General features: G+C 40.9%; 2 protein-coding genes across 4 annotated transcripts; one reads left to right on the top strand and one right to left on the bottom strand.

The window, feature by feature from the left end:
• Positions 1-18,644: 18,644 nt before the first annotated feature.
• Positions 18,645-43,980, bottom strand: rtn4a (reticulon 4a). Of its 3 annotated transcripts, none has more exons than XM_036569770.1 (7): positions 43,463-43,980; positions 32,566-32,773; positions 31,090-31,228; positions 23,218-23,287; positions 20,257-20,303; positions 20,030-20,088; positions 18,645-19,816 (listed from the first exon to the last, which is right to left on the bottom strand). In XM_036569770.1, exons 1-7 carry the CDS (start codon positions 43,794-43,796, stop codon positions 19,774-19,776), a joined length of 900 nt encoding a protein of 299 aa, XP_036425663.1. In that variant the 5' UTR covers positions 43,797-43,980; the 3' UTR covers positions 18,645-19,773. The 3 variants fall into 3 exon arrangements, with proteins under 3 accessions (XP_036425663.1, XP_036425664.1, XP_036425666.1); XM_036569771.1 differs by lacking the exon at positions 43,463-43,980 and adding an exon at positions 37,190-37,359; XM_036569773.1 differs by lacking the exon at positions 43,463-43,980 and adding an exon at positions 34,296-34,398.
• A 15,917-nt stretch (positions 43,981-59,897) lies between these two features.
• On the top strand, positions 59,898-64,024 carry LOC118807425 (glutamine synthetase-like). The gene is made up of 6 exons (XM_036569437.1): positions 59,898-60,072; positions 60,753-60,914; positions 61,820-61,966; positions 62,096-62,223; positions 63,423-63,622; positions 63,706-64,024. Exons 1-6 carry the CDS (start codon positions 59,904-59,906, stop codon positions 64,022-64,024), a joined length of 1,125 nt encoding a protein of 374 aa, XP_036425330.1. The 5' UTR covers positions 59,898-59,903.
• The last annotated feature ends 8,065 nt before the right edge of the window (positions 64,025-72,089 follow it).

Genomic DNA, 72,089 nt, shown 5'->3' on the forward strand with positions numbered 1-72,089 from the left:
ACTGGATGTGTAGAAAACCACATGCTTTACAGGACAGAATCTCACTTTTAAACGGACCCAGTTACATCTTTTAACCTCCAGCTTCAGTTCAAACACTGGCACACTGATAATGAACCGAAGGCTTGAGGCAATGGCAGATAGCAGCGGTTGCTGTGCAGTAAATTGAGGGTTGAGAAAAGTAGGCGGCGCTTGGCGGACAGCATAATGATTTGATTGGCCGTAACACAGTGACAGCACTCAGATGCCGATATCACGGATGCTGATACTGATAAACAGGGATTTTTTTAGCCTTCTTTCTTTTTTTCAGTGGCTGAAATTTTGCTGCATCTCTATTTTCACATTTTATTGATCTCTTTTACGTCTTTTAATGTTTTGTGTCCGCGTTGTATTGTGCCTCTTGATATGTTCTCTATTTTATCATTTTTAATCTTGTAAAACATCTTGGGTCTAAGAATAGTGCTTTCTAAACATTATTATGGTTATTATTATGATTTTCACTACTTTTCCACATTGAAACCTGTACTGTTTGGGCCACAAGTCTAAGTGAACCTGAATTTTGAACTTTTTTGAACAGTTCCACTTTCTGAACCATCACAGCTACAATTACAAATACACTTACTCCTGAGTCCAGGTGCACAGAGGGGTGAAGGTCCAGTGCTGAGAAATTCTGCACCTGGTCAGTGAGGCAATGCTGGCATAGCAACAGCTCCACTGATTCCCTCTCACACAGTGCAATACATTTATAACCCAATCTACCACTAATCCAAACCTGAACTCAAACTCAAAAATGTAACTCAAATTTAACTTCATAACCAAGAACCTAACAAAAAACAACCAGAATGAGCTCTTTGCCTTCTGCTGCTCCAGCACAGTGACTCTCTGCTGAGAGAAAATCCTAATCCTAATCTTAATCCTAATCCTAAATCAGTGGTTCTTAAACCCAGGGACCCCATCCACTGCATAATTCGATGTTCTTTCTGCTGGTACTTGAGCTCATTAAGGTCCGGATACTGGCCCGCTGATCTGATCAGGTGTGGTGAAGCAGGAAATCACCAGCACTGTCCTAAAACTAATCCTAATCCTGATCAGAGAGCTTTAAAGAGAAGCGGTCAGAATAGATAACTGCTCCACACTGACTCTCTGACCACTCTGTACTGACTGCTCTAACTGCTCCGCACTGACTCTCAGACCACTCTGTAATGACTGCTCTGACTGCTCTACACTGACCACTCTGTGCGCTGCCTGTTCTACAATGTTTGCTTCAACCACTATTTTGTCCACTTTGACTGCTCTGAACTGACCAATTTGCTCTGATCACTCTACACTGCATTGACTGCTCTGCTTTTGCATTGTCCGCTTTGACTAGTCTGTATTGTCCACTCTGACTGCTCTGCACTGACTGCCCTGCTCTTATCGCTCTGCACTGTCTGCCTTGACCACTGTTTTGTCCACTTTGACTGCTGTGTACTGACCATTCTGCACTGTTGGCTCTACACTGTGCATTCTGATCACTCTGCATTGACTGCTCTGCTTTTGCACTGCCCGCTTTGACCACTCTGTACTGTCCACTCTGACTGCTCTGCACTGACCATTCTACTCTGCCCATTCTGACCTACCCATTTTGACCTCCTTACTCTGACCACTTTGCATTAACTGCTGTGATCACAGTTACAAGTGCTCTGCTCTGACCATTCTGCACCGACTGCTCTGCACTGACCGCTCTGCTCTCTACACTGTCCACACTGACTGCTCTGCTCTGCTCACTTACCACTCTACACTGACCGCAACCCTACAACCCTCCGTCTCTTTATCTCTCTATCTCTCTTTGCAGCTCAGATCTTGCTGTTTTCATCTCTCTCTCTCTCTCTCCCTCTCCCTCCCTCTCTCTCTTTCTCTCTGTCTGACTCTGTGAGCGCTAGCCCTCCATCAGCAGCTTTACCTTTCTCTTTCTCCTTATCGTCACTTTGCTCTCTATCTTTATCTCTCTTTCTCACTTTTTTTGGCTCAGCACAGTGCAGAGCATGTGCAATATAACAGAAACACCACTTGAATTATTCACACTCCTTGGCCATCAATGAATTCAAGTATGTACATACATATAGGAGCATCTTGTAGTTTCAGAGTTACAGACTGTAGCCCATCTTATACTGTACAATCGATCAGACCCCCCTCTACCCTGTAAATCACTGGAAAGGGACCACCAAAGGACTATCGCTGACAAATCATTATTCGAGCGGTGGACCGTTCTCAGCTCAGCAGTGACGCTGGCCTGGTAGTGTGTGTCATGCTCGTGTGAGTGGCGCCATGGAGTTGCCGGGACACATCAGTGTCACTGCTGGGCTGAGAATATTCTACCAGTAACAGTGCTCCTGTGGCCACAGCGGATGACTGACACAAATTGTGTGTGAAAAAAAGATGAGCTACACTTTCTGTACCTGCAAGGTGAACCAACAAAGTAGGTGTGTCAAATAAGGTAGCCAATAAGAGGACCCAGTGTAACACACAATGACAGGCCACTACCATGTCAGTGTCACTGCCATGCTGAGAATGAACCACTACTCAAATAGTATCTGTTCAGTCTTGGTGGTCCCTTTTCACAGATGGACAGGGCACAATCACAGAAAATTAACTTTCACTGAGGTGGTACATTTTTACACTCTGCATGTTGTTTCCACACTCATTGTCCATTTTATCAGCTCCACTTACGATTTAGGTGCAATTTGTAGTTCTACAGTTACAGACTGTAGTCCATCTGTTTCATACTTTGTTTGCCCCCCTTTTACCCTGGTCTTCCATGGTCAGGACCCCCACAGAGCAGGTACTATTGGGTGGTGGATCATTCTCAGCACTGCAGTAACACTGACGTGGTGGTGGTGTGTTAGTGTGTGTTGCGCTGGTCTGAGTGGATCAGACACAGCAGTGCTGCTGGAGTTTTTAAACACCTCAGTGTCACTGCTGGACTGAGAATAGTCCACCAACCAAAAATATGCAGCCAACAGCGTCCTGTGGGCGGCGTCCTGTGACCATTGATGAAGGACTAGAGGATGACCAACACAAACTGTGCAGCAGCAGATGAGCTATCGTCTCTGACTTTACATCTACAAGGTGGACTGACAAGATAGGAGTGTCTAATAGAGTGGACAGTGAGGCAGCACTGCTGTGTCTGATCCACTCAGACCAGCACAACACACACTAACACACCACCACCACGTCAGTGTTACTGCAGTGCTGAGAATGGTCCACCACCCAAATAGTACCTGCTCTGTGAGGGTCCATGGGGGTCCTGACCCCTGAAGAACAGGGTAAAAGGGGGCTAACAAAGTATGCAGAGAAACAGATGGACTACAGTCTGTAACTGTAGAACTACAAAGTGCACCTATATAGTAAGTGGAGCTGATAAAATGGACAATGAGCGTAGAAACAAGGAGGTGGTTTTAATGTTATGGCTGATCAATGTAGTTGTACCATATTCCTTTGCAGTTATATATAATATAAATATATGTTGAGTTGCATTACCTCCACACTCCTGGTCTTGACAGCAGGCTTTTTATTTCATTTTTCTTTTTCAAAAAAGTTCTCATGAAGCTACAAAAATGCACCGGTCCCTTGGGAAGATGAATGTAGTGCACCTTTACGGAACAGAATTGGGCCTTAAAGACCATGTTATACTTTGGAGGGTACATTTATATGGTTTGTATCTTGTGGGACAAGAATGAATCTGTACAGTACTTTTTTTGACATCTTTTTTCTGACAATGGGCTGCTGTGTACAACTATAAAACTACAAGTGCACCTATATGGTAGATGTACATGATGGCCAAGAAGTATGAGTATTTCATAATGTATAGGTTGGTGTGGAGCAGAGCATAGTGGTCTCAACAGGACATCAGCACTAACAATTTTTAGTGCAACAGCACCACCGAGTGGTTTTAGCAAAAAAATCCAGAAAATTTTAAAAGTTTAGGTGCCATAGGTAAAACTAGAACCATCCATCCATCCATCATCTAAACCGCTTATCCTTCTGGGTCGCGGTGTAAAACTAGAACCCCAGTGGTTAAATAGGTGAAGAACAACAACACTTTATAATCAAGTCCCCACCTGGATTCCCGCCATGCACTCAAAGCACACCCCCTGCATTATGTCAACTGAATGAAACATTCAATCTACTCTCAACTGATCACTTTTGGTGTTATTTTCACTAGCAATGTTACAGGTTTACAACATGTTTTGTAGACACCTTTTTATTTTTTCATAAAGAAATTCACACCCTGTTGGTCCTGATGGTCCAAAAATGTTATCACCTATGAACAACAGCAAAGACCAGAGCCCCTGAGAGAAATTTCCTGTCTATCTTATGCAAATTTAATGGGCCCATAGAATAATTAGTGAATTCAGCTACTCAAAGACGCACCCAGTGCTGACACAGGTGTTCACTTGCAGATACACAACCTGTATAATATATACAGAAAAAGCACTGCTAATATAATGGAACAGCAGCCGGACATGAGCCTAAGGTCACCATGCCCAGCTAGAGGGTCATAAAGCCTCCCAGCTCTCTGGACAGATGGAGCACCATCCAATACCTTTGGTGCTGGAGTTGGAGTGTCGTTTGTGATCCAACATCAGAACTAATCATCTCTAATCAACTAATCCAGATCTCACAGCAATGTTCCAACATCAAAGCCTTCTCAGAAGAGTAAAGGCTGTTACTGCAGCAAACCTGGGGCAATCTCCTTATTAATAACTGTGATTTCAGAAGAAATGCTGGATGAGCATGTGTCTACAAATGTTTGGACATATAGTGTGCATTGATAAACAGATATGGGGAATGCTTTCTTTTATAGTTCTAGGTATTTACCAGATCAGAAACACCTCCAAGTACAGGGTATGTTATGATGATGGTAAAACCAAGTATAAAGATACAAACACAATTTTAAAAAAAGTAGCTAGTAGATAAAATGCAGGTAAAAACAGAAAACAGTGATTGGCAAATTCCCTTTCATCTTTATTTAAATTTAAAAAATGTAGAGACACGGTATTTCATGCTTTACCTTTTGATTTTTTGGGGGTTTTTTTGTAAATACGCACTCCTTCTAAAACTGAGGCTGGTAAAATGTTCCAAAAAAGAAAAAATGTGACAGGAGCAGTTTAAGACTAGAAACATTGTGAAAAAACATTTTAAACAGGTGAGGATTGTGCTTGTGTACAAAAGGAGCATCCAGGAAAGGTCAAGTCCTTTATGAGAGAGGATGGGTTGAGGTTCACTGCTTTGCCAAAAATGTGCCAACACTGCAAGAATAACATCACTCAATCAGTAATTGCACAAATTTCAGGTATTTCACCCTCTACAGTGCAGAATTTCATCAAAAGATTCAGAGAATCCAGAGAACTCTCTGCATAAACAGCAAGGCCTGTGACCTTCAATCCCACAGATGGCACTGCATTAAAAACTGACATGCTTCTGTAATAAATGTAATGACATGGGCTCAGGAACACTTTGGAAAACCCTTGTCAATAAACACCATCAGTCACTATATCCACAAATGGAAGTTAAGACTGTACTAAGTCATATATCCACAATATCCAGAAACACCGCCGACTTCTCTGGGCTAAAGCTGATCTGAGGTGGACTGATGCAGTGGAAATGTGCTGTGGTCTGAGGTTCCATCTTTCGAATTGTTTTAACAATAATGGATGTTGTGTTTATTCATGGTAAGAGAGTGCATGACTCGCTAGACTTGCCTTTCTGCTGTCCAGACCTGTCTCCCATCAAACATGTAGCAAATTATGAAGCACAAAATATGACAGTGGAGATCCCGTAGACCCACCGTTTTTGGAACTGGGTTTGTAGTTGTCTGAAGAAAATGGTAAGAGCTCAGTAAAACCATAGTAAGAATTATTGCTTCCTTTTTCAGTCACAGTTTGGCATTTCAGTGTAATTTAGTTACCATCAAAATAATTGCCTAGTACTTTGGAGTTTGCAGCACACACTTTCCTGGTTAAAACCTAAAATGTAAGGGAGTGTAAATAAAAAGCATTACCAAGATATGGAGTACGGAGAAATACATTTTTGAGTAGCCCTGTTAAAAAAACAAGTTGGCCAACTTGGTTAATTTCCAAAAACTTCCAAATGTTCCACAGTATCATGACATTAGGCTAGAGTCAGTTGTTAACAGCGGTGACCCTACCTATACCAATGCTTCTGCCAAATAGTGATACAAAACAATAGCAAGGCTGTGTCGGCATCACATAGAATGCGGGATTCACATAAACCCAAACAACATTGCAACATCCTTCACTATAAAGCATTAGTCTCCTCACCACAGACACGGTTAACTGAGTTAAAATCAGATAACTGAGATCTACAAAAATGAGGAAATACAACACAGCAAACTTAAAAACCTAAACCTAATTATCCTACGCTGGAAAAAAGCATTGAGGAATTGAGCCCTGTTAAATTTAATCAGTACCTGTTTTTGACAGTTAAATGCATGTAAATAAACCATACAGATACTGTATTTTAACACTGCTGTTGTTAATTTACAGAAATATAATGTAATTTCACAAAAATAAATAATAACCTTTTATTGCACATACATTTGCATTTATTTGAATAGTTGTTATTGTTAGTGTTATTATAGTAGTATAATATTGTATGTCAGAAAAAGAACTAGTGAAACATGAATTACGGTGAAAGTCGGTATTTCTAAGAAATGAAATGGCTGCAATTTTACAGGCCTGTGATCAATTTGCATGGGGCCAGGCCCACCCAGGTCCACCCAGGCCTACCCATGGCAACACACCTGGTGTACACGGATCACTGCAATTAAGCAGGTAGAAGATCTAATATTTAGGAAGTAGAATGTGGGCAAGTGTGTGATGTGAGATCAGGGAGGGGGGGCAATAGAATATGACATGTTTGCTCCCTCTACATTATTGTTAGATGTTTTATTTTTTTCTTTTTTCACTGTGCATCAAATTTGAGGATAAAACTGGATAAATCTGCATATTAAAGTTTGCAAGATATGTACAGTTATATGCAAAAGTTTGGGCAGCCCTGGCTACATGGCATATTTTGTTAATTTTTGAAGTTAAAGTAAACATTAGGTTGACGTCACTTTATATTTGATTAACAGAAATTAATAATAAATAAAGCTATGGTGGCATGCGCAAAAGTTTGGACACCTTACTAAGTCAGCACTTAGTAACACCTCCTTAGCCTCTAGACATCACATCTTGCAAAGGCCAGTAATTTTTACCCACTCGTCTTTGCACAACGCTTCCAGTCGTGCTGCATTCTTAGGCTGCCTGGCTTGCACAGCATGTTTAAGATCTACCCACAGATTATCAGTGATGTTCACACGACTATGAGGGCCATTCGTGAAGTAGGTCATGGTGGATTTTGAGATATGTTTTGTATCATTGTCCGGTTGTAGAAGCCAGCCTCTTTTCAGCTTCACTGCCTTGACTGACTGTGTCACATTTGCATTCAGAATTTGCTGATATTTAATGGATTCCATTTTTCCATCTATCTGTGCCATGTTTCTGGTACCACTGGCTGCCAAATAACCCTAAAGCATAATAGATCCACTTCCATGCTTAACAGATGACAAGGTGTGGAATTGCCTAAATACAGACAACACGTCATTTGTGCCACGATTGAAAGGAACATTTTAAACCATTGCACCACTGTTAAAAATGCTTATCTTGCCATCATATGTGTGACAAACCTGTCACCACCACAGTGATGAGGTGGAACAGTAAAGACACTGAATAGCTACAGGACTGCTTTGCATCCACAAACTGTTTTTTGAAGAGGCGTCAGAGAGACTAGATTAACACATGGATGCCGTGCTATCAGTTTCTGCAAAGATAGCTGCATTTCAACCACAGGAAAGGCCTCTAAGAGATCACCAAATTCCCTTATCCTGAACAACTGCTGGATCACCAGTAACCTGAATTAGTTCTACTGCACATCTGAATGCGCAAAGGACAGGCCCTTCCCTTTCTCTCCCAGTCCCCTGCCCTCCTCCCACACCCTGGCACCTTCTGTCACCTCTGCTCCCACTTATCTCACCATCAATAAGTAGGACGCCAACACGTTCTGCAGTAGACAAGAGGTGAGAAGAGCTCCAGGGCCAGACTTAGTCTCTCCATTCAGTCTAAAGCACTGTTCTGGTCAACTATCACCATTTTTTTTTCAAACATCTTCAACAGATCACTGGAACTGATCTGTTCCCACATGCTTCAAAACTTCAACCACTACAGACCAGTAGCTCTGACCTCTGTAGGTCTTTGAACGGCAAGTCTAGCCCACATGAAGGCCATTACAGACCCTCTGCTGGAGCTCCTGCAGTTCGATACAGAGCTAACAGGTCTGTCAATGACACAGTCAACATGGCCCTGCGCTTCATGCAACATGCTCCAAACATACCTTTGGTGATTCGGATTGCAGAACTTGTTTCCAAAATGCCTCCAGCTTATCTAGACGTTGTTTTGCATGCTTCAGATGTTGACTCGCAAGTAAAGTTTCCTTCTGACGACTCATGCATGCATGCAGATGGTTGCACGGTGCACTACCACTCCAGTTGTCAGCTAAACCTTTCTGGCCAGTATATGAGCAATTCTATTTGAGTGTTTTCCTGGTCTTTCAGATCTTGTCTTGACTTCCGCAGTTCCCCTTAACTGCCATTTCTTGAAAAAATCCAAAAATGACATGTTGGATGGAGCTGGAAACACATGATTTTTATAGGTTTCCCCTAATTTGTAAGCATCAATTAGCTTTATTTTCTTGATTCAGTTGCTTTGAGGAGCACATGGTTGTTGAGTGTTAGCATAAGTTTTAAAGAGAAAGTTAGAGAATTTTTTTGTATATTTTATACGTTATTGTTTTAAAAGGATTGCTGCAAAGGCTTCTGTTTCCACTTCAAAAACTTTTTTCTCGCAAAAAGCACATCAACACATATGTTGTTTCTGTTTTACTTTTATCTATCTATTCTTTCCCCTGTTACGATACGAGTGGGCAGGCTTGGCTGTCATGACTTGGAGTACATGAAGGCACTTGGTTCAAGGCTAACTTCAGACTCGCATATTCTCCATAATGAAAATGCATTCCATTTAAACTCCGTCTCTGAGCATCTCTGAATGTTGTTTGTGTGATCCAAACATAATCCGGTCACAATGAGTCCTGGGGGTGTTTACAACTGGCTCTTTATGTTGGTGAAAATGTGATCTGATGACCAAAATCACAATGCAAGGTGTAAACAGGCCCTTAGTCTTTTTCTGTCTTCCAATATTCACTTTTATTTCTTTTCTTGATGTTTTCTGAACAGTAGTGTAGGTTTTTGGCCTTCTGGGAACTTATCACTGAGCTCTGCCATGTTTATTTAGCTTTGTGAGGAATATGAAGGGGCCTTGGGGTCGTCTCTACAGCAGACTGACACGAGGTCTGTATAATCACAGGCAAGGATTTTCTCAGGCGTACGGCACGCTTGCGTTGACTTTTCATCAACAGATTTTTCATCATGTTCTACATATACAGCACTGTACACAGATCGGATCTTCATTTATTTCATTTTCAGACAAAATGGCCAGTAACCACAAGTTATCATTTTGTGAGGAGATCAGATACAAGATTATCCACTTGTATAAGTGAGGTGATCAAGTCAAAGGAAAATAAACACATTTCCAAACCTGGATTTAAAAGAAAAAATGATTAAATGCTAAAGAGACAATGGGATTCCTTACAATCATGCAAGACCTGGTAGACACCAAAACTGTCCCTATCAAGCTCCACTATTGCTTCATATCTGAAAAATCCAGGTGTTTCTGTCCATCCTTCCACTGTGAGAAGACGACTCAGTGCTATGGGTCTGAAAGGATGTGTAGCTGTCAAGAAGAACCTCACTGAGAAAAGGAGACGGACACATCAAACAAAGAAGCTGAACAATGGACTGACCACCCCAGAGTCCAGACCTCAACATCACTGAATGTGTTTGGGACTATTTGGATCATGAGAAGCAGAAAATGTGACCAGATTTGGAGGTGTGGAAAAATATCCCTGCAGATTTCTTTGAAAAATGCACATTTTTTTGTTTTCCCTACTCGACACACTTATATATAAATATGTCCAGATTGATTGCAATAATAAAACCGCAAAAAATATGAACTACTAAAAATATCCACCTTCTGATTTTTTCTTTCTCTCACTGAACTCACTGATACTGACAGATCAAATGATACAGAAGCCTAAAGCCTGAATGAAGGTGTGTGTGAGTGTGTGATCACTCCACAGCTGTTTTGGAGTGAAAAAGATAATGAGTGTTTAACGCAGCCCTGTATTCCAGACTGAAACATCACACAGAAACACAAACACACACACACACACACACACACACACACACACACACTCTCACACACACACACACGCACACACACACACACACACACACACAGACACACACACACACACAGTAGAGTGGAGGTCAGCAGAAAAGACTGCAGTTCATATTTTAAAATGAAACACACCACTAGCATGCCGGCCACGCAGAGATGAGTTTTTAATGTAGCACAAACACACACACACACACACACACGCACACACACACACATACCAACACACACACACAGTGAGTCCACAGTAATTTGATCAAAAAGTGACCTTCAGGAAACCATCCTAAAGGACACACAAAGCAAATAATAACACTCACTAAAACTCAACCAGGCCAAGTATCAAAGTACATTAACATGCTGAAGAGAATAGAAGAGAAGAGAAGAGAAGAAAGACAAAGAAGAGAAGAGAAAAGAAGAGAAGAAAGGTGAAGAGAAGAGAAGAAAAAAGAAGAAAGGTAGAGAAGAGAAGAGAAAGAAAGAAAAGAGAGTAGAAGAGAAGAGATAAAAGGTAAAGAAGAGAAGAAGAAAAAAGACTGGTGAAAAAGAGAAGAGAAGAGAAGAGAAGAGAAGAGAAGAGAAGAGAAGTAAACGAGAAGAGAGCAGAGGAGAAGAGAAGAGAGCAAAGGTGACGAAGAGAAAAGAAGAGGAGATGAGAAGAGAAGAGAAAAGCAGAGGAGAAGAGAAGAGAAGAGCAGAGAAGAGAAGAGAAGAGAAGAGGAGAAGAGACGTACTGCTCTTATGAAGCATCAAAAGCTATTTGACTGCTAATGCTGCCCCTTGTGGAGAACCCTGAGCCTGCTAACTGTGAGTGAGTTCCAGCTGCGTAAGGTGCCAGACATCTAGAAAAAGAAAAGAACGTTTGCCCATAATTTTACATGCATACTAATCAATAGATGAAAACTAACTTGACCATGTGACCCACAGTCAGAATCAAAGCCTCCCTCACTGAACTTCTGCTGCTGCGTCTCAGCCGAACCGCTTGATTCGTCCTTTTTTTTCCGTCTCCTGTATGAAAGCGAGATTAGTCACCTTTCTACTGAACTGAGGAGGGAAATGGTGAAGTTTGGAGAGAAAAAAAGGAATGACCTTGAGGCAGTTTCTGAGAAGAAGGGAAGTGACCGGATTTTGAGAGGAGTCATGGTGCTTTCATTTCAGGCTTTTAGAGGAAAGGATTTTGTTTTATGCGTTTTTAATAGAGGCCTGGACGTCTATTTTAGGGATTTAAAGGTTTTAGTCCAGCTGACCTTTACCCCTCCCCTTTCACTGTGCTGTAATTTCAGCTGCAGTTTGCGAAGCAGTAAATGTAATTAGTATCGTATTTCAGAGAGAGGACGGGGTGGGGGGGGTTGGGGGGTTGTGGAAGAAAAAGGAAAAACAGAATCATTTTCTGCCTTTTTTTTCTTATTCCTGTTGTCTGTCCACTCCTCTGAGGCTCAGATGGCACGACTGCTCCTTCTGCCAGAGTTTATCTGTACTTTATCTGGGTCATTCTACAGAAACGTCCATTTTTGTGTCCCTAGCATTTACAGATATATAATACTTGAAAAAAAAACATGTTAGTGTTACAATTTGTTTATATTTTAAAATAAAACAATAAGTTCTTTTAACAATTACACCTTCCTACACCATCAATTTAGCAATATAGGTTTTTACATCAATTATCTAGAATTCCAAGCACCACAGAAGAGCTCGTCCTCACAGTCATGTGTGAAGGCTGAGTCCATATTTTGAAGTAAAAAACACGTTTTTCTGCTATTTTAACTGCAATAATCTATACACGACTATGGAATATATAATTTAAGTGACATAAAGAAAACAAATGCCAAATAAATATTAAAATATATAATGAAAGTTGTTGTCCCCAGGAGTCGTGTCACTGGTGTTACAACAAAAAAATCTCTTATTTTGAAATAAAAGTCACACTGATGACATCACTCGACTTCCTTTACCTGTTTTCTGAGGATCTATGAAGAAAAGCACATGGTGAGTCCACTGTGTCTTTCAGTTATCAGAGATTTTCTCATTTAGCTCATGATTTCATATGAAGATTTTAGCTGAAGTCACTCGTGTGACCGACTTTATGAAAAAATACTGTGAAAAAATAGAATACAAATGGATTCAATTCCATATTTTAGTGGATATTCCATGATTGACAACATGTGGTTTGATGCTCTGTAGCAGCCGTTTTGTAAAATGCATTATTCATTAAAATGTCTCTGGTGTTCCTTTATTATGTGTAACACCAATGAGGATCAGTAACACCAGTGACTCATTTCTATTTTCCCCTCTGTATTTATGCTGCTCTCACTGCAGTGTAACATCCGACAGGAAAGGTGAACAGAGCTGTGTTATTAATCTGATTTTTCAGTGATTTATCAGAGATGAACAGATGGACAAACACACACACACACAGGTGCAGACTCACCTGATAGATGAGGAATCTCCTTTAGAAAGAGTTGCAACTGACATCAGCTCCTAATGGTGATGTGTTAAAGGTGGGATAAGTGACATTAAGTCAGAAAACTTTGTAATATTTCTTCTCATATTCTGACAGCTGTCAATACAAATTATGTTCAGATGAAACACTTTCTGTGGCCACAGCAGCCTCTGTAAACAGCAGAAAGAAAAAAACATCCAACCAGCATGAATCTTATGACAAGATGCAATAGCTACCTGTCTGTCCTGCTAATCAATCCTCTCTCTCTCTCTCTCTTTCTCTCTTCTCTCTCTCTCTCTTTATTTGAGTCCCTGAGCGACGTTTGCCTGAGTTGCCACCAGAGCTGTTAGAGTCACCAGAGCGCCATCTCTGTTGGCTGATCTGCACCATTTTGACCACCATGGAAAAATTAAGTATCATTTTCACAAATTGAAATGTAGGGGTCAGTGTATGGCGCAGTGGGTAGCACTGCCGCCTTACAGCAAGAAAGGTCTGGGTCCGATTCCCTGGCCGGGCGACCAGGGTCCTTTCTGGGTGGAGTTGGCGTGTCTTCTCGTGTCTGGGTTCTCTGGTTTCCTCCCACAGTCCAAAGACATGCGGTCAGGCCAAATGGACATGCTAAATTGCCCCTAGGTGTGAATGTATATGTCTGTCTGTCTGCCCTGTGATGGACTGGTTACCCGTCCAGGGTGTTTCCTGCCTTCCACCCAATGACTGCTGGGATAGGCTCCTGTGACCCAGAAAGATAAGCAGGTGTGTTTGAGGCCTGATTTTTATATATATTTTGCTTATTACTATCAAAATTAATGCCTCAGGTTTGAAAAAAGCATCACATTATCCTTGTATATATCTGGGGTCTGAACACATGGGACCACAGTTTAGACAGAATGGTCCCTAGGGAGTTTTTCCTTGCCACTGTCGCCACTGGCGACGCTCATGGGGGCTCAGACCCGGATTTCTTTCTGTAATGCTGATTTCCTTGTAAAGCTGCTTTGTGACAACACCTGTTGTAAAAAGTGCTATATAAATAAACTTTACTTACTTACTTACTTACATTTATAATACATATTATCTTCATTACTGTGTCATGAAAAAGATTTAAAACTATTTATCTCAGCACATGCCAAACTCTGCTTTCTCTTAAAGCTACTCTAACGCTGTTCATTACAGGTTGAACTCTGCGTGCAGACGGAATCCCACTCAGCTCATCTACCCTGCTTCGCTTCTGAGGAACTCCTGCTTGCTCAGCCTTGAGGGTTCTGACCATTCACACAGAGGGTTCTGTATAAATAGTGATAGAAACAAAACTGTCCTTATCACCATTTATACAAGCAGGCTATTCCTTCACTTCTCAGCACCCCAGAGAACATTTCCACACCTGCTGTCCTCTTATTATTCTCCCATAAACCCAGGGCTTCTGGTCAAGGTTGAGGGACAGCTTTGTCCATTCACTCCGCTCGGACATTCACTCTTTTCCTACTACCTCAACTTCAAGTCTCACATTGAATTTCGTGCCGAGACTAAATCCAAATCCAGTAAGCTCTACATCACTGTGATCCGTCGTCCCCCAGGCCCTCTCAGCAGTTTCATCAAAGACCTTCCTGAAGGTGGCCATCCTTTGATCCTGCTTGGCGACCTCAGTCTCCAGAATCCAGACCCCACCGTGACCTCAGTCTCTCACAGTCACCACCAGCCCACAGAGGAGAGCTATCCTAGATGTCATCTTCAAAAGGAACTCTACTACATCCAGCCTCACTGTAGCACCGTTTCATTTTTCACATCATTTCTTTGTCGTTCTTTTTCTCACTTGTCCTCAACTCTTATCCTGCCTCTCCATCTCTGACAGTTCTCTTCGGGAGGAACCTTAAAACAGTTTCCCCATCCAGCTTCTCTGTAACAGCACTCTCATCTCTATCACCGTCTTTTTCAGAACCGCGACTGGACGCTGGTTCTTCCACCTTCTGCCCAGCGCTGCTCACTTCTCTGGATGCACTCTGGCCTACATTTTCAACCTGTCAAGATCTTTGTCTTCCAGTCTCTGACTCTCTGACATGTTTAGATCTGGTAGAGCAACGATATGCAGCGCTGATAGACAGTGGAGGAAATTCAGCTCTCAGAGGGATCTGACCACAGCTGGCACAATCTGATTTACGATCAATTTTTGGTGTATCAATACACCCCCAGTATGCAGCATTACAATTACAAACTACATCTGAAATGTACTATAAACAAAACGTCATTTGCTTGGTAATGTTAGCTCTTTTCCTTTTATTTTTTATTTCATTTTATAGATAATTGGATTATTTCAATTTAAACATGAAATCTATTATTTATTGACGTCTTCAGCTAGTGTAGATTATTTGACATGTTTGGCATAAATGATTCATATTAATTACATAATAAAGAGGTTACTTTAACATTAATAGCTCAGTTTGCTAGTTTATTCAGTAGGTAAAATCATAGATACAGTTCTGTTAAAAAAAAAATCTCTTCTATTTTTGCTAATTTGTCACATTTAAATGTTTCAGATCATCCAACTAATTTTAATAGTAAACACAAAACGCAGCTTCTAAGTGACCGTTGCATTTATTGAAGATTAAGATTTATCCAAAAACTATATCACGCATGTGAGAAGTAATTGCCCTCTAAACCTAACACCTGGCTGTGCCACCTTTGGCAGTAACAACTGCAAACATTTGCAATAACTTGCAATGAGTCTTTTACATCACTGTGGAGGAATTCTGGCCCACTCTTCATTGCAGAATTAATTTAATTTGGCTACATTGGAGGGTTTTCAAGCATGAACTGCCCTTTTAAGTTCTTGCCACAGCATCTCAATGGGATTCAAGTCAGGACTTTGACTCGGCCACTCCAAAACCTTAATTTTGCTTCTTTTGAGACGTTCAGAGGTGGACTTGCTTGTGTGCTTTGGATAATTTTTTCGTTGCATAACGAGTTTTAGGTTACAAACTGACAGTCTTTTCTGACAGAGAGCAGAATTCATGGTTCCATCAGTTATGACAAGTCGTCCAGGTCCTGTAGAAGTAAAGCAGCCCCAGAAACATCACACTACCACCACCATGTTTTACTATCAGTAAGATGTTATGGTGGAATGCAGTGTTAGCTTCACGCCAGATGTAACAAGACATATGTCTTCCAAGAAGTACCATCTTTGACTCTTTAGTCCACAGAATATTATCCCAAAAGTCTTGGGGGTCATCTGGATGTTTTTTGGCAAACGCAAGACGAAACACTGCACTCTTTTTGGTCAGCAGCGCCTTACAGCTCTCCCATGGATGCCATTTTTGCCCAGTGTCTTTCTTATTGTGGAATCCTGTATATTGACCTTAACTGAGGCACGTGAGGCCTGCAGCTCTTTAGATATTCGGTTCTTTTGTGATCTCCTGGAGTCGTCGATGCTCTCTTGGTGAAAGTTTGGTAGGCCGGCCACTCCTGGGAAGGTTCACCTCTGTTTCAAGTTTTTTCCCTTTGTGGATAACGGCTCTCACTGTGGTTCGCTGGAGTTCCAGAGCCTCAGCAATGGCTTTATAACCCTTTCCAGACTGGCAGATTTCAGTATCAGTATCTTTGCATCTGTATTTGAATCTCTTTTTAACATGGCATCATGTGCTGCTTTTTGAGACCTTCTAGCTGCTTTACATTATTAGGCTGCATGTAAACGTGGCTAATGATTCATCTATGTACGGAGCCCCTAAGATGACATGGTAATTAGTTTTATTAAGGCGTGGCCACAAACTATTATAGTGAGGCCATGAGTTACCAAATCGAGGCTATGAATTAGTATGTTGAGCTTAACTTGTGACCACAATACATACATTTTTGGCCACAAGAAACTAATTTGCGGCCTCAATATATTAATTTGTGGCCATGAGAAATGTAACTTATGGCCTCAATATATTAATTTGTGGACAAGGCTTATTAAAAACAATCCCCAGGTCACTTTAGGAGGCTCGATATGCTCCACCTAGTTTCTAATTCCAGGTCAGAACTCGAGTGCTGGAGGACCAGATTCCTGCCCAGTGTGGTGATTTTCTCAAACACACGCATTTTAACTCATGTTAATTGCCAGATTTAGCCTGAGTGTTTGAGCAGGGAAAACTGGACCGCAGTGCTCAGTTCCGCAACATTGTTCTAGATGGTTAGTTGGCCTGAGTATCTTAATTGGGTAATTCCATGATTGGGGCGCCATCAAACCCTTGTAACTAATAAAAAAATAAAAACACAAAGCAATACAAACAAAAGACAGAATTTCTTATAGCTGTAATATATATAGGTGGATAATGTGCTTTTTATTCTAAACAAAAATATAAATGCAACACCTTTGGTTTTATTCCCATTTTGCAGCAGTTTGGGGAAAAAAATTACTTTCTCTAGGATTTTTTCCTAGAAATGCAGCTGCTTCAGTCACATGGTATTCATAACAGTGGTGGACAGTAACGAGGTAAATGTAATTCGTTACTGTACTTAAGTATTTTGTTTCATGACTGTACTTTACTGATGTTTTTCCATTTTGGGTGACTTTTTACTTTCACTCCACTACATTTCAAAGTCAGATATCTCACTTTTTACTCCACATTATGTGAAATCTGTCGTTCCTTTTGGTTTATGTGTGTATAAAAACATAACATGTCAAAACGAAAGAAGCGCAAAGTAAGAACACCAATCAGGGCACAGCGCCCACTTTGTTTTGAGCTTGTTTTGACCTGTTGGACATACCGACCCAGTGCAGCACACAGTTCAAGGTCAGTGCAGCAGCGTAAAATATTGGGAGAGTCTATTCAACATAAATGATGAACTAACCTAACTTTGTGTAAACAGACCACAAAATAGAAATATTTACTCATATGCAGTTGTGACTGACGTGTCTTTTTTCTGAATTTATACAAACACATTTCATTTTATAGTAAATTAGTTTTGGCTAGTTTATATTTATGAACAGAGACCTACAGATGCAGTTTAGTAAAGGAAACTCATTTGTGAATCTGAGTTTAAAGTTTTTATTAAATTTAAACTTGTAACTAAGTTCAAATAAATCTTAAACTGAAACTTTGCTTGTTTGTAAAAAGTGATTTCAGAGCCACTCAGTTCTACCTGATGGAAACTGTTTGCCTTCAGTGTTTTGTGCTTATGATAATTTTAATAGACATCAGCGTCACTAATTAATGACATTCTATTAAAAGACTGGTTTACCAAGAGAGACACTGGAGTATTTTCACCTAAAATGAGTTGATGAAGCGAGTCTTGTTATAAAAATGATAATAGGACATTAAAGCCATAATTAATCTTTTAGTACTTTCACTTTCGATACTTAAGTACATTTGAAGGCAAATACTTCTGTACTTTTACTCAAGTGGAGGTCTAAAGGGAGGAACTTCTCCTTTTACTGGAGTAATATTTTACCTTGGGGGTCTCTACTTTAACTCAAGTACATGGTTTGTGTACTTTGTCCATCACCGATTCATACCAGATATTATTGTGGGAGTTCTATTTTACAAACCACTCTGATTTTTTGTGGGCTTTCAGTAAAATCTCTTCAGTAGTGTTGTGTTTATCGTTCAGTCTGTCACCAAAACTCCTCTAAGTGTAATCTCTGACTTCATGATCACTAATCTGGAAGATGTGCAGTTATAGAATTTCACCAGGTGACGGCAGTACATTCAAAACAGTATTTATGTCCTCAAAGGCATCATTTATTATTTCTTTTTTATAGTCAACTATCAGCCCTGAAGATTAAAATTCACATCACCACCACTGGAAACAATACCAGCAGTACAAAAACCATAAAACAGCTCAGCTTCTTTAAGTTTGTCTACAGCTTTATTCATAATGATTTAAGTTTCACAATGCATTCAGCAGACAGCCTTCAGCAAATAAGTCATCAAATTTTACGAAATATGATTTCGAATGACCTGCATGACAAACAGTGCTTGAATTTGGTTGAAATTTACATTAAGAGCTTTGTACCGTTTCAGATATTCGGTCCACAAAGGAGACAGCATGGTGCGTAAACGATTTGCATTGACACTAAAGGCAGCTCTAAGTAATGAAGTGACAAAATAACACAGCAATTTCTCTTTTTCTTTCTTTTTTTTTTTTAGATTTTCACTTTTTTTTTGTTCCCTACTCATTCCACTTGACTAAAATGGTAAAAGAAGTTTTGGGGTCATGATGTAACAGAGCCCTTTCCATAAAGCACAGAGAAATAAAAAAAAAAAAAATTCAAACACATGACCTACTGTGAAAAACAGACGCTGGTCATGTGACTGAATTTCTCGCTCAAAATTCACACCTCTATATCAGCACCAGCAGTTCTATGAATAAGAAAAGAAAAAAAAAAAAAGAAAAACAGCTAAAACCGAGGCTGATGAAACTCTGTGTGCTGTTTTACTCCTTCGGAAAGGAGGAAAACTGGAAAACAATCAGCTGACCTCAGTTAAAGGCTTCACTGGACAGAAATATCCCATCAGCTTCGTCTCTACTGACCTTAAATTATCTTCACTAAAGCTGTTAATTTCAAAATAACTAAGTACTGGAACTATTGTGAAAGAGCAGTTTAGCTAGTGACAATGGTAAGTGTGTGTGTGTGTGTGTGTGTGTGTGTGTGTGTGTATTTTTACATTGCAATGTCAAAGGCCTTGTTCTGAAATCACACTGCTTAAACTGTCCCTCTAAACAAGTGGTTCTCCTCCTGGTTCTGGAGTACTACTGCCCTGCATGTCGTAGAGTTCTCCCTGTTCTCCTCAGGAAGGGCTTGTTAATTAGATCATTAGTAGTATCAGGTACACTGAGAACAGAGAAAACTCTAAAATGAATGCGGCAGCGGTGCTCCAGGACCAGGATCGAGAACCACTGCTCTAAACCATCCCTCAAATTCCTCCTGAACACACTCCTCTCGCTCCCTCACAGTCGCCCTCCTCCGGCTCTTCATTCACTTTTGGGTTTCGCTCCGGGGATCTTAGCCTGGATCCTAAAACACAAAGCAAGGACATATTTTAGTTTCACATTAGAGCACAAAACACAAAAGGACAGAGAGAACAAAGAAGGTACAGAGTGCAAAGGGGACCGTCGAACCTGAGCTGCTTTACTGAACAATGCAGAAATTCAATGGGGGAAATGGGGCAGATATAACTAATAAAAGCAAACACACACACACACACACACACACACACAGACAGCTTACTTTGCTATCACATCTTTGATTTGGTTGTTCACCAGTCCGTAGTAATGGTCAATCTGCACCTGTGAAAAAGAAATCAGAGGAAATCCACACTTAAAGACATGAATGATAACTTAGTGTAATTTGAGATGTTTGCAAACAATGAATAAAATCACCACAATGTCCAAAAAATGGCATTTAGCATATACACTTTCAGTTACCTGTACATTTCCTGATGTAAAAAGACTTACCTGGTGTTTCTCATAGACTACTGGCCAAGTAAACACTGCCACATGAGCTAAATGGGGGAAAAAAAGTCATTGAATTAGAAACGTTACAAGTTTAATTAAAATGCACTATTAATGCAAGAGTGTACAATAAAGGTATACAATATACACCAATCAGGCATAACATGATGACCACCTCCTTGTTTCTACGCTCATTGTCCATTTTATCAGCTCCACTTACTATATAGGTGCACTTTGTAGTTCTACAGTTACAGACTGTAGTCCATCTGTTTCTCTGATACTTTGTTAGCCCCCTTTTTACCCGGTTCTTCAGTGGTCAGGACCCCCATGGACCCTCACAGAGCAGGTACTATTTGGGTGGTGGATCATTCTCAGCACTGCAGTAACACTGACGTGGCGGTGGTGTGTTAGTGTGTGTTGTACTGGTACGAGTGGATCAGACACAGCAGTGCTGCTGTGACTCTCAGCAATTTCGGCAGCACACGGAAATCACGCGTCCCAAGTTTAAAAAGGCATTAATTTCATACAAAAATGAAAGTGGGAGTCGACTGTCTTGGCTACAAATGATGAGAATTTGCCCACATTAACATTTTGCACCCATCCTTTCAAAACTATCTGAGAAAGAAATAATTTATGCAAAAATGAAAGTAACTTCATCGCTCGTGAGGCTCGTTTCGGAACTGTTAGTTAATGTTGGTTCACTTCAGCATTAAACGTTGATGTACAGCCAGTCAAACTGAAAAATTTCACATAGCAACAAATGAGAATAACGAGTTTACCGCCAGATCAGACCAATTTGCTGACGTAGAATCTGGCAATACTAAAAACCAAGTTGAAAAAAGCCTGATTGAAATATCTTCAGAAAAATGCTGTAGATCTCAGTTTTGCCAATAAAAATAAGACACCTACTAAAAATTTTATAGATTGACTAAATAAAAGACCGAAAGATACTGAAGTGGATGCATTTTTGCTGTAATCACCCTATTTTTCATCCCTGTAATCAGATTCCTGAATTTTGTACTGTAAATGTGTTCTGTTATTAACCAACTCTGACTGTAACCAACCTTAAAGACTATCGCCTCATGTCACATTGGTCATTATGAAGTGCTTCCAAAGGCAGGGGTCACAAAAGCAGCCTCCCCACTATACTTACACACTACATGTACATATACGCTACATGACCAAATATATGTGGACACCCCTCTTAATTACTGAGGTCAGTTGTTTCTGCCATTTTGCTAACAGGTGTATAACCTCTTATTCTCCAGGGTACATTTTGTTTATTCTACCTGAATTAACATGACCAAATCGTAAGGCAAATTATTCAGTAACTGCACGAAATAAATGTAAATTTTTATTTTTTTATTCATTTATTTTTTATAAAAGCTCCCCTCAAATTAACAGAACGTGTTTTATGATCACACATATTGCTATATGCTTACAATTCACTGCTGAAAGCCAAAAATCTTAGACGCTCTTTGTATTATTTTATAAAAATAATGTTTACAGAGCAGATCACTGAAGAGACGCCATCTGTTTATTGTTTATAGCCCAGATTTGTGGAAAAATGGGTCGACTTTCAGTAGAAAAAAATTTGTGAGTTCAGCTTCTTTTATTATAAGGGTTTAAAATTACATCACCCATCTATTTGACTGGAAAGAAGACAGTTACAGCTCTCATACGACCCCCACCTTTAGAATGTAGCTTATGAAATATGAAAATTATAAAGAATATGACGAAGTGCGTTTTGGAGCCACCGGTGGTCCCAAGGAGTTGAAAAGGAAAAAAATCAAGCACATACTAAAGTAATTTTCATAGGCAAACAGTAGCAGTAGAGTGGGTCATACTGAAGACCTTAGTCACTCTAAATATGGCTCTGAAACAGGATGCCGCCTTTGACACAAGTCAGTTCTGCCCTGCTAGATCTACCCTAGACAACTGTAAGTGCTATTTTTGTGAAATGGAAATGTCTAACTTAGAAGGTGGATCTGCCGAGTGCTGAAGTGTGTAGTGCATAAAAATCGCCTATCCTCAGTTGCATCACTCACTACAGACTTCCAAACCGACTCTGGAAGCAACATAAGTACAAGAACTTTGTTTTAGGAACTTCATGAAATGGGTTTCAATGCCCAAGCAGCTAAATATAAGCCTAAAATCCATATGCGCAATGCCAAGCGTCGGCTGGAGTGGTGCAAGACACTAACTATTCGAATGCATAACGCCAACAGTAAAAGTTTGGAGGGGGAGGGATAATAGTCTGAGGCTGTGTTTCAGGGCTTGGGCTAGTTACAGTTAAGGCTTTTGTTAAATGCTACAGCATACAAAGACATTTTAGACATGGTCTGATGAGTTTGGTGTGGAGGAACTGCAGTGGCCCACACAGAGCCCTGACCTCAACCCCACTGAACACCTGCGGGATGAACTGGAACGTTGACTGTGAGCCAGGCCCTCTCGTCCGACATCAGTGCCTGACCTCACAAATGCTCTTTTGACTGAACGCTCAAAATCTTGTAGAAAGCCATCCCAGTAGACTGGTGGCTCTTATAGCCACAAAAAGGTGGCCAACTCAATATTATTGCCTGCGGTTTTGGAATGAGATGACCAACAAGCTCATATAGGATGGTCAGGTGTCCAAAAGGTTTGGCCATATAGTGTATTTAAACTAAATTTTAAGAAGGTTTGAGACTTTAATCCTGGATTAAGTGTAAAAGTGAAAGACGAGGCACTGAACCTGAAGTCTTTTTCATAAAAAAAAAAAAAATCATACTTCTCCATTTAAGAATCATCAGCTTTAATTTAGCTTGGCTTGGTTTTCTTAAAAACACAGTAAACAATATTATTATTTTTTTAGACCTTAAATATGGACTAGTATAAAAATTCACAGTGAAGGTTTTTACCAGCTCGTGTTTTGGGGGAATTTTATTTAGTTAACTATGTTAACTAAATAAAATTTTCACTACTTACCAATAATGATGAGTGTCAGGCCGTTGAATAAAGCACCAATGTACGTAAGGATCCACATCAACACCGCAAACTGCAGATAAGAAAAAGAAAAAAAGACGTGTCAAAGTGTTAACCTCTGGCAAACCACTCCGTATGGCAGCCCAGTATTATTTGTAGTTACCATCCAATAGCTGCTTTGGCAGGAGTGCTGGTGGTGGATTCATACAAATATATACAATGGCTGGAGGCGTCAAAGTAAGTAAATATTTTCTTAAAGATTCAACTGTTTTACTGTTACCTACATACACCGGTCAGGCATAACATGATGACCACCTCCTTGTTTCTACGCTCATTGTCCATTTTATCAGCTCCACTTACTGTATAGGTGCACTTTGTAGTTCTACAGTTACAGACTGTAGTCCATCTGTTTCTCTGATACTTTGTTAGCCCCCTTTTACCCTGTTCTTCAGTGGTCAGGACCTCCATGGACCCGCAGGTACTATTTGGGTGGCGGATCATTCTCAGCACTGCAGTAACACTGACGTGGTGGTGGTGTGTTAGTGTGTGTTGCGCTGGTCTGAGTGGATCTGACACAGCAGTGCTACTGGAGTGTCCACCCACTGTGTCCACTCTATTAGACACTCCTATCTTGTCAGTCCACCTTGTAGATGTAAAGTCAGAGGCGATAGCTCATCTGCTGCTGCACAGTTTGTGTTGGTCATCCTCTAGTCTTTAATCAGTGGTCACAGGACGCTGCCCACAGGATGCTGCCCACAGGACGCTGCCCACAGGACGCTGCCCACAGGACGCTGCCCACAGGACACTGTTGGCTGGATGTTTTTGGTTGGTGGACTATTCTCAGTCCAGCAGTGACACTGAGGTTTTTAAAAACTCCAGCAGCACTGCTGTGTCTGATCCACTCAGACCAGCGCAACACACACTAACACACCACCACCACATCAGTGTTACTGCAGTGCTGAGAATGATCCACCTCCCAAGTAGTCCCTGCTCTGTGAGGGTCCATGGGGGTCCTGACCACTGAAGAACAGGGTAAAAGGGGGCTAACAAAGTACACAGAGAAACAGATGGACTACAGTCTGTAACTGTAGAACTACAAAGTGCACCTATATAGGAGGTAGTCACAATGTTATGACTGATTGGAGTGTGTGTGTGTGTGTGTGTGTGTGTGTGTGTGTGTGTGTGTGTGTGTGTGTGTGTATATATATATATATATATATACACACACACACACACACACACACACACAAACACACACACACACACACACGTTTTCAAGTCTTACGAAACACAAGCTGCCCTGCTGATGAAAGCCAGCAAGAGGTTGAGCATTCTGAAGACAGACAGACAACCTCCGGCATTTACCAAATGGACCCGTCACTCAGATCTCCGTGAGCAGGGTGGAATTTTTGGCTGTGAGAAAGGCCAGCGCGTGTGTAACTCTACGCCGTCTCCCACAGCTCCTTACACGGGCAGCTCTCTCTCACTGTTTGGAGTCAGGCCGAGAAAAGCTTGTGCACACGCACAGTGCAGGAGCTTCCATTACACTCAGTGAGTCAGAACAGAGTGCTAGACTGCCTCACACATACTCATGTTTACACTGATTTTACAGTGACCAGAAATGAAGCGGTGAACTTTGAACTTTTTTTTTTGCACCCCAAGTAAACGGACAGCTGCGCAAGTATATTTCGTCTCGTTTCAACAATATTCAGTTTCCATTTTGATCTCCATTTCCAGCCTTTAACCCTCTCAGTGAGAAAATGTTATACTCTGTTATTAATAAACAAGCAAAAATGAATCATGTGCATCATCAGCACAAACTAACGAGCAGAACGAGCTTCGCTGAGAAGATCATTAACTCTGATCAGCTCTCAGCTTCATTATTAGAGCGAGACGAAGGAGAAAAAGGTGAGATGAGCTGCTTTTCCACCGTTTACAGGCTTTAACTTCTGTTCGGCGCTGCTGCCATGGTAACACTGAATGATGGCGCACGCGCAGTGGAGAAAAGGACATGAATTCTGATCTGAGCGTCATGTTAAGGTTGCATGGCCACGAATCGGATATGTATCCCATCTAGGACCACATATGAAAGTGGCTCAGGTCAGATTTGAAAAGATCAGACATGTGCCCACACAGCTCTGAAAACATCAGATCTGAGTCACATTAGGGCAGAAAATCTGATTTGTGCCACTTCAACCTGGTAATGTGAACACAGCCTAATCACCTTTTGGAGATCGCACAGGCTACTTTCTCATGACAGACATTCAAGCCTAAACAGTGTTTGATTAATATGTTTATTAATTAATTTGTGTAGCCTATTTACACAAAATCCAGCTATGAAGTCCATCAAGAAGTGGCTATTTATGCCATTCCTAAACCTTAGATCACAGAACAGAGACACTACAACAGGGGTGTCTGATCTTGTCCGGAAAAAGCCGGTGTGGCTGCAGGTTTTCACTCCAAACAAGCTGAAACTCACCTGATTTTTTTGTTAAATCAGTTGGTCTTCAAACATTTCATCAGGTGACCACCTGCTTTGTTGGGAGTGAAAACCTGCAGCCACGCCGGCCCTAAGATTGGACACCCCACTACAATATACACTACAATAACATGCACACTCTGGTATACACTTGTGGAGAACACCATTCAGCATATACAGTTAAAATCAGCCTGAAAGCCTTAGTCTGAGTCAGGCAAGGACAAAGAGTTGCATTGTTCGCCTTTGCATCTGTTATGTAAGTCAGAACAGTGAAACAAGACACAGGTAAACAATGAATTTTACAGCAGAACCTCAACCACAGAGCATTTAAGAACACAGTGCTGAGCCTTCATACTCTGTCCAGTTCCAGGGGAACAGAATAAAGTGTACTACATACCTACATACTTAAGTACTTCTGTAGCCTTTTAATAGCCTGTTTGGTGTTACAGCAGTACCTGGTCACGGTACCTGTGACCAGAAGGTAGCAGCTCAAAAGCAGAGGAAAGTGGATGCCTTGGATCAGAAATCATTTTCGCTGCTTTGCTAAGAGATCTAGACTTAAATATCCGAATTAGTCATGTGGATGTCTTGCAATTTGCTTGCAGGTTTTTTTGAGTACATTTCTGAACCATCAAGTAATACAGAAAGTCAAAACACTCGTAATAAACACACTGTAAAACATCTCACATATGATCTGACCGAAAATAAAGCCACTGCTGACCCTTTCTATTAATAAATTCAGTACATTCAGTACATATAGTCCCACTTCAGCTTATTATCTAGGCCAGGGGTCACAACCCAAATGTTAAGAAGAGCCATTTTGTCCTATAAAAAAAATCTGTCCACCTTGGGAGCCACAACGTTGTATGTCCATTTTGTTGAAGTAACATTTTATCATATTGGCTGAAAATGTCTCTTAATATGTGCTAATTAAAAATATAAACAGAAACACAGACTTACTTTGCTCTGCTTTCAAACTACCTCAGCTACAGCTGCTTTTCTCACATCTCCAGCAGGAAACTTTTCCCATAAAATGTCTCTCAATGTTTTTTACGAGGCTGAAGTCGCTTCTCATTCGCCAGCTTCTTGTACTAAGTTTCTCGTTCCACCTTAAATGTTGCCTGAGGCGGCAGAATGTAACTGTGGAGTGATTATAAATGCAAGTAAGTCAGTTAATCTCTGAATTATCGATGTTCGTCTTAAGTCTCTCTCGTTTCGTTAGCTGTTAGCTCGGTGAGATGTGTTGCTATGGTGACCAGCAGTCTGCTTTGATCTTCAGGGTTAAAGGGTGAATTAGCAGTTCTACATTAACTCCAGAGTTTAAGAGCATTTACTGTTAAACTGTGTTGAACGATCAGCAGAGCTTTATTTTACTGTAAAGGAGGATTATTTTATTTCTACCTACAAATCTAATTCAGCTGTGGAGCCTCAACAGAGCAGTAAAAGAGCCGCATGCAGCTCAGGAGCCACGTTGCCGACCCCTGACCTGGGACAACCACAAGTAACAGACTCTGTAATTAGTAACAGACGCAGTGATCTGACCAAACAAGGTTTGGACACTTTCCTAAAATAAACAGACATCTCTTATATCTTAGAAGTATTGTAGAGTAGACAGGTATCTTCACATCATGCAATGAACTCATCTAAGACAGAGCCTCGCTCCTCCTCTTCTCCCTTAAGCAGACTGACAAGTCGTCAGCAAACTTAATAAAGTATCTCTCAGGAAAGTGTTTAATAAGTGTTTAATTAGGCTGTAGAGTAGTTGTTCGCAGTCTTGACCTCTTCCTAATAACATACAGAAAACATGTCAAAATATAGTAAACACACTGTCGTTACAGATTTTTTTTTTTTTGGTAAGAGTTAATTGCTTTGTCATCTTTCTCACAACACACTCGTGACTGGACAGGAAGGATTAAGTGTATGAAGTGCATCTTACGCTTATCTGTTTTCCAGTGGAAATGTTAATTGTATTGTAATCACCACTGTTTTGTCTCCAAGTTTAGTAGACTAATCCCATTTCACCCCTCGCCCCTACCACTTAGCCCTCACCCCTGTTTTGTGCGTTCACACCTAGGGGTAGGGTGCCCCGACTCTTGTTGAGATGGAGGGGTGGGGCGAAGTGTTAGAGCTACATGACCCTCCAAACGGAGGTTTGTCAGAGACACTCCAAACAGTGTTATGAGGAAAAAAGAAAAACCATCAAGATGGCAATCAAAGAAACCCACAAATGTGAGAATTTTCTCCATTTAAAAAAAATCATGATAACCACTGTATTATCTTAATTTAATGTTGTTTCAATATATTATGGTCCTTTTCTTTATAATAATCATAAAAAATTGCTAGTAGTTTGCTGATGTCTCGGCAGTTAGCTAGCTAACTTTCCCATTCCACCTTAAATGGTGCAGCAGATACATGCTGGACGCCTCCAGCACTCATCCTTATGCTCTGCTCTCCAAACAAATGTATTCATGAAGTAATTTTCATTGACCATTTATCAAAGTAGGGCAGGACAGGAGGCTCATTTATGCGCTCAAATTTTCAAGAGGACTAAATTATAAAGAGGAAGGGCCGCTGGAACCACAAGGGCGAGCACGTATTTGAACTACCACTTGTACTGATTGAGTTCAGGGCACTGGCGCTTAAGGAACGCTGACCTATAGAAGCGTTTAAAATCTCTCTCTCAACTGGGAGGTGGGACATTCCCCAAACAGTGAAACTTTCAGGTTCATGTTCAGCGAGAGGAGCTGTAGCTCATTAATCTAATAAAAATGTTTTATTATATATTTGATACCCCAAACAATGCACTTGGCCACAGTTATTAAATGATCTGAATTTACTAAATGGCTGTTTATACATTGTTTACCTAAAGTTACTTTCACATCCTCCATGTTTGGTGTTGTCCTATCAAACCTTTTCTTCAAACACTCCTGTTTTCAGGTCTGCACCAAACAACTAAACCATGGTCAGGCAAAAATTGCAGTTTTCAGTTTGTTCCTAAAGCCTTGGGTTCACTGTACGACTTTTAAAGTCTGAACAGATTATAAAAGACTGGGCGTCTCACACTGTCAGACTGGGTTTTGCAGATTTTTTGGGATGACCGGAATATTGGGGATCCACACTAAACGATCAGGGATCACACACTACTCAACTTTTCAGCTGTTGCTTAAGCGAACGGAGCTCACTGAACTCGCACAAACTCACGCGAACTCTCGCAAACTCTCGCGTTCTTCTGTTTCTAGAAGACCCGAATAAACAAACGTGGAACTGCTGCTGCTGTTTTCTCTGCCGTTTGCACTGAAAGTGGATCATTGATTTAAAAATGTGATCAGTTTGGTATTTTTAGAGTTTTAAAGGTACATAAACTCGATTGTCCATTTTTCTTTGTTTACTTGCTGCATTTTCTTCTTTCGCGCTCTCAGTTTTCATTGGTTGTTGCAGGAATCCATTCAGATTGAGTCGTTGACCAGTTTACACTAGATGTCACTCAGAGTCAGGTTGAAACAAATCAAACGTTTGATAAACTGACTGGTCTGAAACCAGGAGGCCAAAAATCTGAGTCTGCGCCCCTCAAACACGAATCGACTCTCTCTCCAACTGTCGACTCAGACTGACCCGAAAACCTGCAGACTAGGGTCGACCAGCTAAGACTCAGACTGGCTGAGAATCAGGGCTAAAATTGGGGTAAAAGTCGCATAGTGTAACCCCATCCATCCATCCATCCATCCATCATCTAAACCGCTTATCCTTCTGGGTCGCGGTGGGGTGCTGGAGCCTATCCCAGCTGTCATTGGGCGGAAGGCAGGATACACCCTGGACAGGTCGCCAGTCCATCGCAGTACTGTAACCCCATCTTAAGTGAATCCTGCTTCTGTCTGCTGCTGGTGGGAACTGTACTGTCTGCATGAGCTGCCTATATTAAGATTTTAATCTTTACCAACACTCATATCGTTCTGCACTTAATTGTAGTGTATGTGTATTTTGGTAAACCGTCAGGGACCTAATTAGTTTACCAATTTAAATTTAACCAATAATTATGAAGCAGATATTAAGTAAAGTTTTTTATTATCGCCTTTATTATCTCAAAACACAAACTCTGGTGCAGACTTTAGGTCAGGCTTTCTCTCTAACCTGTTTGTAACTAGCAAAGATACTTTCTCTAGACAGACAAAGCACTTTCTGTAAGTCGCTCTGGATAAGAGCGTCTGCTAAATGCTGTACATGAAACTGTACATGTAGAAAATGAACTGCGTATGAAAACAGCCTGATTAAGTAGCTGATAAAGATCTGAGGCTGAACCAAGTAGGATCAAAAGAAACTCTACACTGTTCATGAACAGTTTTATAGAGACGTGTTATTAGCATGGCATAAAAGGTACGATCAGTTTTGTTCCACCACTTCTGGAGGTGTGGTACCACCCCTGGGACAGCATGCAAGTGAACATACCCAATGTTTTATTCTCGCGTTTTCTCGTGACGTCACACTGTATAGTCGCTGCCATTTGGAGGACTGAATCAGGGAGCAGAAGCCGAGACAGAAGCCGAGAATGACGAGAGACACACAGACCTTTATCTCAGTGTTTTCACTCCAGGTTTGGAGCCCCTGCACTGCATAGTTTAGTGTTTCTCTGCTGTTCTCACCTCGTTCAGCTCAAGAAGGGATTAATTAGCTAATAATATCAGGTATTTTAACCAGGAAACCACAGTTATGCAGTGCAGGGGTTTCAGGACTGGAGCTGAACTCTGAACTAACTGCACTAGCAAACTTACAGAATCACGTCTGTCGAAACACGACGCCGTTTTCCGACCCACAACATTCAGTCTGATATTTAACGCTTATGTTTCTCCATTCAAACGTCATTTAATTCAGACACAGAGAGTAAAGTTATACCGGCTGTCTGCAGCTCCGCTAGGGGGACGACTGTTTATCTCTCGGCTGATAACATCAGCTAAAGTTATCTAAAGGCCAGCATTGATCTCATCTGTGTTAATTAGCTGATGTCGTTACCCTCCTATGATGAAAGTTTTCTCCTCTTTATGCAACACCATGGGATCCTTTACCCACCCTGACGTGAAGAGCCGGTGGGCTTCTGTGCTTTTAAATGCTGTGAGAGACTCCAGAATAGGGGGAGGGGCTGAGTATGAGATAAATATATCAGGAAAACACAAATTTGGTAGCTTTCCTCCAGTTTTAGTGGGACCAGGAGTTCAGGGGAGACTGTATAAGGATCACAGCCTATTTTATCGACTTTGTTGAGGTGACATTTTTCTCTTCAGAGTAAGGAGAGTAATTTTAGCCATCTTTCACCTCTAGTTACGTTTGTGCGGAGCAGCGAAGCCCGAAATTTAGTTAGTTTAACTCTAAGTTTTATGAATGAGACCCTCATTCTCTGAACTGACCTTCAGAGAGTCCACCAGGTCCTCCACCAGAAAGAGGCGGCGCAGCTCTTTCACGGTGGCGTTAAAGCGCCCCAGGGCCAGCTCGCTGTATTTATGCACAACGTCCGCGGAAACTGCAATGTCCTGCTCCAAATACATCCTGCAGGACAACATTTCACACTCTAAAACAAAGTCAGGCTCAAATTACCTGGAATACAACACTGACGTTTTTAAATAAGCAATCAGAATAAACAGGAGATGAATAAATTAAACTTAGGCTTTAAAATATTGGACTGACTGTTAACATTAAGGTTAATAAACACAGCTATTTGTCTGACAGTTTCTGCTTTATTTCACTCAAACAACCATTACGATTAGCAGATAACAGATCTGAACTAACACCAGGCATGGGCTCCACTACAGATTTACTATTGAAGAGAACACACACACACACACACACACACACACACACACACACACACACACACACACATATATATATATATATATATACATACATATATATATATATATATATATATATATATATATATATATATATATATATATATATATATATATGTACACACACCGATCAGGCATAACATTATGACTACCTCCTTGTTTCTGCGCTCATTGTCCATTTTATCAGTTCCACTTACTATTACAGACTGTAGTCCATCTGTTTCTCTGCATACTTTGTTAGCCCCCTTTTACCCTGTTCTTCAGTGGTCAGGACCCCCATGGACCCTCACAGAGCAGGTACTATTTGGGTGGTGGGTCATTCTCAGCACTGCAGTAACACTGACGTGGTGGTGGTGTGTTAGTGTGTGTTGTGCTGGTACGAGTGGATCAGACACAGCAGTGCTGCTGGATTTTTTTAAACACTGTGTCCACTCACTGTCCACTCTATTAGACACTCCTACCTTGTCAGTCCACCTTGTAGATGTAAAGTCAGAGACGATAGCTCATCTGCTGCTGCACAGTTTGTGTTGGTCATCCTCTAGTCCTTCATCAGTGGTCAAAGGATGCTGCCCACAGAACGCTGTTGGCTGGATATTTTTGGTTGGTGGACTATTCTCAGTCCAGCAGTGACACTGAGGTGTTTAAAAACTCCAGCAGCACTGCTGTGTCTGATCCACTCAGACCAGCGCAACACACACTAACACACCACCACCACGTCAGTGTTACTGCAGTGCTGAGAATGATCCACCACCCAAATAGTACTTGCTCTGTGAGGGTCCATGGGGGTCCTGACCACTGAAGAACAGGGTAAAAGGGGGCTAACAAAGTATCAGAGAAACAGATGGACTACAGTCTGTAACTGTAGAACTACAAAGTGCACCTATATAGTAAGTGGAGCTGATAAAATGGACAATGAGCGTAGAAACAAGGAGGTGGTCAGAATGTTATGCCTGATCAGTGTTTATAGTAATTTAAAGGCAATAAAATTTAGATCAGTTTGTTTGTTTCTATAGAACTGCGCGAGTGGCTCACTTGAATGGGTGTCCATCCTCAGACTTCTGCACAGCCTGGACGATGCCCTTGTATATCCTGAAGGAGATGGTGACGGACAGCAGCGCTAGCGAGATGTACGCCAACACGCTAACAATGCTACACGCGCTCAGAGACAGCAGCAGGAACAGACTTGCGCCGAAACAGATTCCGGTCCGTTGCAGGTCGCGCCAGTACACCAATTCTACCACTGAACACACAGAGATGAAAAGAAGGGCAGTTAAAATGCTGCAGGTCAAACATGAGAATAATGTTTTACTACGTATTAATAGAAATCTGAATAACAAATAATGAATCAAGTTACTTTTGTGAAAATCAGCGAAGGCAGGAGTGCCTAAACTGCAATATTTAACCTTTTCCACTCCTTGAGACCACCGGTGGTTCCAAAACGTCATCATATTCTTCATAACTTTCATGTTTCATAAGCTACATTCTAAAGGTGGGGGTCGTATGAGAGCTGTAACTGTCTTCTTTCCAGTCAAATAGATGGTGATGTCATTTTAAACCGTTATAATAAAAGAAACTGAAGTCATTTTTTTCTCTACTGAAAGTCGACCCATTTTTCCACAAATCTGGGCTATAAACTATAAACAGATGGCGTCTCTTCAGTGATCTGCTCTGTAAACATTATTTTTATAAAATAATACAAAGAGCGTCTAAGATTTTTGGCTTTCAGCAGTGAATTGTAAGCATATAGCAATATGTGTGATCATAAAACACATGTTCTGTTAATTTGAGGGGAGCTTTTACAAAAAAATAAATAAATAAATACATAAAATAAAAATTTACATTTATTTCATGCAGTTGCTTAATAATTTGCCTTACGATTTGGTCATGTAAATTCAGATGGAATAACCAAAATATACCCTGGAGAATAAGAGGTTAACTAGATTTGGTGCAGTATGTTTTTTTTTTAAACACAAAAAATAATGCTGCTGTTGGTATTAATAATAATAATAATAATAATAATAATAATAATAATATTATGATAGTATTGTACACATGTAGCACTATAGTTTCTATTTTGTCTGTTCCAACTTACTAAATCTCAGAAAAACTAAATATTTCTATGTATCGTGAACATAAGTATCGCGATATCATATTTCCGCCGTATCGCCCACTCCTTCAACCATGGCTCAGTGAAACGATCTGAGGAAACACACACCTGCTCTTCCACTCACTGCCTTCAAAAACCTCACAAGGCTGAGTCTCTTGGCCCATAAAACACCCTTTTGCCCCTAAATGCCATAAAGCTGAGCTCTGAAAGCGAATTTAGAGCGAATTATTAGCTTAAATGATCTTAAACCATTTTACGTAAACCGCGTTATTTACGTTATTTCTGTTGTCCTAACCGTTATTTCAGGTCTCTATAGTTTCGTTTTTCAGCTCCAAGCCGTTTCAGGCTCCTCAGCTCTTGTCCTTAATCCTTTATTTATTTATATTCTACTGTTTTTATGTTTCATATGTTCCAGAAACTGATCCCCCCCCAACAGTCCTGACCCCAGCCTAGCTCCGACCCCGAGCCCCTCTCCCTCAGCCCGCCGCCGAGCAGCTAAAGGCCCGATAATCCGCACGTAAAACAGCGTTTTTAAAGCTTCTAAAACCACGATTTCTCTCACAACCGGCGCATAAACACAGTATTACTGCCCAACACTTCTAACCCCGTCCAGATTAACCGGGTCGGGCTCGATAACCGCTGTTAATCCGCTCACCGTGTTTGGAGTCCATTTCGCCCAGCAGGCCGATACACTAAAACCTACTAGCCCTCCGCTCACACACAGGAGTAATGTCAAAATAAAAGTCTCCTCCGCAAAAGTCCTCACAGTAGCGTGTGCGCATGTCGAAAAAGCGGTTAGTGTCCAGGAAAGGACTGAAACAAATCTTTAAAAGTGTTTTCGTGCGAGTTGCACTGATCTAGAGAAGCTTCCCAAGATGTAATCATTCACTGTGGTGGTGATAGGAACCAGACCTCTGGAGAGTCTCCGAAACCTCCTTCACAGAAAACTTTAATGTGAAATGGTTATTAATACTCTGCCTGAATTCGGAGACACTTGGTTTGAGATGACATTTGGACCCAAAATGTGTTTTTAAAATATATTCATAGCAGAAGTTACACTTTCGGGCAAAATAGTCCCGAAAGAAAACGTTTTTCAGATTTACCACTATTTTACCAGTATCAACCCTGCATATAAAAATAATAATAAAAAAAAAAAACAGAAATTTTGCAAAATGGATGTAATTCCTATTTAACACACCAAAAAATGCATAATTCTGAGTGTGCGGCCAGCACTTCAAACTGGAACACTAGAACAGAAATGTGAAAGCTTAATTACTAGGGCTGCTCAATTCCAGATTTTTTTTTTTTTTCTGGAATTTTTGATTTCAATCCCAAGTGACGGGAACTGATTCCACATAATCTCGATTCCAAAAACCAAAACAGACAAACACATCTGGCAAAGCAGAGACTACAATATTAACACACCAAAAAATGCATAATTCTGATTGTGCGGCCAGCACTACAAACTGGAGCACAGAAATGTGAAAGCTTAATGACTAGGGCTGTATGATTCCAGGCATTTTGTAGTCGACTCAGATTCCAATTCCAAGTGACGGGAACTGATTCCACATAACAGTCTCCATTCCAAAAACCAAAACAAACAAACACATCTGGCAAAACAGAGACTACAGCATTAATAATACTCAGCGAGGAAATTAGGAGAGCTAACGTTGGCTAAACTAATGGTGTGTGGCTAAACTGTACCTGATTCTTCCCTGTCAACTCCGTCAGGTGGGCAGATGTTCTGGAACTGGCAATATTGTTTGACTGTAAGCCAGTTTTCCATCACTTACATTACACTTTACTTTGTTTTCCACTTTGTCTAATGTAACATAGAGATGGATCACTGATGTGCGAGTTGTGGAGGGATGTATTTTTCAGACAGGCTGTCTCAAGTGACTGCAAAATATCAGAGCCGTTTTATGAAGAGCCTGGCCACTTCCTACCCCCCAGTACCCCCACCCCCCTCCTCTTAAAAACATAACAGCAGTGTTAAAATGTTTTACGCTGTTCAGTGATCAGGAAACTAATGTATTATTTTACGTTAAAAATGTTTCAGCATTTATAAACTATGATTTTGCCCAAATGCTCCATCTTAACCCATTCATTTTGGACTCGCTCGGGAGCGCCCTCTAGCGTTTGAGAAACCCAGAAGACATTACAGAGTGTAATTTTCCTCTCTACAAGTTCTCTGAGAATACCTCACACTCTGTGTGAAGAGTTTAGGATTTTGGAATCGAGAGTCGACGCCAAAGGTTTGAGCTTGATTTTAACACAGAGACGTTCTAGCAGTGCTGATTTATGAGGAGCCGGGCCACTTCCTATTTCCCTTATTAAATCAAAAATATGACTGCAAAACACCAGAGGGCGCCCGTGAGTGAGTCCTCAATGAATGGGAGTAAATGAAGCTAAATGGCTAAAAATAAGAAGTTAAAATAGTTTCTAATCACTTGTCCAGAATTTTTCTTTACATTTTAGAAAGTAGAAGGATGTATATCAAAAAAAGCAAAGAAAAAAATTAAAGTACAACTTTGAAAGCCTCTGTTAGTCAGCCAAGTTAATTTAGCTAGTGTTAGCTTTCCAAATTTCCTCTAAGGTCTAACATAATTCACATTGTACTCTATTTTTGCCACATGTCCTTCTCCATGTCTTGGTTTTTGGAATTAAGTATATTGTGTGGAATCAGCTACACCAATTCCTGCCCAGAATTTTCTGGAACTGGACAGCCCTAGAGCACACGAGTGCGAGCAAACTTGAACATCACTGTGTGGAATCAAGTCTGAAATTCTGGAGTCAACTCTCGATTCCCAAATGCCTGAAATTATGCACCAAAGCATACCGTAAAGCAGTGGTGGGGTCCTTCAACAGCGCCAAAGTCCTGCACATTTATGGATTTTCCTGCTCACAACACACCTGAGTCAACTGATCAGTCAGTTCGCCAGGTTTAGCTGGTGTGTTAAAGCAGGAAAACAGATTGAAGTTATTGAAGTCAAAGTTATATGATTGTGATATTTGGCTTCCTAGCAGTAACATTAGCTCCCTGGCTTGTTTCTGCATTAGCCCAGTGACATTAGCAACTGAGCCAGCTAGTGAAAATAGCCTGGACACAGCCTGTCCCCAAGTATCCTCCCCAAAGTGGATCTAGTCCTTCAAAATTCACTCCCACCTTAAAGGTACGTCATCAGAAGGGGGTTTTCCAGAATTCAAAGTGGAATAGTTTGCTCTAGAGGCTTCTGGGGCAGGACAGTAAGAAGAGATTTGACATGTATACAACAGGTTTGAACAGGACTGGAGGGTCCTTTTAACACCCTCACACAGCATGAAGACAAAAACATGCAAACAGAATCCAGACAGTCTCTATTACAGTTAGTGAAGCTTTCAGAGCTGAAGACTCTGCAGACCTGAGGACTTTACAGCTGTAAGGCGAGTCACAGGCTGAGCGGCTAAACGCTTGGCACTGCAGTTCACTGACAGCAACCGGAACATTCCCTGTCTAAAAACTGCAAATACTTAAATATTTAAGCATAAAGGCACAGAACGCATGTATACCGTGCTGTTTCCAGTGTTCCGAGTCCATCTTTTTAACGTTCCGCGGTAAATCAGAGTCGATCAGTCATGCAGAGCGGCCGAGGGGGGTGGGGGGAGCGGACAGAAGGACGGGCGGATGGACGGACAGACTGGAGGGAGTGAAGGGAAAAACTCTCCGGCAGACAGCAAGGCTGCTGAGGTCAGCTGAGTACCACCACCCCCAACCCCCTTCCCGCCCTCCCACCCTGAAGCGCGCGCCAGGTCATATCGCAATAAACCGTGTAGGGAACCGTGTATGGAAGGCCTCCGGTGCATTCTGGGTCCAAATACAAAACTAAAGCAGACCACCAGGCAGAACCGCTGCTACAGAAACAGTATCAGCTGCCGTGACAGTGTGTTCTGATAAAAATTGCTTTCAGTCGGCATTAATCTCCAGAGACACATCATATGATCAATAAAACTGATCAATATTAAGGTTACACAAATGTATTGGTATCAGAGTTTGTGGGTGCAGTAGACCGGCACATTTCCACTCCTCACTCAAAGCGTTTTGTAATCACTCCGCTCCAACTCCGCTCCGGGTTTTCTATTTTATTTTATCTGGTGAACATAAAGACACTGCGCACTTTATGTCATGAATTATATAATTAATGGCCGTTATTAAACAAAAAATTAGTTAAAAAATTGGTGCTACACAGGCTTTTTTCAGTAGTAACGGGCTTGAAACGGCGACCCAATCAAAAGCCAGAAATTACACAATTAGTGTCTATATTAGGCGACATTCACACAGCAGGTAAAAGTGGCCCAAATCCGAACTTTTTCTTCATATGTGACACAGATGTGTGTCTGTGTGTCAGTGTGAACAGATAAACACACTGAATCTGACATTTTCAATTCTGATTTGAGACGCTTTCATATGTGGTACTGAAATCAGATCCGCATCCAATGCGACTCAGTCTGAACAGCCAGATCGGATTTCATGCGGCTTTTATGCCAATCCAACTTCACATTCGTCATAATTTCACTGTGCTGAGACTTCAAAAACATTTGGGGCGATGTTTCTGAACAAAGATTAGAAGAGACTCATCCAAAACCCTCCGTGTTCGAAGAGATTTAGAAAGAAATGTCCGAACGCGGCCGCAGGAGAACGAGGCTGCAGCGTCAAAGAACAGTTAAAAGTCTGAAAGCAAAGTTTAAAGAATCTGAGGACGCGAACCAAAGAAGTGACCGCGCCCTTTTTACGGCTCGAACACATTCTGGGTGATGAGCCCAGCTGTCAGTCAGTGAAGCTTCATGATGGCTCCTGTGATGCTGGTGAAGATGAAGCTGATCCTCCGGGTGCGACTGGCGTTCGTTGGCAGTCGTGATTGTTTACCTCTGGATGAGCCACATGAAGCTCTGATCTTTTGTGCATGTGGGTCAGTTTAGGAGCTGATCTGTTCAGACTGATGTCGCATACAGATCACATTTAAAAGATAATCTGATGAGCCAAATAAAATATTCAGATTTGGTGAGAGAATCAGATTTGGGCCACTTTTACCTGCTGTGTAAATGTCGCCATAGTGTCTATATTTTGAGCCTCAGTTCCTCTTAAGGAGCACTGGCTGATGGGAGCGGTACTGAATCAATTTCAGCGTGAGTGAGAACAGTGGGCAGTAATGCTCCCGTGGACCATTTATGTTAAAACAAAACAAAACAAAAAAAATTTAAACAAACTTTAGACAAAGATGTGACACCTAAGTTGAAAGAGCACAATAACACTTTCTCTCTGAAACCTTGAGTATTGGCCAATAAGGAGCTTTAAAGTAAGCTATGCAAAGAAGGATCTGACTGAGATGAAAAATTAAAACAGATACTGATACTGATTTTAGGGCGCTGTTAATTATTACACCTTCTTGAGTCTCAATTTAGCAATATTGGTTTTTAAATCAATCATATAGAATTCCAAGCACCACAGAAGAGCTCGTCCCCACAGTCATTTGTGAAGGCTGAGGCCAGATTTTGAAGTAAAAAGCATGTTTTTCTGCTATTTTAACTACAACAATCTAAACATGACCATGGAATATATGAATTAAATGATAAAGAAAGCAAATGCCAAACATATACAAAATATATAATGAAAGTTGTGGTCTCCAGGAGTCGTGTCACTGGTGTTACTGCGTAACAAAAAATCTCTTATTTCGAAATAAAAATCACACTGATGACATCACTTCAGTTCCTGACTTCCGTTTTTTTTTTTGTTGTTTTTTTGTTTTATATCTGGCTGTATAATGAAAATAAAGTCGTCCTCCAAAGCAGTGGGGTGGCAGGTAGTGGCTGAAATCATCAGCCAACCACTATTTTGGTTCATTTTTATCAGTTATAATTTACCCGGACCAGCCTTGGCCACACCACCACCACCACCACCCCTTTTTCAGAGGACATTAAATTTTTCCTTTTGATTTCCTTATAAATGTCACAACTCATCATTTATTAATGATCATATAAATATAAGGTGATGTGGTACCACAACCACCCAACCCCCCTCCAAACACCACCCACCCATCCCCTGCTTTGAGTGAAAGACAGAAATAACTGAGAGACAAAACAGAAGAAGTAAAGAGAAAGAATGAAATAATAATAATAATAATAATAATAATAACTCAACAATGGACAAACTAGACATAAAAGGACAGACAAACGTGAGCGTTTAACAGAACAATAAACAGGGTAGAAATGCCCCCGTATGTTTCTTAACACTATAATTATTCCGTGGGTCGCTCAAATTCTTTGTATGGGTTTTAACCTTTTCCTGATGAGTCTGGAGAGAAATCAGCTCTCAATATTTTGTAAAAATTGTAACCAGGTTTCTTTCAATGGTTTTGTATTATTTTTAAAATTTACTGTAAGTCTTTCCTTCCAGTTCAGCAGTATAACCTTTTTGGCAGTGGTAAGTGATATTAATATAAAGGATCTGAGGTGATTTGGGTGCTGAAAGTGAGGAAGGGTCATTAAGTGGTGCTACAATGGGACATAAAGGGATGAGGGATGATAATTTTTTATGCTAACGTTATATTTTGTTATAAGTAAATCTGTGATATTTTGGTAACAGAATCGGTTCAGATTTGTTCTTTTATCTGCTGATATCTGGTCTAGTATTTCAGATCCCGATATCTGGATTTTACTGAACCTGCAAACTGTGATGCAAACATTCCAGGGCAGGACACTGCATTTCTCAGAAAAAACAAACCTGTCATGTTTGCAAGGCTGATATGGGTAACAGGCCACGAAGGACAAAGGTCAGGGCACATGCTGCCTTTAGGACCGGGTTACCACACTAAAAAGAATTTCCAATGATGAATCATCATTAATGCTGCAGGTTAGTCCAAGACTAGGCTTAATCCATCCATGTCTGGGATACCAGCTCTTAGAATTCACTAGTCAATCACTAGCTATAATGCAGTGGTCAGCAACGCTCCTCCCAGAGATCTATCTTCCTGGAGGGTTCACTTACAATCTACATCCAGCCTTTCATTCGGTTAATCAATGACTTCTGAAGGCAATAATTAGCCACATCAGGTGGGTCTGAATGGGTTTGGAGCCGAAGTATGCAGGAAGGTGGATCTCCAGGAGCAGCGTTGGCGACCACTGCTATAATGGCTGAGTGCAGATTTGTACTTTAGCCACAAGGTGGCAGTAAACTCTCACAAGCCAATGCTGAATTATTAAACACAGACTTTTTTCCAGCTTCAAATAATCCAAATGACTTTAGGAGTAAGATATTCAGTCTTTAGTACAGCAAGATCAATACGCAGCCTTTAATGGGGCATACAGAGAAAGGTGTGGACGGAAACTACTGTCAAAAATATTACGCCTTTTTTTAATTATAATTTCAAATTCTAAACTAAAGCACTTGAAGCAATGATTATATATGTACACCAATCGGGCATGGCATTCTGACCACCTCCTTGTTTCTGCGCTCATTGTCCATTTTATCAGCTCCACTTACTATATAGGTGCACTTTGTAGTTCTACAGTTACAGACTGTAGTCCATCTGTTTCTCTGATACTTTGTTAGCCCCCTTTTACCCTGTTCTTCAGTGGTCAGGACCCTCACAGAGCAGGTACTATTTGGGTGGTGGATCATTCTCAGCACTGCAGTAACACTGACGTGGTGGTGGTGTGTTAGTGTGTGTTGTGCTGGTACGAGTGGATCAGACACAGCAGTGCTGCTGGAGTTTTTAAACGCTGTGTCCACTCACTGTCCACTCTATTAGACACTCCTACCTTGTCAGTCCACCTTGTAGATGTAAAGTCAGAGACGATAGCTCATCTGCTGCCGCACAGTTTGTATTTTTCATTCTCTAGTGCTTTATCAGTGGTCACAGGACGCTGCCCACAGGATGCTGTCGGCTGGATATTTTTGGTTGGTGGACTATTCTCAGTCCAGCAGTGACACTGAGGTGTTTAAAAACTCCAGCAGCACTGCTGTGTCTGATCCACTCAGACCAGCACAACACACACTAACACACCACCACCACATCAGTGCTACTGCAGTGCTGAGAATGATCCACCACCCAAATAGTACCTGCTCTGTGAGGGTCCATGGGGGTCCTGACCACTGAAGAACAGGGTAAAAGGGGGCTAACAAAGTATGCAGAGAAACAGATGGACTACAGTCTGTAACTGTAGAACTACAAAGTGCACCTATATAGTAAGTGGAGCTGATAAAATGGACAATGAGCGTAGAAACAAGGAGGTGGTCAGAATGTTATGCCTGATCAGTGTATGCAATTATACACCCACATAATTGGTTTGTAGTGCTGTGCAATATGATAATATTTATCGTTATTGTGATAAATTACATCACAATATGTCACAACATGCTTTCCTGACCACGTTATGGGGATTACTTAATAATCACCTGCCAACTACTGTATGTTTAATTACAAAGAGAGCACATTTAGTCCTGGATTAAGTGCAGTGCAGTGTGTAAAATGTTGAATTTAACTAATTGGATTCATAGTTTTTGATAGTATTTTTAAACGTGGGGCTACTTTTACTGTTCTATCTTATCTGATATAAGAAAAAAATATTATGACACTGTGTATTGTGCAAAAAAGAAAAAAAACCTCCTGAAGTATTGTGAAATTACATTTTGTCGTCTCATCCACCTCTATGTTTGCTCTTAATCTTCTCTCAGAAGTATATCGCTGTTGTGGGAAGAAAACTTCGTTTTTCAGTTTTTGACATAATGTGAAAATACCTGTTGCCCCTTGCATTGTGTGTGAATTTCATGATGAATGGACTAAAAGAAACAACCCAAAATGACTTGGAAAAACGTCTGGTTCCACTGACTCACATTAAAAGTGAACTAGGTTTTTTCCCTCTCCTGTAAAGTTGCCATTTTGGAGATACGAGGTTTTCTTCCGACAACAGCGACATGCAAAAAAGACTATGAAGTCATGCACTTGCTGTTTATCAGCTAAATATACACTGAGGAAGAATCAAGTCTTTAATTTAGGGATTTACTAATCCATATAAACATGTTATATATTCCCAAATAAGGCGTCACCAAAATCTGATGTGTATTCAGTCATATTTTAACAGGCCTACAGTGCCCAAAAAGCACAAAGATCAGCAGAAAACACACAAAATCAGACCTAATGCTTCTGACTTTCATCAGATTTCTATATTTAGCTATTATATTCCTATTCAGCTTCAATTGATGACATTGAGCGGGCAAAATGTTCCCCAAATGTCAAAGGTATACGGTTTCAGGAGTTTGGCTAGAGTCTCCAAACTACTCTGACCACCTTCACACCAACAGACAGGCTATTCTGAGGGTTTATTAGAAAGGAAGTCTCTGCTAAACCTCACTGGAACGTTTTTTGGGGACTGATTTCTGTGGTCAGATGATACAAAAACAACTTTATAGATCTCGCCTTCCTCTGAAACAGGAAGACAGGAAGTCATGAGTCACTGCTAAGGAGGTCTAACTCTTAAACATGCACAAAAATGTAATAACTGAATGGAAATATACAATAAATTGCCAATATATTGTGATATATTTTTGGAGAATATTAAAGAAAATCACACTGATGTTTTTTAGGCTGTTCCGTCTGGTTAAAAGCAAATTCTTGATCATGTTTTCAGTGTCAGATCAAGATGATGAACAGTAATAGACGTGTGTGCAGCTTTTATAGCAGCCATGCCAGTGATCATGGTTATGAATCCGTTATAACGTTACACTGAAAGCGTCGCATCCCACGTGGAGTAGAGCTTTAAACACCCAAACTGCTGGTGGCGACTTACGTGCAGACGGTGCTTTACATGTAGATGCAGGCCGGACCGGTCCGACATCAGTTTCTCCCTTCTTGACTGGATCTTCTAGTTTGGTCCGGTCCTCCAGCCCCGCGGTGCTCACCCGCTCGGTGTCCGGCTCCGGGTGCCTCGTGGCCCGGTGTCTGGCGAGAGCATCCTGCGCTCCTCCGGCCAAGTCCAGAATATCATCGTCGTCCAGATCGAACGTCTCAGTGGTGTCGGGGTCCTGTGGAAAGTTCTGCGCGTCCATAAAGTTCTGCTGGTTCTCTACTGGGTCCTGCAGCAGTTTCGCTTCTCCAGTTGTGGAGCTTATTTCGTCATCCATCGCGGGAAAAGTCTGAGAATGCGCCAAAATGTAACTAATAGAGTGAAGCTGAATGTTATCCTTAGCGATCAAAGGGTTTTGTCCAGTTTGCCGAAACCCAGTCGAGGGTTTTTGATTTTTTTGGGCTCAAAACGTTTGAAGTCCAGAAAGAGGAACAACGCCACAGAGCGGAAGTGTCGGACAGTACAGACTTTTGATTGGCTGTGGGGTTAGAGGGGGCGGAGACAGGAAGGATTGCGCATTCCAATCGTGCTGACAGCGGAGCGGGTTTAAGGGGCGCCTCTCTTGTTATATCAAAATCGAAACGCCAGAGGGCGACCGCGAGCAAGTCCCCAGTGAATGGGGCTGAAGGCAGAGAACTTGTAGAGCAGAGGCCTGTAATTAAAATGCAGTAAGGTCCAGTCAAAGGAAATTTCCTCAAGCAAAGGTCCGAAACATCAGAATGTCTAACTTGCAATATGATTCGGTGCCATATACTGTTTACTGAAGTAGCCGAGTAGGTATATCAGCATCTTATACAGTCGACAACTGAACGTCGAATCAATTAAAGTACAATTCGGTAACATTTTAACAACATTTATTGTCAGTTTTCTCTTTTTAGAGTACGGCATGTAAAACAGAGGTCAATAATAGGCGGACCGTGGTCCGAGTCCGGACCCAGACGCTGTCCTATGCGGACCTGGACCTATAACTGATAAACTATGGAGAATTCTTTAATTTCGACGGGGTGGTAACTTTTCTAGCATTGACGGTACGGCTTTAGCGGCCCGGGAGACTCAGACCGATCGCATGCGATCTGTGCATTACGATGAGCACTGAGACTCGAGTGAGTGACGCACACACAGGGGAGGGACGAGGCGAGAAACAGCAGTCAGAGAAGAAAGTGAGCCGGATTATTTTCCATGTCGTGATCTAAAAAGAGAAAACTGACAATAAATGTTGTTGAAATATGACTGAATTGTACTTTATTTGATTTGACATTCAGTTGTTGACTGTATAAGATGTTGATAAACCTACTAGGCTACTTCAGTAAACAGTATATGGCACGGAATCATGATGCGAGTTAGACATTATGATGTTCCGGACCTTTACTTGAGGAAATTTTCTTTGACTGGACCTTACTGCATTTTAATTAAAGACCCTGATGTAAAAAAATCTGGCTCACTTTCTTCTCTGACTGCTGTTTTTCGCCTTGTCCCTCCCCCTCCGAGTCTCAGTCCTCATCGTAATGCACAGATCTGATTGGCTGAGTAGCGTAATGTGTGATTTTTACAACACATGCGATTGGTCAGCGAGTCTCCCGGGCTGCTAAAGCTACCGTCAATGCTAGAAAAGCTACACCAATTAAAATAGGACCACCCCGTCGAAATTAAATAATTCTCCATAGTTTATCGGTTATCGGTCCAGGTCCGCATACGACAGCGTCTGGGTCTGGACTTGGACCACAGTCCGCCTATTAGTGACCTCTGTTGTAGACAGTTGCATTACCAGGGCCAGTTTATGAGGAGTCTGGCCACTTCCTATTTCCCCCATTATGTCGAAAACAGGACTGCTAAACAGCAGAGGACGCCCGTGAGCGAGTCCTCAATGAATGGGAGTAAATGGCTCAATGGCTAAAAACAAAAAGTTAAAATAGTTTCTAATCACTCGCCCAGAAAGTAGAAGGATGTATTTCACTAAAAAAGCAAAGTAAACTCACCTGTATGTTTCCTTTATTCTACAGCAAACGGGTTTTGAGCAGCAGGAGCCAGGCATTACTGCTACTGAGTGCTGACCGGCTGGCGAGCAGAGCAGCTCATTGGCTGTTCTCGCTCACAGACATCATGGATATACATGACTTGTAGAGAGGAGAAGTTCCCCTCTGCAATGTCTTCAGGGTTTCTCAAACGCTAGAGGGCGCTCCCAAGCGAGACCAAAATGAACGGGTTAATATGGAGCTTTTGAGCAAAATCATAGTTTATAAATGCTTAAACAGTTTAAATGTAAAATAATGCAATAATTTCCTGAACACAGAGCAGCATAAAACATTTAAACACTGCTGTGATATTTTTAAGAGCTTTTAAACTCGAGTTATAGGAGTTTAAAACGGTGCCTCATGTACGTTGATGACGTCTGTGAGTGAGAACAGCCAATGAGCTGCTCCGCTCGCCAACCAATCAGCACCCAGTAGCAGTAATGCCAGCGTTCTGCTGCCCAAAACCTGTTTGCTGTAGAATAAAGGAAACATACAGGTGAGTTTACTTCGCTTTTTTAGTGAAATACGTCCTTCTACTGTCTAAAATTAAAGGAAAGTTCTGGGGGAGTGATTAGAAACTATTTTAACTTTTTGTTTTTAGCGGTTTAGCCAGAGCCTGTTACACTGGTGCCCCTCAGGGCTGTGTGCTTAATTCACTGCTGTTCACTCTACTGACTCACGACTGTACTGCAAAGTACAGCTCAAACCACATCATCAAGTTCGCTGATGACACGACTGTGGTGGGTCTGATCAGCAAGAATGATGAGACCACATACAGAGAGGAGGTGCAGCAGCTAACGGACTGGTGCAGAGCCAACAACCTGTCTCTGAATGTGGACAAAACTAAGGAGGTGGTTGTTGAGCTCCGGAGAGTGCGAGGTGACCACCGCCCACTTAACATCACTGGCTCTGCTGTGGAAATCGTCAGGAGCACCAAGTTCCTCGGTGTCCACATCACAGAGAACCTCACCTGGTCCCTCAACACCAACTCCATAGCTAAGCGAGCCCTGCAGCATCTCTACTTCCTGCAGTGACTAAAGAAAGCTCATCTCCCCCTCCCATCCTCACCATGTTCTACAGGGGGACCGTGGAGAGCATCCTGAGCAGCTGCATCATCGCCTGATTTGGGAATTGCACCGTCTCCAACCGCAAGACACTACAGCGAATAGTGAGGACAGCTGAGAAGATCATCGGGGTCTCTCTCCCCTCCATCATGGACATCTACACCACACGCTGCATCCGCAAAGCCACCAGCATTGTGGACGACCCCATCCGTCCCTCACACTGACTTTTGTGTATATCCTACCTCAGTAACTGCTGTGCTCACTTATGTCATCACCTGACTGCGTATACCTTCATATCACAGCATGTTAAATATCTCTGCACCTTATTCTCACTACCTCCTGCTCAGAAATGAGTGCTGTCTCGGTGCTGCACTGTCCTTTCTGTTTACTGTGTCTAATGTCTGTTTTAATTATTGTATTTATTGTATTGTTTCTAGTTTAATGATTTGCACACTCACGTCTGCACGTTTGCACTTTGTCTGTACTGTATTATTTTGTTCCGTGTTGCACCATGTTGGTCCTGGAGGAGCGTAATTTCGCTCCACTGTGTATTTGTATACAGATGGAATAACAATAAAAGCCTCTTGACTTGACTTGACTTGAAAACACAGCTTCATAGATTTTATCTCCCTCAGAAACAGGAAGACAGAAAGTCATGAGTCACCTGAGTCACATGAGAGTCACTAAGGAGCTCCTATAGAAGCAGTTATATTTTGTTTATAGCCAATAACTTGTGATACATTTTTGGAGCATATTAAAATAAAATTACATGGGTGTCTTTGAATTGTTCTATCTGACTAAAAGCCCGAATTCTTGATCTTATTTTCAGTGTCAGGGTTAGATCCAAACCAAGTTTACATATCAGGTTTACATTTAAACCATCATTTTAAGCCTGGATTACTTTTATGATGAATGTAGGTTAAATTTACTCCACTTGCACCTTTACTTTAAAATCAAGTATTTTACTTGACAAACGCAGAATTAGTAACTGCAAAACATGTGTGCACAACTGCACCTTTCATACAGAGTAGCATACAGAGTGTTTGTGTTTGAAATATTTTAATTCAAGTTACCAACAGGTTTTATGCATCGATCAGGCATAACATTATGACCACCTCCTTGTTTCTACGCTCATTGTCCATTTTATCAGCTCCACTTACTGTATAGGTGCACTTTGTAGTTCTACAGTTACAGACTGTAGTCCATCTGTTTCTCTGCATACTTTGTTAGCCCCCTTTTACCCTGTTCTTCAGTGGTCAGGACCCCCATGGACCCTCACAGAGCAGGTACTATTTGGGTGGTGGATCATTCTCAGCACTGCAGTAACACTGACGTGGTGGAGGTGTGTTAATGTGTGTTGCGCTGGTACGAGCGGATCAGACACAATGGTACTCAGTTTATTTCTGGCTGATTCCAGGTTGTTTAGCAGTTCTTCTGTCACAGCTGTCACAGAAAGTTAGTGGTAGCGGGGAGGATTGAATCCTACCTCTGTGAAGCTGGCCCCCCATGTGGTCAGAAATGGAATAAAAATACTACTATTTGTTAGTGCTGTGTTTGTGCCATAGGAATCATAGATTCCGCTGGTAGTGTTTTGAGAAATTAAACATATATTATTTATATTTTATTATTTATGATGTCATTCAGCCACCCATCAACGTATAATTGGAACAAAAATTGTCTTATTTGTTTGTGCTGTTAAAAGAAATATTAGTGCTATTTTAAATTTATAACCTGATAAATACAAACATAGCATAAGCTTCTTTTAAAAGCACAAACAAGCACAAAGGATTGAGACCATTTTGGCATGATTTGGACGTTGATAGTGGGCTGAGTCATTGATACCAGCTGAGTCAGAGCAACGTACACGTGGCTGCGTGAACTCAAGACTGAAGGGAGAGCAGCATGTGGGCACCCCTTGAGGAAGGCACCCAGCCCTAGTTGTCAGCAGGCCGTCTGGACATTACACATTCTAATAATCCCAACTTCAGCATGTGGGTCTTTAAGTGGTATTGCTTATGAATATAGGAGTTAACATGGAATAGTACTGTGCTTTACACCATTATTTCAAATTTCCTTGGGTCACAGTGAGGACCAGTGCTTACCCAAAGCAATGGAGTTTCACATAATTTATTAAGACAAAGGCTGCATTTTACAACCAATCTATAGGTGGTGCCCGATCTATTTGGCAGGAATTTCACTGAATAAGTATTTTACGCTATTACATAAATATATGTGCATTACAAAGAAACATATGTACCGCTGCTGGTTTACCTTAGAGCCAGGGCTACTGTTAGATATTGTTCTTTCTGGGTTACTGTCTCTCCTACATTGCAAACTGTTGTGTAGAGTGAACATACCTTGCCTAAGTCTCTTTCATACCTTTCTGAAGTTTGTAAATAAAATAAAATAAAGTGAATGGAAAAAAGAGTGCAATTTGAATGTGTTTAATGTGTTACCTGTCAGTTTTTTGATAAACGTAAGGGTTCTGAAACTTTTATTACCATCTCGCAAAACCTCATTAAAAAGTCATGGCTCAATGTAAAATGGATATATCTTGAAAAACACATCAAAGATGAACAGCTCAACAGTTCATTACATCACAGTAGAGCGTCTGGTGTCTCTGCTTGTGCCTGATCATGCATCTCAGACTTGCCCCTCGGAAGAGTCTCCGGCTCCATGTTCAATTCCCAGTCCACTATTGCTCATATTAATTAATAAAAATTACAATGAAATGTTAAAAGCCTGTTAATGTTTCAAGATAACTGTTAGAACTACCTTTGAAAATAAAAGTTGTCCTCAGATGTAGTGGATCAGTTGGTCTCTGGCTCAGGCTCATGCTGATATGAATGGTTCCCTTATTTTTTTTATTTTTTTTTTAAATGCATGTGCAGAAGCTCCATCATAGGAAGGTCATTGAAAAGCTAATTGATCAAAATAAATAACTCCCTCAACCACATGAACTTGCTTTAACAATCATTAGATCATTGTAATCTCTGCAGAGGCAATCCATTTAAACATTAGCATCGTATGGTAGGTTGACCTACTAGCCTAGCCACCTAGAATTAATGGTTCTACAACCATCACAGAACAGAGATGATCTTGTCCACTCTGAATAACTGACATTTCAAAAGGTGATGGGGTAAAATGGGGCATTTCAAAAGGTCCCCTATATCACGTCAAGTCAAATCAAAGTTTAGTTATATGGTCCTTTGTACAACAGGTGTTGTCAAAAAGCAGCTTTACAGAAAAATCCAGGACCGAGCCCCCATGAGCGTCGCCAATGGCGACGGTGGCAAGGAAAAAGAGCAAGAGGCAGAAACCTGGAGAGGAACCAAGACTCAAAAGTGGAACCCATCCTCCTCTGGACCACACCAGGTAGAAAACAGTGTTAGTATAAAATATTATAATACAAAACGGGAAAAACTGGAGGAGCAATTAGATAGTTTGAGTTTGTGCTGCACCAGCAGGAGGGTCAGTTCATGCAGGTGAGGTTTGCATTGGTTTGTACAGCGTGAAGCACAATGGTGGTCAAAACGGTGCAGATCAGCCAGCGGAGATGGAGCTGTGGTGGGTCCCATGTGGCAAATGAGGCAAAACATCGCTCAGAGGCTGAGAGAGAGAGAGAGAGAGAGAGAGAGAGAGGACAGGTCAGTTTATGGAGAGATATTAGAGAGTAATAGTGCAAACAACTGATATTAGCCAAGTACTTAACCCCCTAAGCAGTTGATGGTGCCTGAGCATGGCCCCTGTGCGTCTCTGTCCAATCACGGATGAGCAGGTCTCACAGTACTGTTTAAAAGTCTGAGCAGAGAAAGCGCTTTTGGTAAGAGGAGGAGAGAAAAACAGCTTTGTCCTTGTTAAAGGTATGTATTATTAACATTTTATTATATGTATTTCTTTGAGTTGTCACAAGGGATCATCTTCAGCTAATCTTATCCAGAATTTTCACTTCTAGTAATTAACATTTAATTAAATAAACAGTTAATTAAATGTTAATAGGTAAAAAATTGTATTCTACTTTGAAGTGTTTAAATTGTGTTACACAGCAAATTTTGCATGCTCTTATTCTGCCTAAAGATTTTTCCTTATATTTTAGCAAAGCTGTGGTAGGTGTGTGGCTGATTGCACTTTTTGTTCATGTTTCCTTTGCCGGTTTTATTTTTCAATATAATAAATTGCCGAAAGTTGTCCAACACAGGAATCGCGCAGCTTATCATTATGATCCATATGTATTATTACAAGTAATACCAAGGCTAGTATACTAATACCAATAAGGTTGTAGTGTTGACAAATGCCATATTTTGTTTAATTGCTGTTTAGTGAAATTACACTGTAAAAAAAATGGCTCATCAGATCAACCTAAAAAATTGCTTCATGTAGCAACAAGCAACTGAACTAGTTTTATTCAACTCCAAAAATTACATTGACTGAAAGACTTTTGGTATATAATGGTATAGTGTATTTACGTATATATTTTTTTCAAATAAAACCATTTTGGTTGCTTTTGTGGAATAACAGTGCCTTATTATTCAGAATACCCCTTCACTTTTAATGAGAACCATATTTAACAACTTAAATAAATCTAAAATATTTTTATTGGGCAAAATAGTAAGTCAACAATATATAAAGACAGATGTCAATATTGCTTTCTATTCCTAACAAGATAAGTCGTAGGCTGGAGGTCAGGGAACCAGCCTTGTGACTGGTGGGTCGCCAGTTTGATCCCCTCAGCTGACAGTACGTGACTGAAACGCCCTTGAGCAAGGCACCTAACCCCCAACTGCTCCCTGGGCGCTGTGGATAGGGCTGCCCACTGCTCCGGGCAAGTGTGCTCACTAGTGTGTATGTGGTGTTTAACTGCACAGATGGGTTAAATGCGACGGTCTAATTCCGATGTGTTCAGACACAGTTGGCTAAAAAAGGTTCATTTCATTTTCATTTCAAATATGAGTTTATGTAAAGCCGACAGAAGCTTCTCTGAGCCTGGCAGAAATGGTGCTGAGTGTTTGTTTTACGTCTGAAAGTCATTTGTCCCATATGTGCCTCATTTGTCTCTCATACTAAAGCTTTAATCTACGACCTTCAGTCCCTGCTGGAATTTAGTAAACATTACAAGCCGTTCACACTCTAACATTTTGGCTGAGAAGCCATGGAGCCTTTCGGCTTGTCGTCAGAGGCCGTGGCGTAGCCTGAAGCATCTGGCTGAGTGAGGAGAGCCATAGGCGGTGCACACAGAAATGTTATTCTTCATGCTAGGCTAAGGGCTAACAGCTGAACAGCTAAACCCAAGAGACTATTTTTCCCTTCCACTCTCTTTTCCCCGGTTAACTCATTGAGCGCACTCAATAATCCAATCATAATCGGATTTCTGCAGTTTCCCGATTATTCAAATGGTCACATAACCAACATACTCTGATCTAGAAATCCGATTAAGAAATCCAATAAAAAGGCTGGATTTGAGCTAAGTAATCAGATTTCTCAGTGCCTGTAAACTCTTACTCTGATTTCTATCAGATTTCTCAGTCTGTGCATGCGTGAGATCAGACGGTGTTGTCGCAAAACGCAGCAAAACAGTTTTGGAGTGGTGCTGAAACCAAACACGAAATAAATGATTAAAATATTCTTCATCTTCTAGATGATGTAAGTTCATATTTTCAGGTAAAGTGGTGCGATGTTACAGCATGAAGTTTGAGTTTTATATAACGTTTACGTCGCGTCTTCTTCTGTGAGTTTATTGGCTGGTTGCAAAGTAGAAATCTGATTACTGTCTGACCTTAATCTGCTTGTGCCTTATGTCACTTTAGTGTTCATTTCAGGGCCTTCTTTATATCTAATTTTTTTATCATGCTATTTTTCTACAATTAGTGTTTATTTTTACGATTAGTGTTTAGTGTTTTTTAGTGACTATTTAAATTACACATTTCCTGTTTACCATCTATTTAATGTTATTGCTACACCATGGGGTCTGAGAGTAACTCAGTTTCAACACTCTGTATGTCCTGTACATATTGTAGCATTGACAATAAAGCTGACTTGACTTGACTTGAGTTGACTCATGTAGACCTGGAGTTTCCCCATTATCTGATTACTCAAGAGCATGTAAACTTATTGATCAGATTGCGGACAAAATCTGATTTTCTGCAGTCATCAGATCATTAAGTGCATGTAAACACACTCATTAACTTACTGCAGTCTGATGTCTTACCTCAGGCTTCAACTCACTACATGAGATTCAGTGTGTTTTACATGGTTTGGGTCACACTGTCTGCATTTATGTGCAGACCAGTATAACGGTAATAACAAAACTAATGCACTAAAAAGAATTCTACCAGTCTAACCAGTATATCACCCGTTACTGGCCAGAACCCAGGCCAAAATAAATCACACATACAACTGTTTCTCGCTAACTCTTAACCTCTTGACCAGGGTATATTTTGGTTTGTCCATCTGAATTTACATGACCAAATTGTAAGGCAAAGTATTAACTGCATGAAATAACTGTACATTTTTATTTTATTTATTTATTTTTTCAGAAATACATTTTCAGAAAGTGTGTTTTATGATCACACATATTGCTATATGCTTACAATTTACTGCTGAAAGCCAAAAATCTTAGATGCTCTTTGTATTATTTTATAAAAATCATTTTTACAGAGCAGATCACTGAAGAGACGCCATCTGTTTATAGTTTATAGCTCAGATTTGTGGAAAAATGGGTCGACTTTCAGTAGAAAAAAAATTGTGAGTTTCTTTTATTATAAGGGTTTAAAATGACATCACCCATCTATTTGACCGGAAAGAAGACAGTTACAGCTCTCATACGACCCCCACCTTTAGAATGTAGCTTATGAAATATGAAAGTTATGAAGAATATGACGAAGTGCGTTTTGGAGCCACCGGTGGTCTCAAGGAGTTGAAAAGGTTAAACTCTCCTTGGCAAAGAACTCGCATATCTACCTCTCCTGTTCTCTGCCCTGCCCAGCTTCCCTGTCCCACCCCTGTTTTCCCCGTTTTGTATTCTAATATTTTATTCTAACGCTGTTTGCTATCCAGTGTCGTCCAGAGGAGGATGGGTTTCCCTTTTGAGTCTTGGTTCCTCTCAGTGTTTCTTCCTCTTGCTCTTGGGGAGTTTTTCTTGCCACTGTCGCCATTGGCAACGCTCATGGGGGCTCGGACCCGGAATTTTCTGTAAAGCTGCTTTGTGACAACGCCTGCTGTAAAAAGCGCTACATAAATAAACTTTGACTTGACTTGACTTCAACTGCCAGGGGTGCTTAGCCCCAACAACCTTGGCCCACCACAGATTGGGAGACAGCAATGTGACAGCAAGACTCCCCCCACTCAGACATTGGCTACCAGCTTTGGCTACGCACTACAGTATAGTGAGGGAATTACACCCCGCTGACAGATGTATTAACATCAACACAGTAAACTTTGCATGTTCTTATTCTGTATTCTTATTCTGTAAGTTTTTACATATTTTTTTGGCTTAGGTTTGACTGGATTTGGCTGATGAAACTTGTTTCAGCAATTTTCATAGCCAAATATTGAGATGGGTTGTACCATCTCTCCATGTTTTTCTCCACTTTTAACCCTTGTGTGGTGTTCATGTTTTTGTTACTCCGCCAATGTTTGTGGGTCTGGTGGATCGACCACATGATCAGGTTTTAAATCAATACAGCCATACCCATTAATGTGAAAATACCAGATGTTTACTTTATCCCAATAACAAGCTATAAAGACAGCATATAATGTTTACCATTTACCATTATTATATTTACCATTCACCATTTACCAGCTTCCAGCTCACATCTGTAAACAATAGTGCTATCCATTTTTGTGATAAAATGCAAATGGAAAAATCTAAATCAACATATGGGTGGACAAATCTAGATTAAGCAATGCTAAGAAATTGAACAAATTTATATTAGTCTGAAAAAACATCAGCACCACTGAACAGATACAGTATCCACATCAGTCCACACAGCACACCAGCCCCACTGAGCACACAGTCTACTCATGCCAGCCTACATGGGGCAGAGTTTTACTGTGTGTGTGTTGCCTATGTGTTTCTTGCACGTGATGCATGTATGCTGTGTCCTTCTGTCCATCTTTGGTCCACAAATCTCACAGCGCTTCTTTTTATTGCTACTGGCCTCAACCTGGAATGATGAAAATACTAGATCAGGAATTTTTCTCACATCCCTCTCTCTCTTTCTTTTTTTATGTCTTTCTTTCTTTCTCTCTCTCTCTCTCTCTCTCTCTCTCACACACACACACACACACACACACACACACATTGTAGTAGGTGAACGTAAGAAAGAGATAACATATGCAACAGCATCTCCCACTCACTTCAGCTTCTCCAGATGGTTGCTCTGTGGGTCTGTGGGCTGAAGGGACACCAGCCACCTCCTGAATCCAGCTCTGGCTGCAGAAGCTGGGCTTCTTAGGATGTGTTGTCTTCTCTGGATTTGAGGTCTCACCAGCAGGCCATGTATGAGGTGGACAGAGTGAAGGACACAGCACCTTCACACTTTTATTCCCCACTGGTTCAGCCCAACACCACATGTGTAATATAAATGTGTGGGGGGTGAACAGAGTGAAGACACTGAAAATGGGTTATTTTATATGTTCTTCACAGAAAATGAGCAACGGGCACGAAGTTTGAGGTTAAAATAATAACAAATCACAATCTTTTTTCCTTTTGGTAAACATTGAAAACAGGTCCCACAGACCCCAACACCACACAAGGGTTAAAAGGGATCTTTCAGAAGCAAAGAAGTCCTCAAATAAAACAAACTTTTTTCAGATTTTACCATTATCAACATTATATATGAAACAAAATCAGAAGATATGTGTAGGTCAAATTGGCAGTAAATGAAATAAATATGTGCGTTGTACTCATTGTACCCCTGATTCTGACGTGGTGGTGGTGTGTTAGTGTGTGTTGTGCTGGTACGAGTGGATCAGACACAGCAGTGCTGCTGGAGTTTTTAAACACTGTGTCCACTCACTGCCCACTCTATTAGACACTCCTACCTTGTCAGTCCACCTTGTAGATGTAAAGTCAGAGACGATAGCTCATCTGCTGCTGCACAGTTTGTGTTGGTCATCCTCTAGTCCTTCATCAGTGGTCACAGGACACTGCCCACAGGACGCTGTTGGCTGGATATTTTTGGTTGATGGACTATTCTCAGTCCAACAGTGACACTGAGGTGTTTAAAAACTCCAGCAGCACTGCTGTGTCTGATCCACTCAGACCAGCACAACACACACTAACACACCACCACCACATCAGTGTTACTGCAGAGCTGAGAATGATCCACCACCCAAATAGTACCTGCTCTGTGAGGGTCCATGGGGGTCCTGACCACTGAAGAACAGGGTAAAAGGGGGCTAACAAAGTATCAGAGAAACAGATGGACTACAGTCTGTAACTGTAGAACTACAAAGTGCACCTATATAGTAAGTGGAGCTGATAAAATGGACAATGAGCGCAGAAACAAGGAGGTGGTCATCATGTTATGCCTGATCGGTGCGTTAACTTCAGCACTGATCAGGTTACATGGGCTGAAGTGTAAGACTTATTCCCTTTTGGAATATGAAGATGGGGAATCAAATATGTCAGTAGATATGTCCAGTTAGTTTATTATAGTGATGCATGTCAGGAACTTGAGCTAAAGAAACTGTTAAGGTTTTCCTCCATGTCTAGATTAACATGATTAATATCAAATTCAAATTAGTCATTTTTGTCTATTCCAGCTCCTGAAACATCTGGGCTCTTAATCATAGGCTGTAGAATTCCGCCCACATTTACCAACACAAGCACATTCAAATATTCTCCAGTTATTTCACTTGCACCAGTGCCTATGCAAATGACTGAGCATTGATCCTGATAATGCCTAAAACAAAGAATGAAAAGTATATAAATACCATGTTCTGCCAGTGTTATGCAAGGAGTGTTAGCCTATGCAAAAAAGTGCAAAGAGCTTTGCTTAAACATTTGGTCATTTTAATGATCACTTCTTATTGGACAACAGACTTTTAGGCACATCATTCTGGATCCTGTCTGAACACAGTGCTTCTCGGGGAGTGCCTGAGGCTATCAGGAGTGCTTTTGCATATGAAAATTTTGTGTTTATTAAACGGCAAGCTTTCGACAAAAGCACTTTTTGTCCCACCAGGAAGCTCAGGTTCTGGCGAAGCTCTCGAAGGGGCGGGATCTCAAAACAAACAGCCAATACCAACACTGTAATGTGCCTGACTGACGTCTCAAATTTAGTCTGCTGTTTTAAATGTGCCGATCAGCGTTTCATGAGAGTCAATCATAAAGTAGCCCTGGCATTGAGGTCTCGATAAAATTTTTATGGTTTTTATGATCTTTTGATATTCGTAAAGTACAGATTTCTGATCTGTCTGGTCATTGTCTTTTATTTTTTCCTAAGTTAACTGTTAACAGTAATGCATTTAGTCACTTTTGTGAGAGTGTAATTTAGCAGCTATAGTTGCTTTTTGTGGCTGCTGGCAGACACTAATGTTAACCTTATTTTAGAAAATTAGCTAGCTGCTAGATCACTATTTAATTTTCAGAAGTTGGAATCAAGTAGTAGACTTATTTAGCTATGGCTGCCACAATAATAATAACATTGAAAAATGTAAATGTTATTGTTGAAAGTACAACCCCATTTCCAAAAAAGTTGTGACGCTGTGAAAAATGTAAATAAAAACAAAATGTAATGATGTGAAAATCATTTAAACCCTATACTTAATTGAAAATTTTACAAAGACAACATATCAAATGTTGAAACTGAGAGATGTTATTGTTTTTTGAAAAATATTTGCCCATTTTGAATTTGACAAACACGTTCCAAAAAAGTTGGGTCGGGGGCAACAAACGGCTGGTAAAGTTGTGTAATGCTAAAAAAAAAAAAACAAACACCTGGTGGTTGATTGGCAACAGTTCAGTAACATCACTGGGTATAAAAGAGCATCTCAGAGAGGCGGAGTCTCTCAGAAGTAAAGATGAGGAGGGGTTCTCCACTCTGTAAAAGACTGCATGATCAAATAGTGCAACAATTCAAAAATAACGTTTTTCAACATAAAATAGCAAAGAACTTCTGCTTTTCATCATCTACAGTACATAATATCATTAAAAGATTCAGAGAATCTGGAGAAATCTCTGTATGTAAGGGACAAGGCCAAAAACCAGTATTTGCTGGCCGTGATCTTTGGGCCCTCAGGCAGCACTGCATTAAAAACAGACATGATTCTGTAGTGGAAATCACTGCATGGGCTCAGAAACACTTCTGAAAACCACTGTCTGTGAAAACAGTTTGTCGCTGCATCCAGAAATGCTAATTAAAACTCTTAAATGCAAAGAAGAAACTGTAAACAGAATCCAGAAACGCCGCCACCTTCTCTGGGCCTGAGCTCATTTAAAATGGACTGAGGCGAAGTGGAAAAGTGTCCTGTGGTCTGACGAATCAACATTTGAAATTCTTTTTGGAAATCATGGACACTGTGTCCTCCAGGCTAAAGACCACTCAGCTTGTTATCAGTGCACAGTTCAAAAGCCAGTATTCATGATGGTTTAGGGGGCATTAGTGCATATGGCATGGGTGATGTGCACATCTGTGAAGGCACCATTAATACTGAATTATATATACACGTTATGGCAACATATGCTGCCATCCAGACGACGTCTTTTTCAGGGAAGGCCTTGATTATTTCAGCAAAACAATGTAAAACCACATTCTGCATGTATTACAACAGCATTGCTCCGTATTAAGAGTCCAGGTGCTAAATTGACCTGCCTGCAGTCCAGACCTGCCACCCACTGATAACACTTGGCACATTTTGAAATGAAAAATATGATAAAGGAGACCCAGAACTGTTGAGCAGCTGAAATCTTGTATCAAACAAGAACAGGAAAACATTTCACTCTCAAAACTACAGCAGTGTCTCCTCAGTTCCCAAATGCTTACAGAGTGTTGGTAAAGAAGAGGTGATGAAACACAGTGGTAAACAGGCCCCCGTCCCAACTTTTTGAAACGTGGTGTTTGCATCAAATTCAAAACGGGCATATATTTTTCAAAAAACAATAACATTTCTCAGTTTCAACATTTGATATCTTGCCTTTGTAGTATTTTCCCTTAAAGATATGGTTTACAGTATTGCATTCAATTTTTATTTACATTTTGCACAGCATCCCAACTTTTTGGGGTTGTAAAACAAACAGTGAAAACGCCAGACTACAATGCTATTCCACCCTGCAAATTATGCAAGGATTTTTAGATCCTGTATTGTAGACGATTCATCCCCTTGGAATTATAAGGTTCTAGCTACGTTCTGAGCAGTTTTGAAATACTGAGCTTCAAAATTTTTGCACTCCAAATGCAAAACTGATAGGTAGAACTCATCTCTTTCATACACAAAAATGTATTACAAATGTACAATCTCAACATCCTATCAAATTTGTAAATGAGGTTTTACTGGAACAGGTCAAGAACCTTCTAATCCTCAGAACTCACTTTCTGATTGGAGTTATAAGGTTCTATCTGGCAACACATAAAAAGAAGCAATGATTTTGAAGGAACACAAACAGTTCATTCGTAATTTGTTTTAAAACATAAATTAAGGGTTATAACAGAGTTTACATGTTAAATTTTATGGTTTCTAAAAAAGTTTTTATGACTTTTTTTTGTTTTAGGAAAAATCATCTTTTTCTTATTCAAAAAAGCAGGTAAAAGTCACGTATAAAAGTCAGTGCTAAATATTTTGCCCCATGCAGAGGCAAATTTTAGGTAGGAACCATTAGTTTAAGTTTAGTTTTAATTTAAGTTCCTTTAGGTTAGACAGCAACCAGCTACTGTCCCAGGAAGTAAGTGTAGCAGATCAGCATAAAGGTAGTTTGAGGTTTTGTTTTATGTTAGAAAAGTGAAAAAAAGAGAAAGAAGAAAAAAAGGTGGATGAATGAATGAAATTAATGTTTATGTTGTAATTAAGACCCCATCAATACAAATGTTCACTATTTAATTACCTTTAAGGCTTAATATTTATAAAACTTAAGACAATGAGACTTTCTGAAGAACTGCAAAATGTTTCAGCAACATGTTTTCATGTTTCACAAAGTTTTATAAACTTTTTCCCGCAGTCACTGAGGAGTGCGGTGACATGACATAGAAGCAGAACCTGATTGGTCCTCTTGTGTGTATTCAAAGTGCTGTTTGGTTCAAAAACAGAACCTTACAGAACTAACTCAACAAAAATTCTGGCTCCCTCTTTCTCAGCTGTCTCGTAGCAAACATGATGTCCACTTCAGCAAGTGCTCAGCTCAATAAAGCTGTGAAGCAGCAGTACATGGAGCTCCCACAGGGGGATACAGTGCAGGCCATGTACATCTGGATTGATGGGACAGGAGAGGGACTCCGCTGCAAGACCAAGACTCTGAACGCAGAACCTCAAACCATTGAAGGTACCTTATATTGAAATACAATCATGTTCCACAGTCGTTAGATTTCACATTCATATGAGGACGCAACAAACGGTGCATTAAATGCAAATAAAAGAAAGCAGTAAACACATTCATTAAGACATCGTGGGAATCATAAAACTTCTAACTTTGTGCTTTAAAAGTTTGTACAGCGTAAAAAATGCTAATTATTTGTTAGATATGTATTTCCAACATATCTGAATGTGGTATTTATCATTTCATTTGATATGCATAATTTTCTAATGATTCTAAATGAATACTTAACAATTTCTCTTATTACTGTTAAACTTTATCACCTCTCTGTAAATCACTTTAAGCTGCCACCAGCATGAAAAGTGCCATATAAATAAAAAAAATTAATAATTATTATTATTACTATTCTTCTTTTTCTTCATCATCTTCTTCATCTTCTTCTTCTTCTTATTATTATAATTATTATTATTAATTATTGCTTATATTTTCACTTTCAAGAAAAAATGGAGCTTAACTCAACTCCACATTATTCTGTGTAACTGTAGATATTTGATTGAGTAAAAACATAACTAGGAAGCATAGAAGTGGAGCAGGCAAGGAATATAAAAACCTATTTTTCTAAACACTCTTTTTTTGTGGGCCTCTTTATGCTGTTATTACTGTTTGTTAATGGCTGCACTTCTCTGCAGATCTCCCAGAGTGGGATTTTAGTGGCTCAGCCACTTACCTGTCTGAATACTCCAACAGCGACATGTACCTGATCCCCAAGGCCATGTTTAGAGACCCTTTCAGGAAGGACCCCAACAAGCTCATTCTGTGTGAAGTGCTCAAACATGACCGTAAACCTGCAGGTAAGAAAAATAATTTGAATGAATTTACTAGTAAAATGTCACGTCTCACTTAATTAAATGGAGTGTATACAGTGGAAAATGCACTTCATAAAGTCAATGTAAGTTGGAAATCATAACAAATTTTCATGATTTTTGAGTAAAACACATTATAAAACTCCCCAGTGGTGCAACTGTCTAAGCGTTGTCCCTCATCAAGAGATTGCGAGTTCGATCTCTGGTGATGCTACAGCCGTCCGTAGCCGGGAGTCCAAGAGAGCACAATTGGCCTCGCTCTCTCTGGGTGGGTAGGATGCCCACCCCCTTACTTTTTAGGGGGCAGTTGTGGACTGGAGGTTAAGGAACCAGCCTTGTGACCGGAAGGTCGCTGGTTCGATCCCCTCAGTCAACAGTGTGTGACTGAAGTGCCCTTGAGCAAGACACCTAACCCCCAGCTGCTCCCCGGGTGCCATGGATAGGGCTGCTCACCGCTCCGGGCAAGTGTGCTCCCTGTCCCCTAGTGTGTGTGTTCACTAGTGTGCATGTATGTGGGTGTTTCAGTGCAAGGATGGGTTAAATGCAGAGGTCTAATTGGTTGGCTAATGGTTCTGAATTCAATTCAATTCCATTCAAAAGAGGGCCTCTGCACTACCTATGCGTTTTTGGTTGATAATTAGTGAGGGGGGTGGGAGGGGTACATGATATAACTGGATCAATTTTTCCCCAGCGTCCTGACGCATGGTGATCATTACATTTTGATGGAAGATTGCAGAAGAAATGTGAATTTAATCCTGTAAATGATATTTGTATGACAAATCGTGCTTAACATGACCAGGGACATATGAACATATGAAATAAAAAGGTTTAAAAAAGTCATTTTTGATTTCAAGCTGACTTGAACGCCTTAATCAAACCTTTTTCTGTTTCAGAAACCAACCTTCGTCACACATGCAAAAAGATCATGGACATGGTGGAGAACCTGCATCCATGGTTTGGTATGGAACAGGAGGACACACTTCTTGGCATAGATGGTCGTCCTTTTGGCTGGCCCCTAAATGGCTTCCCTGGACCACAAGGTAAATACTGACCAGACCTAGGATATGTTTATCCAGCATTTAGGTCAGCATCTCAAATCTAGATGATCCAAAACAATTGCATAAAAGGCCAATGTAGCAGTCTGAATGGTTCTATACATGTTTGAACAGGCCCTTACTACTGTGGAGTGGGTGCAGATAAAGCCTATGGGAGAGACATCACTGAAGCACATTACAGAGCCTGTCTGTACGCTGGGGTTAAGATTTGTGGAAGCAATGCTGAAGTTATGCCTGCACAGGTAAATGTCTTAAAAAAACCCTTAAAGAACAAATAGAATATTGATTAATTTTAAAAATGCTACTCATAGTGTGCCATTTTTGTCACACTTCGGACAGCGATGGCAAATGATTGCGCTGGAATTGACCCTTTATTTTTGACCACTGACCAAGTGCTGGTTACCTGAACATATCTGCTGTTCTGCTGTTTCAGACTGAGTCACAGCTGGAAATATCCCAAGAATAAAACCCTGATGAAGCCAGTAATCGTTGTCATTTTCCACACTCTTTTCTCCTCATTGATAGAAAAGCTGTTAAGTGTATTAGTGCATTCTTTATTGTCATTCGGCTGAAATCACACCAAAAGCTGCATAATGTGGCACTGTGTTTTAGATATTCCTATTTTGAGCTACATCCTCCAGCTGAAACAGCTGGGTTTACCTCTAGTGCAACCATTTGACATCATTCAACTAACATGCATTGTGCATCTAAAATGATGGTGACTTCCATATGTCAAACACGAGGTCTGCAAGTCTTAGAAATCCCAGTTCTTCTTTTTACCCCTACCCCTTGTTTTTGAGTGTCACCCTAACCCCTTTGAACTGAGTTACACGGGGTAGTGGTTGAAATCTTCCCTCTGAAATGAGACCCTCAAAACATCACTTCATTAACAGCTACCAGCGCTGCTCTGTAGGCGGCCCTGCCAGTCTGCAGTGACAGCAGAGGAGGGTAAAGTTCAGCTCCTCACTGCTGGGCTTTAGTTACATTTAGGGGGTCAGAACTGCTGGACTATTTAAGGTGGAACGGGAAAGATAGCTAGCCAGCTACCGAGACATTAGCATGCTATTAGCAATATTTTTTTATGCTTGTTATGAAGAAAAGACCATAATACACTGAAACAACATTAAACTAAGATAATACAGTGGTTATCATAATTTTTTAACAGAGAAAATTCTCACATCTGTGTGTTTCTTTGGTCTCTTGTCAATCTTGCCGGCTTTTTTTCTTTCTCATAACACTCTGTTTGGAGTCTCTGAAAAACCTCCGTTTGGAGGCCATGTAGCCCCAACACTTCACCCTACACAAAACAGTGGGTATAGGGCTGAGTGATAGGGGCAAGGGGTGAAATGGGATTGGGCCTTAGTAGCCAGGGTTCCTTTTAAAATTACAGCATGACGTCTGCAGTTATGCTTACAATCAACACTCCTGTCTTTTTCTTCAGTGGGAATTCCAGGTGGGTCCTTGTGAGGGCATCAGTATGGGACACCATCTTTGGATGGCCCGCTTCATCTTGCACAGGGTATGTGAAGACTTTGGTGTTGTGGCCTCCTTCGACCCCAAGCCAGTCCCAGGCAACTGGAACGGAGCCGGATGCCACACCAACTTCAGCACAAAGGAGATGCGAGAGGAGGGAGGTTTAAGGTATACCGGTGGAAATAGACAATTAAAGTTCATTTTTAACTGTATTAGTGTAGCAACCATCTCTGCTCTTTCTGTGACTGCAGGCATATTGAGGAGGCGATTGAGAAGTTGAGCAGGAGACAGAGTTACCACAATCGTGCATACGATCCCAAAGGGGGGTTGGACAATGCCAGACGCCTGACTGGTCTTTCAGCCCCCGTCATCAACAAGTTCTCTGCAGGAGTGGCTAATCGTAGTGCTACCATTCGCATCCCACGCGCTGTAGCGCAAGATCAGCGAGGGTACTTCGAAGACCGCCGTCCGTCGGCCAACTGCGACCCATACGCCGTGACTGAGGCGCTAATTCGTACATGCCTGCTCAATGAGGAGGGAGAGGAGCCTGTGGAGTACTGTGAAAGTTAACTGTCTGTTTGAATACACGCCAGCGCCCCTGTTTTAATAGCTCAGTTTTCCCGGGGTAAATGTATTGTGCATTTTCTGACAGTTATCTGTGGTTTTACTGCCGCCTTATTTTATTTATTTAAGTATTTTACTGACTGTTCAGTCTAATGCTGGACTAGATTAAACTCTTCATCTATGGGTGTAATTTGGCTGTTTTTTTTAATGAAAGTGGGTAACTTTGTCCTGAGGTTTTCAGTATGCTCACTCCTAAAGTTCCTAGTTTTAAAAGGTGTTGCAATATAATATGTTAGCTGACATTCAGGGCCCTATTTCTGTGATTTTAGCTCAGGCACAAAATGTGTGGCTGTGACAGATAAACACTCTACCTATAAACACTCTATAAACACTCTGGGTACTCAATTCTGGGTAGGACACATCTTTGCACTCAGAACAGCATCATTTTTGTGGCATGGATACATCATGTCACTGCTGCAGATTTATAAACTGGACGTTCATGCTGCAAATTTCCCATTGACCACAAAGACAACATACTCCGTGGCCATACTGGGATTCACATAATAGGCAAAAGTACTCAGACAGGCTGTGGCATTTAAACAGTGCTCACCTTGTATTAGGGAGCTCAATGTGTGCCAAGAAAGCATTTACCACAAAATTACACTGCCACCACCACCAGCTTTAACTGTGGAAACAAGGCAGGCTGGGTCCACCAAATTCTGGTCCTAAAATATGCACGTCGTAGCAGAAACTGAGATTCATCAGGCCAAGTGAAACTTTTCCAGCCTTTAGCTGTCTCGTGTCAGTGAGCACGGGTCTGCTGTAGCCTCAATTTCCTGTTCTTGACAGGATCCAAGGCAAGCTTCTATGTGTTGTACGGTCAGAGATGCTTTTCTGATCACTGTTGTTGCAATGAGTAGTTAAATTAGCCTTCCTCTCAACTTAAACAAGGCTTCCACTCTTCTCTGACCTCTCTCATCAACTTGCATTTGCATTTTTTTGCCCATAGAACTGCCACTCATTGAATATTTGTGTTTTTCGCACCATTCTGTGTAAACTCTAGAGACTGTTTTGCTTAAAATCCCAAGAAATCAGCAGTTTCTGAAGTACTCAAATCATCCGTCTGGCACCAACAACCACAACATGGTCAAAATCCACCCATTCTGTTGTGTAATGTGAACATTAACCCCAGTGCCCACTGACAAGCCCAGGGTTTTATTACACACTTCTATAACCTAGGAATAGCTCAACCAGTTTGCATTGAAATCCCTGTAGTTACTGAATAATAAGCCTTAGTAGGTAATAAGCCTGGGGTTAATTGAATCTCAGTTGTATAAAGGCGTTGGTTTAGAACAAGAGTGGAAAGAATACTGGTCACTGTAGAGATAATTTACTTGACCACAGGTAAATTACTCAAGTAAGAGTAAATGAGTAATTGAGTTATTTTTTTGTATAATCACCAAGTTGACTTGGCCATATCACTGGAAATAATACGAACAAACTAAAGCCAATCATAATATTTTGAGTCCTAAGACTGATCACAATACGCTCTGCTAGTGCACATTTACACATTTACACATTGTAAAGAACAAGGTTTGCATTACACTACGTGCATTTCATGGTTAGATCTTATAAAAGGCTTCCTACTTTATCTGTCCCTGACAAAGGAGTTAATTTTTTAATTAATTATTAATTATTTAATTAAGTCTATTTTTTATTTGGCCTTTAAAAATCATATTGCTTGATTAAGAGTCCTAATAACAGGCAGATTACTCAATTAATAATGTAATGTTTAGTGCCAGTGCTACTGCCCATTAGCTCCTTGAACGTTAGGTTATGTTAATAGATGTAAATCTCTACAGACGGTAAACTTTACATTCAGAGCCTTCAAACTGTATTCACTGATACATGTATATTACATTTCTACTGTTAAAATCATTTAGTGTTGATTTTCTTTACTGTTTTTTGTTCCTCCATTATTCTTTAATTCTCCATTAACCTTTTTGAAAAGGGTTCTATATAGCACCAAAACAGGTTCTTCTACTGTTACAATGTCAAGCTTGTAACAATAGAAGAACCTCTTTGGCTGCCATTTAATTCGGACAGTAGCATAGGGTAGATTGGGGGTGTCAATCTCAACCAGTAAAAGGGCCACATTAAAAAACTCATCAGATCTCAGACCAGCACAATACACACTAACACACCACCACCACGTCAGTGTTACTGCAGTGCTGAGAATGATCCACCACTCAAACAGTACCTGCTCTGTGAGGGTCCATGAGGGTCCTTCTTCTTCAGTGGTCTTCTTGGTCTGGGCTCGGACTTGCCTCTACTTGTCTTGACTCCAATACCAGCAGGTGATACCAGAGCTACCAGAGTTGTCAAGGATATGTGTCGTCAAATGCATGCGTGGTCAAAGTATCATTGCTCAGAATTATTTTTAAAAATACAGGAAAAACATGTTTTACATTTTCTACACATTTATTTTTAAACGCAGTTGTGATTGAGTAGGAGTCCATTTATCGTTTTTCAGACGAGTTGATGTGCAACCGAATGCTATATTGGGCCAATGAATAATTTTCATGTTCTAAGTCACCTTATCCACGTATGAAACGTCCTGATCTGTCTGAGAAACTCCTTCATGTACTTTGAAGTCAGCCAGGAGTCATTCAGTCTGTTGTGGTCTTGTGAGGCATCAACCTTGTCTGGGTGGGCAAGCCTCAAGGGCAGAGGGTCTTTGAGGATAAAGTTCAGCACTGGAGATTCAGAAATGGTCAGATGGTTTTGAGAGTGAGGGTGGGTGGGTCATCAAGCACTTCAGGGTCTGATAGTTATCCTAGTCTGAACCCTTGGGTCCATCTCTGACACCACTGAAGAAACAATACATTTTCGCTGTACGGCAAACTTTTACACCATTGTGGGATTCTCATGCAAGTGGTGTGGTTAGTGCATGCTTAATCAGATTTCAGTCCCGCCTAGACACTGTTCAGACACCAGGGGGCAGCATTACACAGTGCTAGAGCAGGGAGGCGATCCTCTCGAGTAGGGGTTCCCAGCTCTGGGGTCTGAGTTATTGTGCCCATATTGTTTGTAGACTATTTTTATGATACTTGCAGAGTTCTATAAGTTCTACAAGTACTGTTTATACCTATGATATACTCAGTAAAGTGTATCATGTCATAATTTATCACAATAATGACAACATATCATCACATTGCCCACCCTTACACATTCATAGATCCTACATTGCAAACATACATAACATCAGCAGTGAACATCTATGGAATACTTAATAAACTGTTTAACAAAATGATTTGTTTCACATGTGTAAATCAAATTATTCATAACAAAAAATTAAATATATTAATATTAATTAAATATACTAGTTGAAATTTAATTTTCAATTTAACTGTAAATGAATTGCTGAATTCCTAAGATCAAGAAAAATAGGAAATAATAGCTTAAACATCTTGCCGTAGTAATTAGAATTGCAGCATGTTGGACCAATAAGATTGGTGTGTCTAATAGAGTGGACAGTGAGTGGACACAGTGTTCAAACACTTCAGCAGCACTGCTGTTTCTGATCCACTTGTACCAGTGCAACATGCTTTAACATGCCCTAACAAGCCAACATCACATCAGTGTCACTGCAGTGCTGAGAATGATCCACCACCCAAATAATACCCACTCTGTGGGGGTCCTGTGGGGGTCCTGATCACTGAAGAACAGGGCGAACAAAGTACGCAGAGCAACAAATGGACCATACTGTAATTGTAGAACTACAAGGTGCACCTATATGGTGGGTGGAGCTGATTAAATAGACAAAGTGTGTCGATCAGGCATTTCAAACTGGGCACCATCTGGGCCAAAGTGCTGCGGGATCAGCGTTTACCCTCATCTAACACTCTGAATTCAGTTCATTAATGCCTTCCTAATTAGCTGATGAGCTGAATCAGGTGTGTTTAATGAGGTACGTTGCTGAAGTCTGCAGTGTTTTGGCCCACAAAGACTGGAGCCTGACACAATGTAGATATAAGGAGGTGGTTTTCTCAAGTTTTTAAACCACATTGTACATGTAAATGTCACACACAGAGACACAAAAAGGAGGTTTGGTTCAATGTTTAGATCTCAAATGCAAAATCGCCATGCTACTGATGAAGATATGATGATAACAGTACTGTAAAGGGTCAGCCTGTGCTGTCAGCTGCCAGCAGAGGGCGATGGCAGCAAGGCACTGTTACTCCAGGAGACTCATAATCCCAGAATACCAAGGGGTAATCAGTGCTAACCAGGTCCGCACGCTGGTACCGGTATTTTGTTCCGATATGTGGCTGCAGCACCTCTTTGTCACACCTTTGTAGAAGGGTGACCGGTACGGTACTTAGACCAGGTGGGTATTTAGAGAAAAGAAACAGGAAAAAGAGAAGGAAAGCATAAGAGGAGAAAACAGAGCACTGCTCTAGGCCAGTGGACTGAGAAGAAAAGAGAAAAAGGAAAGAAGGAAAAGAAAACTTTGTTTTGATTTGAGACAAGAAAAAAAAGAAAAAAGTGAAAAAAAGAGAGAAAGAGAAAAGAAAAAGGCTGAAACATAGTCAGCTTCCTATCTCTCCTTTTGAGAGGTCTTATGGTTTGGTCATTTATTCAATTTCCTGAATTTATCCTTTGTTTGTGTTACGGCATTTTTGGCATCTTTCTTTGATTTTCCCACCTTTTTTCCCACCATTCAGAGGGGTGAAATTCCACTCGTCACCTGTGCTCCCTGGTGGCGCAGTGGTAGGGCGCTGCTTTGAATCCGACTGGAAGTTACTCCCCTCCAACAGTACACAACACACTCACTGTCCCCAAATCGTTATTTATTTATTACACTACCTCACATTATAAAACTACCTCTAAAGTGAATAAATAAATACTTCTTATTATCTTTTTTAAGGCCTGTCCTCATGGGATCGTCCTGTGACAAGTATGTCATTCACTTACATCTTCAGAAGACACAAGTTTTCTTTCGATGCCCTTTCAACGCTCTCACAATCATCAGATTCAAACCACATCACAAAATGTTCGTCCACAGGTTCTGTGTGATTACACATTTCCGTCAGAGAGGTCTCCAATTCCCCAAATCTGACACAGTGCAGCTTCAAAATGCAGAAGAGTGAATAGGTGATGTTGACAATAAGGACACTGACTCAAAACTACAGGTAGCCTCTGATTTCTGTCTGGTTGGAACTGAAAGAAGGGCTGTTTACATCTTGTATTAACATGTGTTTCATGTCCTCATTGTACGCTATCTTGCCAAAAGTATTCGCTCGTCTGCCTTCACACACATATGAACTTGAGTGACATCCCATTCTTAATCCATAGGGTTTAATATGATGTTGGCCCACCCTTTGCAGCTGTAACAGCTTCAGCTCTTCTGGGAAGGCTTTCCACAAGGTTTAGGAGTGTTTATGGGAATTTTTGACCTTCTTCCAGAAGCGCATTTGTGAGGTCAGACACTGATGTTGGACGAGAAGGCCTGGCCCGCAGTCTCCGCTCTAATTCATCCCAAAGGTGTTCTATCGGGTTGAGGTCAGGACTCTGTGCAGGCCAGTCAAGTTCTTCCACACCAAACTCGCTCATCCATGTCTTTATGGAGTTGCTTTGTGCACTGGTGCGCAGTCATGTTGGAACAGGAAGGGTCATCCCCAAACTGTTCCCACAAAGTTGGGAGCATGAAATTGCCCAAAATCTCTTGGTGCTGAAGCATTAAGAGTTCCTTTCACTGGAACTAAGGGGCCGAGCCCAACTCCTGAAAAACAACCCCACACCATAATCCCCCCTCCACCGAACTTTACACTCAGCACAATGCAGTCAGACAAGTACCGTCTCCTGGCAACCGCCAAACCCAGACTCATCCATCGGATTGCCAGATGGAGAAGCGTGATTGGTCACTCCAGAGAACACGTCTCCACTGCTCTAGAGTCCAGTGGCGGCGCTTTACACCACTGCATTCGACACTTTGATGTAAGTGGTGATGTAAGGCTTGGATGCAGCTGCTCGGCCATGGAAACCCATTCCAAGAAGCTCTCTACGCTGTTCTTGAGCTAATCTGAAGGCCACATGAAGTTTGGAGGTCTGTAGCGATTGACTCTGCAGAAAGTTGCCGACCTCTGCGCACTATGAGCCTCAGCATCCGCTGACCCCGCTCTGTCATTTTACGTGGCCGACCACTTCGTGGCTGAGTTGCTGTCGTTCCCAATCGCTTCCACTTTGTTATAATACCACTGACAGCTGACTGTGGAATATTTAGTAGTGAGGAAATTTCACGACTGGACTTGTTGCACAGGTGGCATCCTATCACAGTACCACGCTGGAATTCACTGAGCTCCTGAGAGCGACCCATTCTTTCACTAATGTTTGTAGAAGCAGTCTGCAGGCCTAGGTGCTCGGTTTTATACACCTGTGGCCATGGAAGTGATTGGAACACCTGAATTCAATGATTTGGATGGGTGAGTGAATACTTTTGGCAATATAGTGTATGTAGATAAACTTTGGTCACACATTTCACTAAAATGCATCTCCACTGTGACCAGATGAGATCCAGTATTAATTACCTGCATAAAAAAGCATGTCAACAAATATGTTGTTTCCATTTTAACTCTGTTTATTTTTACACACTGTTACTATACAAATCGACAAGCTTGGCTTACATGCATTCATCGGCCCAGAGTGGATAAACGTTCTTGGTTCTTGTATTTCTTTTTCTGTGTCCAAGAAACCCTTAAAGTTAGAACAACTCACCTTTACTTTAAAATTAAAATGTGTTTTATTTGGATTTATAAATTTTCTGTGTTGTGTATTTTGTACCGGGTGTAAAATTACTTTTAAAAAAATAAAATAAATAAAAATAAGAGTAGAAAACCACACAAGTGTAAATCGGCTGGCTCTGTGTAGCAGATGCGATTAGATACAGGACTATTAGAGAAAGAGTGTGCACTTTTGGAAGTGCTATAAAATCTTGTTGTTGTTGTTGTTGTTGTTGTTGTTGTTACCACCCAGGGGAAGCCACTGGCAGAGGCTGGGGGAAGTCCAGCTGCCTCTCAGGTTCCCTGCCACTGCATCCTTGGCTCGTGTGATTTGGGTGGTCTCCAGGGGATTCTCCTGGTCAGTTTGGCATAACAGGACTTTGCAGGGCTGAATGCCAGGTCCAGCTGGCACTCCCCACCACCCATCACACAGGGAGGGAAGGGAGGTGGAGACCACTGTGATAAAATGTCATTCTAGCACATGCCGCAGCCAGGATTTACAGTACGGTGCTCCAAAACACACACAGCCAATAGGTCAAGAGCAGACCATACGCAGGTAGACCAGTGCATTGTCAGTGGCACTGAAAATTAGAGCAGTATAACATGGCAAGGTTACATAGTGATACGGAATGCCTTTTTAAAAGAACAGAATTAAGGATATGGACAAATGTCAATCAGTAAATGAACTGCAGACTCTTAGCTTCATATTTCAGTGTCCTTCCATCCATTTGGTTAATTCTGGTTCACTTAAGTGATTCACTAGAGTGAAAGGACAGACATGTCTAACGTATATCGCCGCTAGCGGAACAAAACCTCATATCTCCAAAATGGTAACTCTACAGGCGAAGGAAAAAACATACTTTACTTTTAATGTAAGTCAATGGAACCAGACTTGCTGTCATTTTGGGTCATTTCTTTTGGTCCATTCATTGTGAAATTTACACACAGTGTAAATGCATTTCTGAAATGCAAAAACTGAAAAACAACAAAAATGGAGATACAAGGTTTTGTTCCGATATGTACAATGTGACTGTGAAATAGAGGACAGCTGGTTTGATAGACTGTGTGCACCATGCACAAAGAAAGAAGGCAGTAAATCTTCATGTCTTTTTGGCAATTTCGTCACTGGAACCATGGTGACATTCTGCTTTAAGCTGGTCATGGATTATTAAAATTAGTTTGTGCACTAGGAAACACCACAAACACAATTGAAAGTCAGATGATGAAGTCGAGTACTTTAACATTTTCAGCACCATGAATTGTCTAAGGTGGATGTCAATGCCATTTCC

This window comes from Colossoma macropomum, unplaced genomic scaffold (assembly GCF_904425465.1).
Source record: "Colossoma macropomum unplaced genomic scaffold, Colossoma_macropomum, whole genome shotgun sequence".
In the NCBI taxonomy this organism is placed as follows: domain Eukaryota; kingdom Metazoa; phylum Chordata; class Actinopteri; order Characiformes; family Serrasalmidae; genus Colossoma; species Colossoma macropomum.

Excerpts from the sequence above, each read along its gene's own strand:
- rtn4a (XM_036569770.1), bottom strand. The coding sequence starts at position 43,796 with ATGGATGACGAAATAAGCTCCACAACTGGAGAAGCGAAACTGCTGCAG. Across the intron at positions 32,774-43,462 it reads ATGTAAAGCACCGTCTGCAC|TGGTAGAATTGGTGTACTGG; the intron begins GTAAGTCGCCAC and ends CTGTGTGTTCAG. Across the intron at positions 23,288-31,089 it reads ACCTGGTGGACTCTCTGAAG|TTTGCGGTGTTGATGTGGAT; the intron begins GTCAGTTCAGAG and ends TCTTATCTGCAG.
- LOC118807425 (XM_036569437.1), top strand. The coding sequence starts at position 59,904 with ATGATGTCCACTTCAGCAAGTGCTCAGCTCAATAAAGCTGTGAAGCAG. Across the intron at positions 60,915-61,819 it reads ACATGACCGTAAACCTGCAG|AAACCAACCTTCGTCACACA; the intron begins GTAAGAAAAATA and ends TTTCTGTTTCAG. Across the intron at positions 61,967-62,095 it reads TGGCTTCCCTGGACCACAAG|GCCCTTACTACTGTGGAGTG; the intron begins GTAAATACTGAC and ends ATGTTTGAACAG.